This window comes from Dermacentor variabilis, chromosome 2 (genome assembly GCF_050947875.1).
Source record: "Dermacentor variabilis isolate Ectoservices chromosome 2, ASM5094787v1, whole genome shotgun sequence".
NCBI classification, from domain to species: Eukaryota; Metazoa; Arthropoda; class Arachnida; order Ixodida; family Ixodidae; genus Dermacentor; species Dermacentor variabilis.
Genome location: NC_134569.1, coordinates 133,865,447 through 133,937,535, shown reverse-complemented (window position 1 = coordinate 133,937,535; position 72,089 = coordinate 133,865,447). Strand labels below are relative to the sequence as shown.

The following is a 72,089-nucleotide window of genomic DNA, read 5'->3' as shown; positions in this document are numbered from 1 at the left end:
GTCACTAATGACTTGACCGGTGTCTTCCCTGTTCGTCACTGAGCCTAGTCCCGGAAGCTCGACTGGAAGCTCTTCAGGAACGTTTATCATCATGCACACCACTGCTTCCCGTTGTCTATAAGGTTTGAGCAGATTACAGTGGTAAACTTGCTGTGCTTTCCGCTTTCCTGGCAGACTTACCACGTAGTTAACTTCCGACAGTTTCTGAACAATTCGTGCTGGGCCCTCCCACTGCACGTCTAGTTTGTTGTTTAGCGATGTGCGCAATATCATGACCTCATCGCCAACCTCAAAACGACGGGCCCTGGCTGTCCGATCATAATAAACCTTGGCCCTCTGCTGGGCCTTTGTCATTGCTTCACCTGACAACTCCTGTGCCCTTCTTAAGCGTTCGAGGAGCTTAAGCACGTACTCCACCACGACTGGGTCGTCGCCCCTACCTTCCCATGATTCTCGAAGCATGCGAAGCGGAGATCGAAGCGAGCGACCGTACACCAGTTCAGCTGGCGAAAACCCCGTAGCCGCATGCGGCGCGGTCCTTAAAGCAAACATCACCCCAGGCAGACACAGCTCCCAGTCAGTTTGATGTTCAAAACACAAGGCTCTCAACACGCGCTTCATGACGGAGTGGAGCTTCTCAACGGAATTCGACTGTGGGTGGTACACTGAGCTGTGTAACAGCTTTACCCCACACCTTTCGAGAAAAGTTGTCGTCAAAGCGCTAGTAAACACTGGGCCCTGATCTGATTGAATTTCTGCAGGAAAACCAACTCGCGCAAATATGGACAGTAGTGCATTAACTATCTCAACTGAGCTGAGTTCTTTAAGCGGCACTGCTTCAGGGAACTTTGTCGCTGGGCAGATCACAGTCAAAATGTGTCTGTACCCCGTGGCTGTTACCGGCAGAGGTCCCACAGTATCAATAACGAGCCGTCTAAAAGGCTCCGTAATGATAGGTACCAATTTCAACGGCGCCCTCGATTTGTCCCCTGGTTTGCCCACCCGCTGACAAGTGTCACATGTCCTCACGAAATGGTCTGCGTCCCGAAAACACCCTGGCCAATAGTACTCTTGCAAGAGACGGTCCTTAGTTTTCTTAACTCCTAGGTGTCCGGACCACGAACCCCCATGCGACAAGCGCAACAGATCCTGACGATAGCATTGAGGCACGACCAGCTGATCGAACTCCACTCCTCGGCGGTCTAGATACTTCCGGTACAGGACTCCACCTCTTTCCACAAAACGCGCAGTTTTCCTGGCGATACCTTCTTTGACATTGCAGCGCACGTTTTCCAGGCTGCCATCCTTTTTTTGCTCGGCTATCAAAGCCGACCGGCTGACTCTTAGCAACCTATCAAGTCCGTCTGACGTAGGCGCGATGAGCAAATCTGTAGATAGCTCTTCTAACTTTCCCGTGTCGGGCGGTTCCTCTCCAGTATCTGGCGCCTTCAACGCTACAGACTCAATTTTATTCAGTTCGGGCGTGCTCGGAATATCAGCTTGCTGCGCCTCTGACCCTTTTTCGTTGTTTGATAACGTCGGCCCCGCAACTACCGCCTTTGCAGCGAGCTCCCGAACCTTCGATCTGGTTAAGGCCTGAACACTAGCTTCACCAAACAAAAGCCCCTTCTCGCGCAGGAGGTGATCGGACCTGTTTGAAAATAGGTACGGGTACTGGGGTGGCAGCATAGATGACACTGCCGCCTCTGTCTCAAGCGCTCCGAAAGGTCCTTCAATAAGCACCTTTGCTACTGGCAGACACACGCTATGAGCTTCCACGGCTTGCTTGATCCACGCGCACTCGCCCGTGAACATATGGGGTTCTACGTAAGACGGGTGAACTACATCCATCGTAGCTGCGGAATCGCGAAGCACTCGGCACTCTTTCCCGTTCACGAGGAGGTCTCGCATGTAAGGCTCGAGAAGCTTCATGTTCTCGTCCGTGCTGCCTATTGAAAAAAACACAACTTTTGGTGTTGTTTCCGGACACTGCGCCGAAAAGTGACCCGGCTTCTGGCACGTATAACAAACGCCCGCTCGCCTCATCTCGAACCGCTTTCTGCGTTCGGCTTCGGCTGCCGTCTCTTTACGTTTGGTCGGATTGCTTTCACTCGCATCCTCACTACGCGTGTCCCCCTTAAATCTCATGGGCGTGAACTTCGGCCTCTCAAACTTCGAGCCAAATTCACCCTTTTGACCGTCCTTAGCTCCGCGAGCCCGACGCGTCACAAACTCTTCGGCTAGCTCAGCGGCTTTAGCCACCGTACAAACGTCTGGTCTATCCAAGACCCAGTATCGCACGTTCTCCGGTAACCGACTATAAAACTGTTCTAGCCCGAAGCACTGCAGAACTTTATCGTGGTCACCAAACGCTTTCTCTTCTTTGAGCCACTCCTGCATGTTCGACATAAGCCTATACGCAAACTCTGTATATGACTCACTTTTGCCTTTCTCATTTTCCCGAAACTTCCGACGGAACGCCTCCGCAGACAGCCGGTACTTTTTTAGAAGACTCGATTTCACTATGTCGAAATCCTCTGCCTCCTCTCTATCCAAGCGAGCGACTACGTCGGCCGCCTCGCCGGGTAACAAAGTGAGCAAGCGCTGTGGCCACGTTTCCCGAGAGAACCCCTGCTTCTCGCACGTTCGCTCAAAGTTAACCAGGAACAAACCAATGTCCTCTCCAAGCTTAAACGGCCGCATCAGGTCAGTCATTTTGAACAATACGCGTTCTCCTGCACCGTGTGCCTGACTTCCATTACGAGCGCGTTCCATTTCTACCTCAAGACGCTTCATTTCCAAAGCGTGTTGACGGTCACGCTCTTGTTGCTCTCGCTCTTTCTGTTCTTTAAGTTCGCGCTCCTGTTTCTCTTTTTGCTCTTTAAGTTCGCGCTCATATTTCTCTTTTTGCTCTTTAAGTTCGCGCTCCTGTCTTTTTGACCTCTCCTCAATAGTCTCAAGGCATTCCGACAGCTCGTCATCCTCAGCCTCTAACTCAAGAATAGCCGTTAGCAGTTCTGGTTTTCTGAGTTTGTCTGAGACATCCAGACCCAACTCTCTTGCAAGCTCCAACAATTTCGGTTTGCGCAACGACTTCAAATCCATGGCTGCTCTGAATGCTGCTTTCTCTACTGCTTACTATTGTCTTGCCGCAAACTAACCCGGCAGCAACGACAACCACAATTACCAGCTCTGTTTCTAACACAAACAAAAAGCCTGGCAAAGCTCAGAAGAAGAAAGTCCCGCACTCACCAAACCTCGCAGCCAAGAGTCCAGCGCAGTCGTTCCGCTGCAGGCAACCAGTCGTCACACAGGGCTCGTTGCACTGCTCCCGGATCGTCGTTGAGCTGCTCAGCATACTGTCAACTGCATCTCTTTGCTGCTGGCCTCCGTTGTCGCGATCTCGCCGCTGGCAGACCGTTGTTTGAAGTCGTAGGCGATCTCACCGCTGGCAACCAGATGTTTGGGATCGGGCTGCTGGTACGATCTGTTGGGAACTCGGCGCTGACGCCCGTGGTTGTACCTGGGTCGCAAGCCCCAAGGGTAGCGTTGGCCTGGCGGCCTGGGGTACAACTGGAAGCATCCGAAGGTCCCGGCAAAGCATGAGTCGACTGGTAACAACGAAACAACTTGTTTATTTTAACATCGCAAAGAGTTGGCGGTCAGGTTTGACCGTAGTAGAGAGACGGGAGAGCACTTCACTCAACAGAAGAAATCGGAGCCCTCCTTTTGGCGTCCGGGGGCAGCTGTTTTTATACTCTCGCAGTTGAGGGCAAGAAGGAACCCCTCAAAAGACGAGCACGTGAATGTACAATGGGCTAATGGTGACGCACACTGTCGTGGCGCTGCGCACGATCTCGTAGCACCCTGTCGTGGCGCTGCGCACGATCTCGTAGCACCCGGTCGTGGCGCTGCGCACGATCTCGTAGCACCTGGTCGTGGCGCTGCGCACGATCTCGTAGCACCTGGTCGTGGCGCTGCGCACGATCTCGTAGCACCCTGTCGTGGCGCTGCCGGTCGGACACAATGACTGGAACGAGATCCCTGCTTTGGCATCGCCTGTTTCGGGCCCAATAACTGGAATGAGATCCCTGCTTTGGCATCGCCTGTTTCGGGCCCAATAACTGGAATGAGATCCCTGCTTTGGCATCGCCTGTTTCGGGCACAATGACTGGAATGCGAGGAGGATCCCTAGGCGGTCGCATCGCCGCAGACGCGCCTGGAAACACCTGGCGATGAGTGTTGCGGCGACGACGATCGGGCCAAAATGTCTGCCGCCCCGCCGCAGTCGCGCCGGCAAAACCACGTGTCGCAGGCGAAACGCAACAGACCGCCCCGCCGGGGGAAGGAGATCCCGATGGACAGGGGACTGCATCCGCTGTCCGGAGGGATGTCGCTCGATGATGCTCATAACCGAAGTCGGGCGTCCCTTGACGTTTCTTGAGCGCAGCGCACAGAGAAGGCCTCGTTCTCTCGTTCAGGTTCGCACGGGACACTGCAAAGTGACTTCGGGAGAGTTCACATTTTTGTTCTCGTTCCCGGCAAGCGTTAGAACTACGCTGAAAACTCAACCGCTCAGTCAGCAAGCACGGCACAACCCTCACTAAGCCCTGCCAGGCTCTTTCCCCTTTTTATACCACTGCCTAGTTCCTTACAGTAGTCTAGCATCACTCAGAACGCGTCCACAAATTGAAAAATTGCACTAGAAAGCATATCATCACTTTGAAACACTAAACAAAAGCAATATGTTAAAAAAAATCCTGCCTCAGGAAGAAAAACATCAGTAACAAACAATTTTGAGGCTGATTCCTACGTTAGGGGCTTCGACTTAAGCCATCGGCGTTACCGTTGAGACTCCCCTTTTTGTAACGCACCTCAAAGGAATATTGTTGTAAAGCGAGGCTCCAGCGCAGGAGGCGGCCATTTTTGGGAGAGATGGTCTGCAGCCATTGGAGAGGGCAGTGATCCGTCTCAATGATAAACCTCGAGCCGGCTAGATAGCATGACAATTTCTGAACGGCCCACACGAGACATGCACACTCTTTCTCGGTGGCGCTATACGCCTGCTCACGACTGGTCAGCTTACGACTAGCATACAGGACGGGGTGTTCTACTTCTCCATTTTCCCGTTGGCACAGTACAACGCCCATGCCTCGCTCACTAGCATCGCACTGAACAATGAACCCTTTTGTATAGTCTGGCGATCGTAGCACAGGCTGGCTTGTTAGGGCACTCTTTAGGGCGCTAAAAGCTCTTTCCTTGGTCTCGTCCCAGACGACTGTTTGAGGCTCTGTCTTTCTTAGAGCATCCGTCAGGGGAGCCGCGATATCAGAGTACCTAGGGATGTACCTCTGATAGTAGCCGGCGACACCCAAGAACGACCGAATATCGGTCTTGGTGCGCGGTTGCGGAAAGTCTCGCACAGCGGCCACTTTTATTTCAGAGGGGCGGCGACGACCCTGACCAATCACGTGACCGAGGTAGACAACCTCGGCCTGTGCTAACTGGCACTTAGGAGCCTTGACTGTCAAGCCTGCTTCGCGCAGGCGGGTTAGCACTGCCCGCAAGTGTGTCATATGCTCAGACCAGGATGCGGAGAATATCGCTACGTCGTCTAGATACGGTAAAGCGAATTCTTGCTGTCCCCGCAACACTTTATCCATGAGGCTTGAAAAACAGTATGGCGCGTTCTTCAAACCAAAACTCAACACTTTAGGACGGAATGTTCCCATTGGTGAAATGAACGCCGCATACCTACTAGCCTCTTCTGTAAGTGGAACCTGCCAATAACCCCTGACAAGATCTAGGGTGGAAATAAACTGAGCGCTACTAACTTTCTCAAGGCGCTCCTCGATGTTAGGGATCGGATAAATTTGATCCTTAGTGATGGAATTAAGCCTGCGGTAGTCGACGCAAGGACGAGGTTCCTTGCCCGGTACCTCAACTAAAATCAAAGGGGAGGTATAATCACTCTCACCTGCCTCAATAACACCGAGCTGTAGCATTTTCTTTACCTCAGCCTCCATAATATCGTTCTGGCGGGGTGACACCCGATACGCCTTGGATCGTACTGGCTCTGGGGAGGTAAGTTCTATATCATGAGTAAGGACAGAAGTCCTACCAGGCCTCTCAGAGAACAGACCTTGATACTCTTGTAAGAGCTGGTGTAGTTCGGTTTTCTGCTCAGGCGACAGCGGTGCTTTACTGATAAGGTCACTAATGACTTGACCGGTGTCTTCCCTGTTCGTCACTGAGCCTAGTCCCGGAAGCTCGACCGGAAGCTCTTCAGGAACGTTTACCATCATGCACACCACTGCTTCCCTTTGTCTATAAGGTTTGAGCAGATTACAGTGGTAAACTTGCTGTGCTTTCCGCTTTCCTGGCAGACTCACCACGTAGTTAACGTCCGACAGTTTCTGAACAATTCGTGCTGGGCCCTCCCACTGCACGTCTAGTTTGTTGTTTAGCGATGTGCGCAATATCATGACCTCATTGCCCACCTCAAAACGACGGGCCCTGGCGGTCCGATCATAATAAACCTTGGCCCTCTGCTGGGCCTTTGCCATTGCTTCACCTGACAACTCCTGTGCCCTTCTTAAGCGTTCGAGGAGTTTAAGCACGTACTCCACCACGACTGGGTCGTCGCCCCTGCCTTCCCACGATTCTCGAAGCATGCGAAGCGGAGACCGAAGCGAGCGACCGTACACCAGCTCAGCTGGCGAAAACCCCGTAGCCGCATGCGGCGCGGTCCTTAATGCAAACATCACCCCAGGCAGACACAGCTCCCAGTCAGTTTGATGTTCAAAACATAATGCTCTCATCACGCGCTTCATGACGGAGTGGAGCTTCTCAACGGAATTCGACTGTGGGTGGTACACTGAGCTGTGTAACAGCTTTACCCCACACCTTTCGAGAAAAGTTGTCGTCAAAGCGCTAGTAAACACTGTGCCCTGATCTGATTGGATTTCCGCAGGGAAACCAACTCGCGCAAATATGGACAGTAGTGCATTGACTATCTCAACTGAGCTGAGTTCTTTAAGCGGCACTGCTTCAGGGAACTTTGTCGCTGGGCAGATCACAGTCAAAATGTGTCTGTACCCCGTGGCTGTTACCGGCAGAGGTCCCACTGTATTAATAACGAGCCGTCTAAAAGGCTCCGTAATGATAGGTACCAATCTCAACGGCGCCCTCGATTTGTCCCCTGGTTTGCCCACCCGCTGACAGGTGTCACATGTCCTCACGAAATGGTCTGCGTCCCGAAAACACCCTGGCCAATAGTACTCTTGCAAGAGACGGTCCTTAGTTTTCTTAACTCCTAGGTGTCCGGACCACGAACCCCCGTGCGACAAGCGCAACAGATCCCAACGTTAGCATTGAGGCACGATCAGCTGATCGAACTCCACTCCTCTGCGGTCTAGATACTTCCGGTACAGGACTCCACCTCTTTCCACAAAGCGAGCATTTTTCTTGGCGATACCTTCCTTGATAATGCAGCGTATGTTTTCTAGGCTGCCATCCTTCTTTTGCTCGGCTATCAAAGCCGACCGGCTGACTTTTAGCAACCTATCAAGTCCGTCTGGCGTAGGCGCGATGAGCAAATCTGCAGATAGCTCTTCTAACTTTCCCTTATCGGGCATTTCCTCTCCAGTATCTGGCGCCTTCAACGCTACAGGCTCAATTTTATTCAGTTCGGGCGTGCTCTGAATATCAGCTTGCTGCGCCTCTGACCCTTTTTCATTGTTCGCCAACGTCGGCCCCGCAACTACCGCCTTTGCAGCGAGCTCCCGAACCTTCGATCTGGTTAAGGCCTGAACGCTAGCCTCACCAAACAAAAGCCCCTTCTCGCGCAGGTGGTGATCGGACCTGTTCGAAAATAGGTACGGGTACTGGGGGGGCAGCATAGATGACACTGCGGCCTCCGTCTCAAGCGCTCCGAAAGGTCCTTCGATAAGCACCTTTGCTACCGGCAGACACACGCTATGAGCTTCCACGGCTTGCTTGATCCATGCGCACTCGCCCGTGAACATATGGGGTTCTACGTAAGAGGGGTGAACTACATCCATCGTAGCTGCGGAATCGCGAAGTACTCGGCACTCTTTCCCGTTCACGAGGAGGTCTCGCATGTAAGGCTCGAGAAGCTTCATGTTCTCGTCAGTGCTGCATATTGACAAAAACACAACTTTTGCCTTTGTTTCCGGACACTGCGCCGAAAAGTGACCCGGCTTCTGGCACGTATAACACACGCGCGCTTGCCTCATCTCGAACCGCTTTCTGTCCGGACACTGCGCCGAAAAGTGACCCCGCTTCTGGCACGTATAACACACGCGCGCTTGCCTCATCTCGAACCGCTTTCTGCGTTCGGCTTCGGCTGCCGCCGTCTCCTTACGTTCGGTCGGACTGCTTTCACTCGCATCCGCACTACGTGTGTCCCCCTTTAATCTCATGGGCGTGAACTTTGGCCTCTCAAACTTGGAGCCAAATTCACCCTTTTGACCGACCTTAGCTCCGCGAGCCCGACGCGTCACAAACTCCTCGGCTAGCTCAGCGGCTTTAGCCACCGTACAAACGTCTGGCCTATCCAAGACCCAGTACCGCACGTTCTCAGGTAACCGACTATAAAACTGTTCCAGCCCGAAGCACTGCAGAACTTTATCGTGGTCACCAAACGCTTTCTCTTCTTTGAGCCACTCCTGCATGTTTGACATAAGCCTGTACGCAAACTCTGTGTATGACTCACTTCTGCCTTTCTCATTTTCCCGAAACTTCCGACGGAACGCCTCCGCTGACAGCCTGTACTTTTTTAGCAGACTCGATTTCACTTTGTCGAAATCCTCTGCCTCCTCTCTATCCAAGTGAGCGACTACGTCGGCCGCCTCGCCGGGTAACAAAGTGAGCAAGCGCTGTGGCCACGTTTCCCGAGAGAACCCCTGCTTCTCGCACGTTCGCTCAAAGTTAACCAGGAACAAACCAATGTCCTCTCCAAGCTTAAACGGCCGCATCAGGTCAGTCATTTTGAACAATACGCGTTCTCCTGCACCGTGTGCCTGACTTCCATTACGAGCGCGTTCCATCTCTACCTCGAGACGCTTCATTTCCAAAGCGTGTTCGCGCTCTTCTTTTTCTTTCTGCTCTTTAAGTTCGCGCTCCTGTCTCTCTGACCTCTCCTCAATAGTCTCAAGGCATTCCGACAGCTCGTCATCCTCAGCCTCTAACTCAAGAATAGCCTTTAGCAGTTCTGGTTTTCTGAGTTTGTCTGAGACATCCAGACCCAACTCTCTTGCAAGCTCCAGCAATTTCGGTTTGCGCAACGACTTCAAATCCATGGCTGCTCTGAATGCTGCTTTCTCTACTGCCTATTATTGTCTTGCCGCAAACTAACCCGGCAGCAACGACAACCACAATTACCAGCTCTGTTTCTGACACTAACAAAAGCCTGGCAACGCTCAGAAGAAGAAAGTCCCGCACTCACCAAACCTCGCAGCCAAGAATTCAGCGCAGTCGTTCCGCTGCAGGCAACCAGTCATCACACAGGGCTCGTTGCACTGCTCCCGGATGGTCATTGAGCTGCTCAGCATACAGTCAACTGCATCTCTTCGCTGCTGGCCTCCGTTGTCGCGATCTCACCGCTGGCAGACAGTTTTTGTAATCGCACCGCTGGCACGAGTTGTTGGGAACTCGGCGCTGACGCCCGTTGTTGCACCTGGGTCGCAAGTCCCAAGGGTAGCGTTGGCCTGGCGGCCTGGGGTACAACTGGAAGCATCCGAAGGTCCCGGCAAAGCATGAGTCGACTGGTAACAACAAAACAACTTGTTTATTCTAACATCGCAAAGAGTTGGCGGTCAGGTTGACCGAAGTAGAGAGACGGGAGTGCACTTTACTCAACAGAAGAAATCGGAGCCCTCCTTTTGGCGTCCGGGGGCAGCTGCTTTTATACTCTCGCAGTTGAGGGCAAGAAGGAACCCCTCTATAGACGAGCACGTGACGGTGCCGCTCGGGCACAATGGGATAAGGTGGCGCAGCCGTCGTGCCGGCGCCGTTCGGGCACAATGGGGAGGAGAAGGTGGCTCACACGTCGTGTCGGCGCCTGTCGGGCACAATGGGGAGGAGAAGGTGGCTCACACGTCGTGTCGGCGCCTGTCAGACCCCCTCGCTTCACAGTTGTTGGGAGCTCCTCTCCCCGGCTGCCGCGCTTCGACAAGCGTGGGCACCAATATGCACATACACTCACACACGCACATGAAGACACGTGGCATTGGAACATGCCTGGACGCGCTTGGCGGGGAGGCGTAGCGGCGGCGCCGAACGGGCCAAAATGTCTGCCGCTTTGAACGAAGCCACGGCGTCCGTTGCATCCGCGCCGGCTAAACCGCGCGTCGTAGGCGAAACGTAACAATAGCAAGAACTAACCTGCACGAAGCAGAAGAACGGCTTGGTGAGTGACATGCCTCGGCAAGACCCACCGTGCCCCCTGAAGATAAATTGATGCGCAGATACGGGCAACGCTAGATGACGTCTTGAAACCAAGGGGGGGGAAGGGAGGTTGAAGCATGCTGGAGAGGGGCGGTATTTTTCATTAGCTTGACTTCATGCCATGTTGGCGCCTCGAAATGTTCGTCAGGTTGACGAAGTGGTGCCGGTATTTCACCGTAGGGTAGGCGTTGAACTGACGTCCGACAACCCAGAGAAGCAAGCCCTGCACGAAGAAGGACGGCTTGATGAGTGACATGCCTCGGCAAGGCTCACCGTGTCCACTATTTGAATAGAACGGCCGCATAACTATACCGCGCAGTATAATTATTCTCTGATTCGATCAATGAAACAGCAAACGAGATGAAAGAGGCCCAAGAGCTAGTACTTGATATGATGGTATGCTAAGTCATACCATCATGCTAAGTCATCATCATAAATAGTCATACATAATCTGTATCCAGTATCTTTGTCTGTTTGTGTGCGGGCGTAACTTTGTTCTCAAATGCCTGCCGCACCCGGTATAATACGCTTGAGTTACAGCCAAAGTTGTGCACACCCTTCCCTGGTTGCTTAGTGGCTATGGTGTCGGGGTGCTAATTAAGCACGAGGACGCGGGATGGAATATCGGCCACGGCGGCCGCATTTCGATGGGGGAGAATTGCGAAAACACCTGTGCACTTACGTTTAGGTGCATGTTAAAGGGACACTAAAGGCAAATACTAAGTTGACGTGGACTGTGTAAATACCATTCCAGAAACCTCGCAACGCTTGTTTCGTTGCATGCTGCATTACGCATGCATGCTGTAGAAATTGCATGCGTAATCAGGCAAACGCCACAAGAACTGTCACATGCAAACAGGTATAATAGTGCTTTCTCAATTGTCAGCTAAAGTCGTAATCAGTTAATCCGTGATATTATTGAAGCGGAATTGATTAACAGGTGTGGTGACACCTCTGTGTCAAATCCGTCTGTCGCCCTTTCCAGCAAGGAGCTATCCTCCATGCGTAGAGGTAGGAATTTTCTGCGCGTGGCGCACACGTGATGTGACACGCAATTTGAAAGTTCGGAAAGTGAATTGAAATTTCAATTCAAATTTTCAAATTGAATTCAATTTGAAAATTTGAAAGAAAGTGGCCATATACGTGGCCACTTTCTTCGAAATAAAACTGTTCTAAGTGGGCGCTTGTCTGCCTTAGCAACTTCTCTGTCTTCATCTTGTGCTCAAGAACCTGCATTCACTCCACGAAGGTACGCGCGTAACGCCACGTGCTTGAGCAAAAAGTATAAAAATTCTCCTGCTACTCATTGACGGACATTACAAATAAGCACAGAATTGCACAGCACGCACATTAATTCATTCGACATAATGGAATGGTTAATGTCCATGTGGTAAAAAGCAATACTGCACAAACGTTCACGAGTAACACCACGTGCTTGAGAAAAAGTATGAAAATTCTCCTGCTACTCAGTGACGGACATCACAAATAAGCATTGAATTGCACAGAATGCACATGAATGTATCAAAATAATGGAGCGGTTAATGTCCTTGTGGTAAAACACAATACAAACTTTCACGCGTAACGCCACATGCTTGAGCAAAAAGTACAAAAATTCTCCTGCTACTCAGTGACGGACATCACAAATAAGCACTGAAGGGCACAGCACGCACAGGAATGCATTCAATGTAATGAAACGGTTAATATCCTTGTGGTAAAAAACAGTACTACACAAATGTTCACGCGTAACGCCACATGCTTGAGCAAAAAGTACAAAAATTCTCCTGCTATTCAGTGACGGACATCACAGATAAACACTGAGGTGCACAGCACGCACAGGAATGCATTCAAATTAATGGAACGGTTAAGGTCCTTGTGGTAAAAAACAGTACTGCACAAACGTTCACGCGTAACACCACATGCTTGATCGAAAAGTACAAAAATTTTCCTGCTTTTCAGTGACGGACATCACAAATAAGGGCACAGCACGCACAGGAATGCATTCAATGTAATGGAACGGTTAACGTCCTTGTGGTAAAAAACAGTACTGCCCAAACGTTCACGCGTAACGCCACGTGCTTGAGCAAAAAGTACAAAAATTCTCCTGCTACTCAGTGACGGACATCACAAATAAGCACTGAAGGGCACAGCACGCACAGGAATGCATTCAAATTAATGGAACGGTTAATGTCCTTGTGGTAAAAAACAGTACTGCACTAACGTTGACGTGTAACACCCCATGCTTCAGCAAAATGTATAAAAAATTCTCCTGCTACTCAGTGACGGACATCACAAATAAGCACTGAAGGGCACAGCACGCACAGGAATGCATTAAAATTAATGGAACGGTTAACGTACTTGTGGTAAAAAACAGTACTGCCCAGATGTTCACGCGTAACGCCACATGCTTGAGCAAAAGTACAAAAATTATCCTGCTACTCAGTGACGGACATCACAGATAAACACTGAAGGGCACAGCACGCACAGGAATGCATTCAAATTAATGGAACGGTTAATGTCCTTGTGGTAAAAAACAGTACTGCACTAACGTTGACGTGTAACACCCCATGCTTCAGCAAAATGTATAAGAAATTCTCCTGCTACTCAGTGACGGACATCACAAATAAGCACTGAAGAACACAGCACGCACACGAATGCATTCAAATTAATGGAACGGTTAACGTACTTGTGGTAAAAAACAGTAATGCCCAAACGTTCACGCGTAACGCCACATGCTTGAGCAAAAAGTACAAAAATTGTCCTGGTACTCAGTGACGGACAGCACAGATAACTACTGAAATGCAGAGCACGATCAAATATGTTGCTGCAGGTATGAAATTTAGACTAAAATAAGAATTTATCTTTGGCAGCAGTTCCTAAGGCGCGCGTGGTGGTTCGCATGGAAGGTGACAAAACACATAATAAATAAGTTACCTTTGCTACATGATATAATTAGGACAGGTGCAGAGATGTATGCTTTTGTCCATAAGGTTTCAGAAGAGTTGCATGTTACAATGCTCATTGAGATATTTTGACACCTTCAACATCAAATTTGCAATAGTGACTAGCCAGTGTAGATGAACTGTACAATCCACACAGGTTTGTAATCTTGGGCTGAAGCCAATTCGAAAACTATGAAAGGCCCTTTGCGTTCACAACCAGCTCCACTTCTTTGTCGGTTACATAACCTATTTAGCATAAGTGAATGAAAAAATATCGCGATGCTAGCATGCATGGTTTGTGACTTGGCACACTATCTGACTATAAAAGAATCACGGGGCCGAGGAGGAAGCCAAAAGTAACAGAAAAACATTGGGTTGGTTTATCGTATTACAGGCACTTTGACCAAAGACACCAACAGATGATGGCAAAATGAGAAATATCACAGATTGTCAACTGGTCACTTACTGTCACAAAGTAAACGTTAATATCGCACTTTGACATGGCGTATATCTCGTTAGGTACCAAGAGCAGTAGATCCTCGGTACCTGAGTGTGGAAGTAAAATACACGATACAAAATACAAAACAGCGTAGGGCCCATGTATTAGAACAATTAAAGAGGTAATGACACAGCATTTTCAAGCGTTATTTTATATCTTTAAATGAAGGCTTGGTACCTCTAAACCCGAAAAAGAAATACTGACAAGTCTGGCTTGTCAGTAATTAATAATATTAATATAATAATACAATTAATAACATGTAATTTTATAGCTTTTTACCGCTAGTTTCGGTTTCGTTTTTACTTTCTCGTGACGTCATGACACAGTACGTGGTCACGCCAAAACAGGATAATGTGATGTTTTGACACTCACTCCGGCTCAGCCTGCAGTTCACTATGCTGCTACATCGGTTCTCAGTATGAGTATCAGCACACGAGGGGGCCGAGTGATCCAGAGAGAGTGTCAAAACGTCGCAATGACCGGCTTTGACGTGACAACGTACTGAGTCTTGACGTCACAACTCAGTATCCCCCATGGAAGACACCGAAACTGGCTAGAGAAATGTCATAATAAATCATTTAGAGCTCGCTGAGGCTTGTCATAATATTTTCTACAATTTAAAGGTCTAAGTCCCTCTCTTAACGCAAAAATAAAGTATAGTTGGAAATACCGTGTCAGTGCCCCTTTAATGCTGATGCGGTAAAAAAAAAATACTTGAAGAACACTCAAGTAACGACACCTGTTTGAGTTGCACATAAAATCTGTACAGGAATTTTTTCGTTTTGTGTAAGAGGGAAAATTTTAATACAAAGGTCTAAAGGCATTTTATATTTTAAATATCTATACAGACCTTATGAGGCTTTTTCAAGTTTTGCTGTGGGGCGCTAGGGCGCACGCCACAGCCATGACCTGATATGGGCCTCAACAGTATTTGTCGTTCCATCCGGCAGTCAACTCAGTGCACCTGAAAGTTAATCGACATTGCAGTACTTCAGCTTTCAGTGCCCGGCAGTTAGATATGTGAACACAGTCAATGAAAATTAATAAATAACAGGTTTAAATACAGTGCACGGTTAATTATTAGTGTTCATTGACTGGCATTAAACGGCATTCTCCCCCAAAGTACTTTTCAGTAAGTTTTTGAATGTGCCTGATATGAGCAGCAATTCATTGACAAAGGTCGGCTTCGATAGGCTTGCGTATGCCCCTACTACAAGTGGTGCAAGGTCACCAGTCATGAATGACGCACTCAATTGGCCAGAGTTGTGTTTCACAGCTTTTGACCAGTGGAATCCCATGCAAGTTTACTGTGAGCGGCACGACAAGAGGTAGGTTTTCTACGTCCTTTGGGGTATGCTGCAGGCCAACTGAAAACTTGTATCTGCAGGTTTTGTCGGAAGCTTCAGGAGGTCGCTCGTTTCGTTCTGTATATCCGAGAAGCCCTGTTGCTGTTTCAACAAGTTTAACTGTTCACTGAGCAGTGTCCTATTAAGGCAACTGAATACCGCCCAGCGCCGTAAGGAGTCTCTGAAGCTTTCGCCAGTCACTGCAGCGTCATATTCCGGTTACCGAGTGCGGGATCGCGTTGCGTTCGGCTTGAAAATCGGCGTGGTGCAATCTGTTGTCAAGTCGGCACTGTCACTGCTGCTATCACTGACATCGTATACTCCGCTTTCGCACGGCGCTCACAGGCGCCGTTGTCTGTGTTCCCTCTGGAAAGTTCGCGTGGCTTCCGAAGAATGGCATGGTTTTCGAAAAACCGTATTTCTACTGAAATTGTATTTTCGGCTGCCAGCAATCGTTTTGGGGCGCTACCACAAACATTATCGAAATGCTGAATGTTCCCTGGCTCTCGTTCGCCGTCTTCTCGTTAGTCGATCTACAGCGAAACCTACGCATGGTCTCGTTGTCGAGACTTGGGAAGCAAAACATGAAAAATTAGCCCGAACATGCCACTACGACACAGCTCGCCAGTATCGCCAGCAATCACCGGTACTGAAGTAACTCGGCAACTTCAGTTCTTCGAGAGGTGGAAGGGCAAAAAAAGTTAGAGCGGCACTTTAGTCTCCTTACGTGCATTGAAAGTGAAAGCATTTTGATTTCCGCGTGATACTTTTCACTTGGTCATGTACTCGAATTGGGCGAAGTCAGTTTCGAGGGTGGGCCATCGAAATTTTGGAGGTGGGCCAAGGCAATATTGGAAGTAGGCCAGGTCGGTTTTGAACGTGGGTCGCTTCAGTTTTCAATTTGGCCAAAGTAAATCTTTTGGGGTGTGGGCCACAGCGTCCGTCCGATGCCGTGGATGTTCACCGTGGGATTTCGCAGTGCCAGCCGCGGCAGGTCCAGCGCCGGAAACAGGACGTCATCACTCGGTTAAATGGGTTTTGGATACCATCGAATGCTAGCGCCGGACGGGCGCCGGATTTTCCGCTTCACGGGGCATATAATGATTTTGTATTTAAAAAAGTTGACTCGCCCTCCCGGCTCTGTGAGAGTGTATGTCCAGCGAAGCTGTTGAAGACCACCACTACAACTGCTGAGGGGGGTATGCAATCCTTTATTGCTTTAGGGTAATGGTAACAATGGTAATTTAGAGGTAGTAATGTAAATTACAGTAATTTTAGCAGCACGCCACCGCTGCTCGTATTGCCGTTTCTTTTTCCTATGCCGCTCCTCGTATTCACGCTGCTCCCCGGAAGTCCTACCTATACGTTGCCTACCCAAAGCGGTGCCTTACGAGGGTACGAGCCACTGCTCCTGTCCTGTACTGCCACCTGGATCGGCCCACATTTTCGCTGACGGACGCTGATGTGAAAAATTTCGACCAACTAGGGGCTAACAGCTTCGCTGTAAAACGAACGACGAAGGTGCGAAACTACGGCGACCCTACACACTCACAAATAGCTACACACACAATAGGTGCGGGAATGTGAGTGTTGGCCGAAGCCGCAGCCGTCACCTAATCCCGCTTGCTGCTCATGAAGCTCGCGACCGGTGTCCCATGCACGCGACGATGCTCCCAACTTGAGTTATATAGTGGCATTCGTATATTTTAGTTATATAATAGAATTATTATATAATTAAAAAGTGCATTCTTTAGTTACTTCCTGAGTTAGGATACGTTTTCTTATACGACACGCGTCGAGTCTATTATCATCATCATCATCATGATCAGCCGCCCAATGGTATTTTTTTGTTTGCGACCATATTTTCATTATCCTGGATAAAAATGTTTTACCGTTATCCATCGTTTCCCAACTCAGACCTTTGATAGAGAGAGAAACAACTTTTATTGAGTGCTTGAAGGGGTCAAAGGCAGCCAGAGACGCCGGAGACAGCCCCTGCCGCCCTCTCCCTTAGACGGCGGCCAGTCCTTGTATTATAGCGGCGTCTGCGATCATTCAGACGACCCAGAGACGAGCCTCCTGGTCACTGCTCAGCAGCACAGCCTGCGTTCATGGGCAGATAGATACAACTACACCACATATTAATTTAGTTTTAAAATCCTAAAGAAATGTCAAAATTGCAAATATAGGGGAAATTGGAACATTTTGGAGACGCCTAAAAGAATAATCGCCAATATTTACTCAAATTTTATAGAATAACCATGGAGGATTAATAAATCCAGTCCTACAAAAACATAACTTATTATTTTACGTTAAATGAGAAAATTTAGCCCATTTTAAGAACCATGTCATCCGAACGATGTGTCTCTTTCCAACAATAAAATACTGCTAAACTCTCAACTTATTCCTTTTGTTGTAGTAAAAAAAAAAACAGTGACTCAGATTGTCATATCTTGTCACTCTTTAGCCACGAAAACAGTTATGATTGAGTTTTCGGGGCTCCTGCATGCGTATTCCTACTACGGTACGTTGATGTAGCAAGCACACGAGAGCGCGTACAGTAAGTTTTTATTGCGATAGCAATTATACAGAAATTTCAGGCGCATTTATGCCGTCGCCGTCGCCGTGATGTTCCGCATAAAGTCCAAGGGCGATATCTCCGTGGCCGCGCGCCCTACGCTGTTGGTGCGAGTGAAAGCGTTCGAGGGGAGCCGGTGATCGTATGATCGCGGCTCAGTCTCGCCCGCATGAAAGAGAGGAGGGCGGGGTAAAACCTCTTAAACTTCGTGAAGTAGCGACACTCCCCTCCTCCATCTTCACTCCTCCTCGTTCTCCTCTCTTTCACGCTCCCTCCTCGACCGTGGCGCCGCCTACACTGCTCGAGCGTAGCAACGGCGCCAACATGCGCTCCTCGCCACTCCGTAGACGCTTCTCGAGAAAAAATGGCGCTGATGCATAGGGCGAGGGCCCACGTGATGCTTTTAGGCCAATAGCGACGCGACGCGGCGTCGGCCTCGGCCAGAGCGCATCAGGAGGAGGCGGCATTTTTCACAGCGTGGCAGTACTTTACGAAGTTTGAGGGGTTTAGAGTGGGGAGGAAGCGCGCCGTCGTCCGTCGCGCGCGAGGCACCCAAAGTTGCGAGCCTTCAGGGAGACGGGAGGGAGGGAAGGGAGGCTTTCTACTTCGGCTGTAGCTACGCATGTGGCGGCTGGGCGCAGTCACGCGGCCGTATCTTGAAGGCGATCAGTGTTGGATGCAGAGTCTAGGTGCATGGGTGGCTCGTAGCTTTGTGCGTGCTGTGTTCTCGCCGCTCACTTTGCGTTGAAGCGGTAGGCAGAACGAATGTCACTTCGCTCGCTGCTGCCGCGCTTGCTCAAGTCAGCATGTCGACACCGTGTGTCCGCGGTCGTCGACTGTGATGTGATCATGTTTGCGGAGCGTGCCAACATCATGCTTGTCAGTTTATTTAGCAAGCGAATATTAGCGCGATAACGTTAAGGAGCCCGTGTCGCAGAAAATCTGGTGTCTCGCGTCCGGGACACCGCATTTCGAACCAAATTCCGAACCAGGCATACCAAACCACTTCTCAACCACCAAAGTTGATCATACTTTGGCTTTCATTCTTTGCAAATTTATTCCTCGGAATTTTGAGAACGGCAGTCTAGAAACAAATGTATAATGGAAGAAAGCTCCGACACCGCATGTCCTTTATGTTAGCTCGTCTCAGACTGAAATATTAATAGTGCCAAGCAATAACAGGAGAACGTCCCACGCAAGGGGCCGCGTTTCTACCAGAAAGCTCGTCTTCGTGCATAACATGCTTAGCCAGCGTTTCCCGGTAGACGTTACGGTTACATACGCTGCAGTTGCCGGGAAGCATGAAAAGAAGTAAGGGTCTTTAAACGCTATCGCGGTCCACTCTTAAAGGCGAAGCTTAAGCGTCCTCCACATTTTTAGAAGTTGATACGGCCGATAAAAGTGATATTCTTTCTTCGTATGGCTGTTTGATAATTTGCTATAGACGTCCGCACGCCAAGTTTCATACTAGACGCCAGCGCTCGTTTCTCCCCTGGCGGAACGATTTCCCATCCAACGGGTGTAGGTTTCCGCCGCCACTTCCCTTCACGATCGCGCCCGCGTTCAGTTCTCGCTGCGCGCGAAACGTCTCTTGTTTGCGACGGCGACTCTTCGGATGACCGGAAATTATTATTGTGTTGTTAACTGTCACGACAGCAATGCAAGCACGAAAGGGTTGATGCCACCAGTGAAATTCTGCCGATTCACAAGAAAATTGTACGAAAAAAGCAGACGACAGACATGGATTACTGCGGTAAGTCGAACGAAGTAAAGAACTGGCAAACGAAGCGAGCTCGTTCATTCATCACTCCTGAGTGTATGACGATTTTTATGTGTAACCCACATGAATTTCACAATTACTCGGTATTAATTCTTTTGTTTATATGAAAACTTTTCAGTTATTCGACCAGCGCTTGTCCCGTCTTCTTTCTCCTGTTTCGTTTGTGTGTGGGCTGCCCAAGAATGGAAGAATGGAAACCAGTTCTGTTGTATGCGCTAGCAGTGGCAGAAGTTCACGGGTGCCGAGAAATTGAATACGTGCACGACGTATTGAACATGATCGGAGTTCATTCCTGCATCCTGCATCGATAAAGTTACTAGACGATACGCGCCCGCGTCTCGCTCGCGCCAGCATTGCTGAAGCAGAAATGATTACTATTACTTTCAACTTTCGTCTCTTGAGCACTGTTAAAAAACGGCCAAGCTATTTACATTGCTGCCTCTATTAATATTGTAGGGGACATACTAGTTAAAGTTGTGCGCGCTTGTCGTACTTGTGCTATGCAGCGATATATTTTGTTTATTTCCGCACAGTGTCGATGCAAGTCCGTTGTCACAATCAGAGACAACACAGATTTGTAGCAAATATTTTGTGAGAAACTGCAAAAATGACCGCATCGTATGTGCCAACGATTTTTCCGGCGGCACATACTGTGTGGTTTCCAATTACCTGCTCAGCGTCACTTACATGGCTTAGGAGATGCTACCCTTTCGCCGCATTACAGCCATGAAAATAATCGTCAAGCGTACCGAGCTTCTTGAAGGCAAATAGAAGCGTGCACAGTTTGTTTCCCACTTAGGGGAAAACTCGGAACGTATTGCATCGCGATGCGGCAGGCAATGGAGTCGTGCGGCGGCAGCAGCTCGAGCAGGCGCAGACGCTCGAGGGGCGGAGTCGTGATCTGCGTCGTCCACTACGGCGGCGCGCGCTGGCTACATTGTCGGCAAGCGTGCTACTGTCAGGGGCAGTGCACCGATTTCATCGGTACCGCGGGAACTGTGCCGATATTCTTTACTAAACGTTGTGCGACGCCAGACTCTGAGCCTCCATTGGCGATAATGGAGCTCCACAAACCTGTTTTGACAGCATGCTTCGTTTGTTCTTTCGAAAGGCCGGGAAACTGAGCGCGTGCACGTATATTTCTTCACTGAGTGTGCTACCGTAATAAGCAGCGACAAGGCGCACCAAGATGCTCAGTCTTTATTTGACTCGAAAGGACAACAAAGAGCTCAACAATGATAACTATGGGGGTCGAACACGATTAAACAAACGGATGCGATTAAAGGAACGTTTTAGGTTAAGACAATGAGCTGGAAGTGATTTTCTCGGCAATCATTCACTACACCAGACAGACCCTGCCCGCCGGCGGGGAATTGGACACGTCACGCTCCGAACTTAAGTTAGTATCTCGTCATGTCCCAAGCGGCAGCGATGACAGCGCTCATTCTGGAAGGCAGTGAAGTGTAGAGTTACTTGATCAGGGGTGAGTTCACTCGCAGCACGTCTCAGTCGCTGACGATGGTGGATCGAAGCCTATCTTCGGGCGACTGATATAGGGGACGGTGCGCCAGCGATACTTTCAACGAGCCCCAGACATTTTAAATGATGTTGGCGCCCGGGGATTGAGGCGGCCAGTCCAAGAGAGTGACGACGTGCTCTTCCAGCAGTTCTTGCTCAGCACGAGCAGTGTGGATCGGCGGCCTATCCTGTTAGAATGTATAGTCGCCTTCCAGGAACGGGCCGTCAAGAATGTATAGAATCAGTACGCCGTCTATGACTGCCCTGCACCTTTCAGCGGTGAACTTACCTTTGAGGCGTATCAGTGGGCGTCGCACAACGCTTAGTAAAGAATACCGGCTCATTTCACGCAGTAACGATGAGGTCGGCGCACTGCAACTGACAGTAGAACGCTTCCCGTCAATGCGGCCAGCGCGCGCCGCCGTAGCAGACGCCGTTCAAGACCCTGCCCCTCGAGCACCTGCGCCTGCACGAGCTGCTGCCACCGCCGCCTGACTCAAGCGCTTGCTGCATTGCGATGCAATGTGCTCCGAATTTTCCCCTAAGTGTGAAACAGACTGTACATCGTCCTTCGAATAAAACGTACACGCACACACACGTAGGCACACATAGCGCGCGCGCTACGAAGCGTGCCCAAACACGCGCACTGCAAGAGGCAATCAAGGCGGTGCGAACGAGAGATGGGAGAGGCGTACCACCCGCTAGTTGAATTTTGTCCCGCACGCGGCGCTCTCAACGCCGGCACAGCAGCGCCGCTCGCGGTGCCATTCTTGTCTATAGCAATGGATGCTTCGCCTTTCTGGCGAAACTGCGACATTATTTTTTTTTTCAGACTAGTCGAGGGAACGTGGTTCCGGCATTGATCTCTAAGTAGATCTGCTGTCTCCAGTGTTCCCCGTGTACATGAACGATGCACCAGCCTAGCGGGAAACCGCAATGACGCAACTGCAGTGGATGAATCAGCTGGGTATGTTCAAAAGAGGACAGTCGGAAAACGGGTTCCTAATATATTTCATTTTTACTTCAATATTTATATCAGGCATGAAAGGCCCTCCACACCACGGAACGGCGACTACTTTTCAAATGCACTTTTTTTCTCACAGATAAGAAATCGTAAGTAAGTCAAGGTGCAGAAATCTCGTCATCGAGTTACAATGTGTTGAAAACTTTGAAGTGCGTGGTATAGAGAACATTGTTTTCTGCCCGTGAGGTTTCTGGCTTGTTGCGTGTCTGTGTCTGTGTTTTGCGAGCCCGTTTACGAGCCAACTCTCGCTGACACTCGCAGTAGGCTGCTTCTTCGTCAGGAGTATACGCACTACTCGTGGTCTTCCCATAGTTGTAGCTGGGATGGAAGGGTTCACTCCAACCCTTTCCCCCTGCTGAGCTCTTCTTTTCCTCTCCAACTAGGTCACGTGGCCCCTATTTAGCGAAGTCCAACAACGATGGCACAGGGTTCGCGTAAACAGCTTCGCTGTAAAAAAAAAAAAATGCTCTCAAGAACGCTCGAATGACAAGTATCATTGTTTACTTCTTCGTCTTAAGCTAAACGATGCATTTTCTGTATTTATGCTTCTGGGATCACCAAAGGCTATGCTTCTGAACATTGCAGTCCCGTCCAAAGAAGCCGTATTGTGAGGCACATTCCATATATCACGTAAAATACTTAGCGCTGCATCTTTTCTCTTAAACTACCATCAAAATTGGTTTTAGGGCCCTCAATTTTCGCCCTGTTTTAGAAAAAAGAATATTCGCTGTTTTGTTCCGCACCGCTGTGAGAATGATTAAATTCAAATTGCCTTCATTCCATTTGAGAGGTGGTATAGATGTGAAGTAAAAGGGTTGACATGTGAAAAAAACTGTGTTCTGTATAGCACGCGCTTTTAAAGGTTGCAAAGTTTTGCGGCTAAGTAACGAGATTTTTCGCACCTTGTCTCAGTTAAGCTTTCCTGCGTGTGGAAAAAGATATGTATGTTGGAAAAGTAGTCGCCGTTCGGCGGTGTGGAAGGATTTTTATGCCTGATATAAAAAATTAAGTGAAAATGAAAAATACCCGAGACACGTTTTGCGACTGTCCTCATCTGAACGTAACCAGCTGGCTCATCCACTGCAGTTGTGTCACCGCACTTTTCCACTAGGCTGTGTCTGTACATCGTTCATGTATATTGGGAGCATTCCAGATAGCAGATGTAATTAGAGATCAATGCTAAAATTATGTTCCCCCGACTAGTCTAAAAAAAAAAAAGAACTCGCTGTGCGCGCTGTCGCGCACTTGCTACCTCAACGCATGCCATAGTAGGAATACGAATGCAGAGCCCTGAAAACTCAGGCTGAACTAATTTCGTGACGAAAAAGTGGCAGAAAATACACAATCTGAGTCACTCTTCTTTGCTACAACAAAATGAGTGAGTTCAGAATTGAACATGAGTATGATTTTTTTTAAATATTGGAACGAGACCCATCGTTAATAATATTTGGGGTTTTTTTTTACGTGCCAAAACCACTTTCTGATTATGAGACACGCCGTAGTGGAGGACTCCGGAAATTTTGACCACCTGGGGTTCTTTAACGTGCACCTAAATCTAAGCACACGGGTGTTTTCGCATTTCGCCCCCATCGAAATGCGGCCGCCGTGGCCGGGATTCGATCCCGCGACCTCGTGCTCAGCAGCCCAACACCATAGCCACTGAGCAACCACGGCGGGTGAGACCCATCGTTGGGATGACCATATATGAGTCCTAAGATAAGCTCAATTTTTCACTTAAAATCAGATAATGAAATATGTTTTTCAGTACTAGATTTACCAGTCCTGGGTGGGCATTCTATAAAACATCCATAAAATTCGGCGTTGATTTTTTAAACGTCTCTAACGTGTTCCAATTTCGTTACATTTGCAAATTTGGTTTTTTTTTTTTAGTTTTATAACGAAATAAGGTACGAGGTCCAGTTACATGCTTCTTTTTTGTTTAGTTTGCGAGAAACCTATTTTGAAGATTTGTCAGAAATACTTTTCACCTTCATCACCTTAGCTAAAGATGGCTCCCAAAAATCCCCGATTTCGGGATCAGTCAGAGGCACTTGTTGAAGAAACAGTTTGGTAAATTTTCAAAAACGTACTGTTGGTCACATAAATTTACCTTCCCTTGGACCAATAGCACTATAGTCCGATACAGCTTTAGAAAAAAGGGGGCGTTTACTCCTCTGAGGCGGATGCACACGTGCATCCACCAATGGGCGCGCACTCTGGACCGACGTCATGGGCCGGACGGCCGGTGACCTCGCCGTCGGAGAAGATGGCCGCCCGGGCTTCCAACTGGGCCACGTCGCACCAGCTGTGCGCGTCAACCCCTCGTCACAGTGAATTCCCAAACTGTTTGCGATTGTCTATCATGCCGGAAATATTACTGCGAGCTTACGATGCCTCACTTGTGCCGCGTGTGTTTATTCTAAGCCGTGATCCGGCGAAGAAACATTGCAGCGAGCATCGCTGACGCTGCGCTACGCTTTGCCTGAAAACAGGATCCCGCGGCGACCGCTGCAAACACACATCCTGCGTGTTTGTTCCATGTTTTTTTTTTCGCTCTCGAGGGATGTTGTGACGAGAATATTTCGCCAAAGTCTGGTGCCTACTGTCAGCGGTGGGCGTGTTCGTGTACTGTGTCGCTGGGTTTCTCGTCGGACGGGGTGAAGTGATGGAGCAAAACCATTATCAGAAGAAATGAGAAAAGCGTGCGTGCATGAAACAAACCTACGAGCGTCTCAACAGAAAATATTCGCAAAAGAAGCCTCCAACGCAAAGATTTGTCGCCGTCAACTTAGCGTGAACGACCGTTGTCAGCAGTAAGATAGCCGAGCGTCTAACGGCGGTGTTCGAGCGTTCTGTAGCACCGTCGATTGGTTGCTTTCCACCAGTGCTCACCGCGCGCGCAAACTGCAGAATGCGCGCTGTGACACAGTCAAGCATAAGTTGTGTTGCCAGCGCTCGATATGGTTTTCCACAACACAGCTTCGCGCTGCTTTTAGATCCTCGTGATATGTTGCAATTAAAAATTCCCAAGACAGTGTTAAGAGACCGGTAAAAAAATCATACGAGAAGGTAGGCACAGCAGCTTGTGAACCCGCTCCTATAATACCTCTACCCGCGTCTGTTTGTAAATGTGTGTGTTTTCTTGCATTTGTCAATTTTTTTTATTTCCCACATTTCTTTATATTTGAGATTTTCTTAGTTTTCGCGTTTGTGCGTGAATACGTGCCTGCTTCCATGCGTGTTTGCACTTACGCTTGAATAACATTGTGCAGTGGCATGTCATTTCCTGTCTGACGCTTTCATCGTTACAAACACTTTCTTTCAGTTAATGGAGCCCAGTAAAGCTGTGCACTGAGAGCTTTTGCAACTTTCTCCATTTATTACTTCACCATTGTCATTGTCTGAGCCTGGCCGTCGATTGCTATGCCGATGGCTTGTCAATTAAATAATTGCCTCAATAAAACACATTCAACGTTACTCAGCATTTTTTAGTATAAACAATCCTAGCAGAGCTATTCAGGGTGAAAAATTGTGCTTACATGCGCATTACTTGCCCGGTCAGATAAACAAATACAACAATAGCTGCGGCATGACTGTGATTTGATGTGCAGACTCCAAACGGTGCCTTTCAAGCGTGCCCTCGACTACTGCTATGAATAGCCACCCGAATGAGTATTTTGGGCCTCACTAAGCTAATGATGTTCGATAATTGTTCTCTTATCCGCATGACTTGCCTGAGCCATATAACCAAAATAAGGAATGCGACCACATGAATGTTCTTTTGCATGCGAACTGCTTAAAGTGGTGGTCGATTTCTCGTTGACTACTGCTGTATCACCTCCAATGGCTACAACATGGCTGCACTTTGAAGTGCAGATGCTACAGGTGCCTTTCTAGCGTGCCCTCGACTACTGCTATGAATGGCTGCCCGAATGAGTATTTTGGGCCTCACTAAGCTAATGATGCTTGATAATTGTTGTCTTATCCGCATTACTTGCCTGGGCCAGATAACCAAAATAAACAATGCAAGCACATGAGTGTGCTTTGGCGTGCAGGCTGCTAAGAGTGGCTGTCAATTTCACGTTGAATACTGCTTTTTCGTGTGAAGCTGCATAGTGGCTGCCCGAACGAGCATTTTGGGCCCCACATATTTATTCAGGGTTAATAATTGTATTTGTATTAAGATTTTCCAGCATGTGAATGTTCTTCCCCCAGTCTTCCTCTGTTACGTCCTTGATTTTTTCCCTCAAGACGTACCGCAAAGCACCCTTTTGTTAGGGAAGCTCTTCTTGCTGCAGAGAGACCATGAAGACCCGGCAGATCTACCAACAATAGACGGGGCGCCAAACGTGGCCAGCCCTGCTGCCGTCGCCGATTATCCGAGCGAGGTGCATGGTGGATTAACGCTGCCGTAGTCTTTAGTTCTCCGAAGGAAGTTCATGGTCGGTTAGCGCTGTCGTTCTCGCTGGTTCTCTGAAGGGCGCCACCACCGCGGATCGACCGAAGCACCTGCAGTGGGCTGAGATAGTTTTGCAGAGCAGTACCCCTGCAGGCCGATCCTAACAAGCCACCGGTCAAAGAGAGACCGAGAAGCATGTTCTGCACGGACGCGGACAAAAGGCACGGGGCAGTTACGTTCCTCGTCGTTCCGTCGTTCTTTTCGGAGTGCAGCATGTAGGGCGAAGGAGCGCAAGGTGACAAGACGAGACGAGGTGGTAGGGAGTCGCGACGCGGTCAGTCGAGTTCGTGATGAAAGCATGGCGCCAGGACGCAAATCGGCAGGAGACTGTAACGTCTTGAAGGAGCTGATAGTGCGTCAGCCCTTTTGTTGATCCTGGGTAGCCAGAATAGCTTTCCAACCGCGACCACCTCGAGCACGGCTCAAAAGTATGAGTCAAGCGAAAACGTTTGGAACGGGAGGCCAAGAGAGCTTCCGTAGAAGTAAACCGTGTTGTTTTGTTTTAATTTCGAGCATTGGAAAATTTTCGTGATTTGAGGCTAGAATTTCTTTCAATAAGTAAGGTATGAGCTTTGTTTTGTTTGAGAAGCTCCGAGATGCGTTTTAGATAAAACTATAGTTTCGTGAGGTGTTAATGAGACTTGGCAGCTTGGGCAGCGGCGTGAGCGCACTGTGAAACTTCTGCTTTTCTTCAGGCGTGTACGGTGTGGAACCGGCGGTTGCTGCAATCAACGACTCTGGTCCCCAGCTGCTTGCGATAAGTCTGCGCTCCCTGGAACGAATCAGCCCTTCATCTGGACCACGTGGCCTCTTTCCTGGTGCTTGCACGGGATAAAAGGTCGCTCGGACGGCTACGCAGGTCACTTGGCAGCGTGGACAGCTGCGTGAGCGCGCTGTGAAACTTCTGCTTTTCTTCAGGTTGAAGTGGTTTTATTATTATTTTCCATTTGAATTGTATAACCTTGCTGTCCGTGCTGCCAAGTTGCTGTCGGTTGTTATCATACGTATTTTTTTTTTCATTTTCAAAGACTTGTGTTGACAATGGCTACTGGTATTGCGGACTTGAAAAGGGAATTCCGTAGGGAACTCCGGGAAATGAAAGGCAGTTTTGACTTCATAAACAAAGCCTTTGAGGATCTAAAAACCGAATGTAAAGCCCCAAAGACTAAGAACGAGACCCTCAAGGCAACGCAAGCGGTGCTTGTGCAGGAGGTTGAGGCACTGAAAAAGCAAGTGACAGCGCAAGATCAGTATTCCCGGAACAAAAACATTGAAGTGAAAGGAGTGTCGCATAACAAAACAGAGAATCTCGAGAAGCTGTTAAATCAGGTTGGAAGTGCACTCGGTGAGCCCATCACGAAGGACGATGTCGAGATTTGTCACCGCGTTCCTGTGCGCAACACCGATGCAGATCCAAACATCGTGGTTGTTTTCAATCACTGATCCAAATGAGATGCGGTGCTTGAGAAGGCCAGGAAGACTAGGCTAACACAAAAAACATTGGATTTACGGTAGACAGACCAGGGTACGTCAACGAACACATTTGTCCTCAGCTAAAGAAACTGCTTGGAATGACCATCGCTAAGAAAAAGGAAGCAAACTGGCATTTCGCATGGTCTAAGGGAGGCAAGGTTTTCGCGCGCAAGACAGAGGAGTCGCGTATAGTGCGAATTGTGTGTGTGAAGCGGATCTGCAACAAATCGGTAACTAAAGCCAGCTAGGAAAGCGCATTCGGTCCATTCTTATCTTTTCTATGGTCACACCCAGTGACGTTGTTACCCCTAAATACAGTGATTGTATTACCTTTCTACACTGCAATGCTCAATCTGCGCGTGCTAAGCATGACCAGCTCACTACACGTTTCAGTGAATTTTCTTTCCATTTTCAAGTTATCATGATTACCGAGACATGGTATGCGTCTGAAAACGAAGTAATGCGCCTGCCTGGTTACAACACCTTCTTTGTCAACAGACCTTGTCGACGCGGTGGCGGCGTGTTGCAGCTTGTGTCAGAGCGCTTATCGTGCAGTATTCTCGACGACTTTTCCATAGCTACCGAAGATTATGAAGTTCTAGCGCTGCAATGTGGAAAATGCGTGTTTATCGATGTATACCGCCCACCAGATGGAAACACCAACACTTTCTTTTCCTTCTTGGAAAAATTATTCAGCTTTGTGTCAGTGAACGAACTGCGTCTTACAATGGGAGGAGACTTAAACATCAATTTTTAAGCCAGACACCGAAATCTTCTGAATTGCAAATGATTCTCGAGTCATATCACTGTACTAATGTTATTACTGAAACTACACGCATCGGCCATCTCTCTGATAGTTTGATAGATGTATTTATAACAAATTCTTCTGAACATTGTACAGATTCAGGCGTGATTGTCACTAGTTTAGGTGACGATTTACCAATTTATATGTTCTGCCATTTTAATCACTGTTTTAAAGATACACATCACGCTGATACATTTCTCGTACAAGAAATAAACTGCAGAACATTAGGGGAATTTCGCACGAGAATTGAAAATATAAACTGGAGCTCTGTGCTTGAAGTAACTGATGCAAACAACGCTTACAATACGTTTATAAGCTTCCTGAAGGAAGCATATACTTGCTGTTTCCCGTTTAAACAAGTAAGAAGGTCCACTAAAATACGCCAGCCATGGGTTACGAATGAGTGTCTCAAAATTATTCGCGAGAAAAATTCATTATATGCTCAACTCGTGAAAACAAAGGCCATTAATGATCTCGCAGCATTCAAGAAATGCCGCAGTGATGTAACTAAACTTTTGAAAAACACAAAACGTGCATACTTTGAACATCGGTTTAATCAAGCAAATGGTCGAAGCGAAACAGTCTGGCGTAAACTTAACAATCTTTTAAGACCAGACCATGAAGATGAGTTGGAAGTTACTGTGGCTGGCAAATCGTTAAGGGGCGAAGAGCTAGCAAACAGCTTTAATGACTACTTTACTTCTCTAGCCTCAAGCAATTACAAAAAAAAAACAGCTATTGAGTTATTGGGTGTACTACCTACTAAAAATTCAGCCTTTTTTGAGCCAACGTCTCCGGAAGAGGTTTTCTTAGCTTTCATGTCCCTGAAAAACAGCAAAGCGTGTGATATTGATGGGCTGCGAATAACACCCATTAAATTTGTGCTCGATCTTCTATCACCTGTCCTCACTCATATATTCAATATTGGTTTATCTACTGGAGTCTTTTCCGAAGCAATGCAACATGCCAAGGTTTCTGTACTGTTTAAATCGGGGAACAAAAACTAATTTTCAAATTACAGACCAGTTTCAGTATTACCTGTAATTTCAAAAGGATTAGAAAAAATTATCTGTAAAAGGGTTACATCATTTTGCGAGAAACATTCTATCATATCCAAGCAATAGTTTTGTTTTCGAAAAGGAATGTCGACAGAGCTTGCTTTACTGTCACAAAAAGAATTCATTCTTAACGGTGTTGAAGATAAAAGGATAAGAATAGGAGTTTTTATTGACTATTCTAAAGCGTTCGACCGGATTAACCATTTAATTTTATTTGATAAATTACAACATTATGGGTTTCGCGGCACTCCATTAGCACTTATACAGTCAAATTTAAGACATAGAAAGCAGTGCGTCTCAATTAAATCCCACCGATTAACTATTCAAAAATGTTGCAAGGAGTTCCGCAAGGCAGCGTTCTTGGGCCAACATTGTTCAACATGTACATAAATGACATTGTTCATATAAGCAAAAAAAACACACTTCATAATTTATGCCGACGACAGCAGTTTGTTTTTCCAGTCAACTAGTCTGGCTTACCTTTCGAACCTGGCAAATGACACCCTCAGTAGTTTACTTAAATGGAGTAAAATTAACTCGTTGGAAATAAATAGTACGGAAACAAAAGCTATTCTATTTGCTCCACCACAGAAAAAAATTGATAGAAACATAATGCTAACACTTGGTGCGGAGAGGATAGAGCTTGTAAAAACAGTAAAGACTCTAGGAGTAGTTTTTAATGAGCATTTATTGCGGGATGATCCCGTTGCCCGAGTTTCAACGTCTTTGGCCAGGGCTTGTGGCATACTATGCAAATTAAGGCATGTTTTACCCCCTAAAATTAAACTTTTAATCTACAACGCCCTTCTTGCTCCTCATATTAATTATTGCAATCTCGTATGGGGAACCACTTCCCAAACGAATCTTCAGACTACTAGTCCTGCAGAAAAAAGCCATTCGCAATATTGTGAACGCCTCTTACGATGCTAATACATCTGCAATATTTCGCTCTCTTAATCTTATTCCCGTACAACACTCGTACGAAACAAACCTTGTTTTAAAGTGCAAAAACAGTCTTCTATACAACACATTTTTCTTAGATATATGCAAATTAACTTTCCACACACATGTACCGTACAATATAAGGCAAAAGTATGCTTGGCTACAGCCATTTTCAAGAACAAATTATGGATTTACTAGATTAGAATATCGCGTACCGAAGTTACTAAACGCCTTACAGAGTGTTGATATAACCCTAAATGATATTTCTAAGCGAACGTTGACAGCATAATTTTCAGAATACAGTGCATTTGCGTGGAACCGGAGACACAAACGGTTGAGCAATTTGATTAAAATGACTTGTTTAAGGGTATTTTGCTTATATTTCTTGAGTATCCTTTGTACGAAAGCATGCTGCTGTAATAAATTATACCCTTATAAGTGGCTGTATGAGTTACAATGGCAAGTTTCTGAAAAATGAATGTTATAACAATGTTTAAAGAAAAATGTTTCAAGAAAATGCTATAAATGTACTTGTCTTTTTTTTCTATTGGTGAATATGTGCGCCCTCCTTTTTCTTTTTTTCTTTCTTTCATTGACAAACTAAAAGAAAGTTTTCTGGTATGAGTGTGTGTATATACATATTATATGTACTCTGAATGTATGTATGAATCTGTGCCTGTTGCCAAGAAAAGGGGCAAGGATTTAGTGAAGCTGCTGTTTTGCAGCTTTTTGTTCTTGCCCTAGCATTCTTTTTCTGCTGTAAAAAGAGAATGCTGAAATAAAATGAAATGAAAAAAAATGAGATAGGCTTTTTGTGTGTGTGTGTGTGAGTATCCTGAAGGTTAAGGTTATCGTTGAGAGGCCTATGGTAACGCGTCTGTGTATTAACTTTTTTTATAAGTGTTTTTGAATTTTTTTAAGGTTAAGCGCGTAGGTTTGCAGAGTGCACATTTTGCACAGAGAAGCGTTCGTAGTTCCATTAGCGCGTGTCCTGTGCGGACGGAAGGAAGCAGATTTATGACTGGGTTGCTCGTGCGTGTTGAGGGAAGCTGTATTCTGACTTCTCTAGTACGCGTGCGTAGAACTAGTTGTTAGAAGACGCATTTTTTTAAAAGGGTTCTGCGGTGAGCGTGAGTTACGCAAGTTTAGTTGCTCGGTTAAGTTACGTGTCCTGTATGGACCAGAGAAAGAAACGAAAGCTAGCGTGATGAAACGCTTGCGTACGACGCAAGTACGTGTTCTCAATAAGGACCACAAAGCTAGCGCGATTGTGATTGCGTACCTGTGGAGTTGACCAGACTGTTCAGTGGCACCAGTGCGTGCGATAAGTACGCCATTGCGATAGGGTAAGAACAGGCTGTTCGTGAAGTTAGGCTGCTGAAGTTATGTTTGGGTATTGGTATTTGAGAGCGTTCGGTTTAGTTCTGCGCAAACCTTTACTCTTGTGCAGCGCGACGGTCAGGTTTGGTCGAAGTCAAGGGGAACATGAACGCTCGCTTTGGCGGCACGAAATTTTTGGGCAAAATTTGGGGTTCAAAGTTGAGTGGCTTGCATTGAAATTTTGATAGGAAGCCTGGTGGGTTAACAGCTGATTCCGGGCGTTTGCACGCTGAGTGGTATTGCGTTGCCGGGATCGACTCTTCTGTGCCGGCTGTTGTATGATGGTTTAAGCCATCCCAAGGGTGCAGTTGTTACAGGGAGCAAAGCCATCTTCTTGCTCGCCAGCCATTCTCTGCCTGCCCAGCGGTTGTCAGCACTGGTCAGGCGAGATTTTCAGGGCCATGGAGGAGCTGTTAGGATCGGCCTGCAGGGGTAGTCTGCAAAACTCTATCAGCCCGCTGCAGGTGCTTCGATCGATCCGCGATGGTGGCGCCCTTCAGAGAACCAGCGAGGACGACAGCGCTAACCGACCATGAACTTCCTTCGGAGAACTAAAGACTACGGCAGCGTTAATCCACCATGCGCCTCGCTCGGAGAATCGGCGACGGCAGCAGGGCTGGCCACGGTTGGCGCCCCGTCTATTGTTGGTAGATTTGCAGGGTCTTCATGGTCTCTCTGCAGCAAGAAGAGCTTCCCTAACAAAAGGGTGCTTTGTGGTACGTGGGCCCCAGGATTCGTCGCAGTCTGCTGACACTCGTGGCGACTACAGGAGAAAAGCAGCTCTGGAATTTAGAGGCACCGGCTGGGGTCAGGCGTGACCACCTGGCTACGAGGACGCGCTCAACTCGTGTTCTGGGAAACCAGCGCGTACGTGTGTGTGAGCCCTCTTCCAAAAAGGCGGGTCGACTACGTTGACATTGGACGCTACGAATCGGTGGTGAACATCCGTTTTTCCCTCACCTAGCGATTGAGGGAGAACGGAGTGTTTATAAGCGGCTGTTTGTCGGCTGCTAAGTGTGCTTGTCTGTGTGCTCGAGAAGGTGCTCGTCAAGGTACTCGTCATAGTGCTCTGTGATCGTGCTTGTGAGCTGCGTGCTCGTCAGTGTGTTTGGAGCTTCGTGCTCGCATGCTGTATGTTTCGTCTTGCGGGCTCCATTTGGGAGCCACGCTAGACTGTCGAATGTATCTCTTGTTTAAAATGTAAATACTGTAAATAAACCCTGTACGCCCAGTTCCTCCCAAGTTCTTCTCTACGACCTACAACCCCTACAAATGGTGGCAGCGGCGAGATCGTCCTCTAAATCTTACAACTGGTTGACAGCGATGGGATCATCCTCCAAATCTTGCAGTGGGCGCTTTCGCGAGGGCGTCGACAGTTTGCAACCCGAAATATGCGACGCTTTATCCTCCCTCCTCACCTTGAACACTGTGCTTTCGCTGACACCGAGCATCTCGGCGACAAACTTGGCCGTGGCCTCCACGCTGAGCTCAGGCTCCCTGTTACGCCAATACGTGTAGCAGTGGAGGATCATGTTGCGTGAGTCGCTGTTCAGGATGTGGCCACTCTTGTTCTTGTCGAGGTTCCTTAATGGTGTGCACATCGAGGCGACACAAGGCTTGTTCGGCAACAAAGGATCGCATTCCGATGTCAACTCGCTGGGCTTTGTGTCGGGAAACTCGCACGGAACGCCTTGCGCGAACTGGCGAGATTGCAGGCTCGCAAAAAAAAGAAAAACGTCAGAAGGAAAAAATTTCTGAAAACACAAAACCAAAAAAATATAAATTTTATGCTATTTAACACCAAGAGTATTTATTTAATATGATGAATGAAGCATTTTTGTACCTTTCCTGCCTCGAGTATTCACGCCCCAGGTTTGTAATGATTGCGATAAATGCATTGTTTTATATAAGTACTTCTTCAATAGCAACTAATTCATTTTAAGCTCGAAAAAGGAGTAGTAAGTGTGCCGTGTACATGTAAACAAGCGCGAAAGCCATGCAGAGCTGCTCTTTCTACTTTTGTCACTTGCAATGAAGCTAAAGAGCAGACGACGGGCAGCGTTGTAGAAGGAACGGGGTTATTTTTTTGTCGTGATCAGGCATGTGCTGTAGCACGTGAGAGCTCTACTAAACCAGTCACCAAAATACAAGTCTTTGTTTATACCGAGAATTGCGCGTTTCAGAAGGACGATTTTTTGAGCGGGATTATTTTAGTCGCGGAGGTAATCGGCTGCCGCACTTTGGTCGTCTGGGCGGGGCCTCCCCTTCTTCATAAAGTTGTATCCGACTATAGTGGTGTAGTAAATGGTGTAGTATAGTGGCGTGGTGTAGTATGTAAAAAGAAGAAAATTGGCAGCGCACAACGTGTCAATTTTAGAGTGATAGGCCTTCGAATTTGTAAAATTTGCAAGTTTTTAAAGCACTCTTTTACACCGTTATTGAGGCAACAATTTTTTTTCAAGAAATCCGTTCCAAGTTGCGCAAAAAGAAGGTTGATTCCTTTCTACAGATACGTTTGCCCACCTCATATAAAAATTCCGCTGAAAACTACAAAATTGTCGGGACCCCCCCCCTCAGTATGTCCTTACTTGAATACACCCTTGTATATTTTGGAGAAGACAAGTACCACTCGATTACAGGTGTAAAGTACAAGCGCGCAAATGAGAACGAGTCCACGCGCGACCCAGTGAGAGCGTGGTCCCGCACCTCTCCCGTGCGCGCGAGAGAGAAATCGGCTTCAGTCCTGTCACTCAGTGAAGGTGGCGGCGTGCCCGAGGTGGAGAGAGATGGAGAGAGAGAGGAGGGACGCGATCGTCAAGCGGAGCGCCGGGCAGGCAGAAGATAATGCGCGCAGACAGCAGCAGAAGAAGCAGCCGCAGGCGCGGCGCAACGCCGGCAGGCCGGCACAGACACCGGCGGCGGAAGGCAGATCGATCGCTTTTCTCGCGCGGTGGAGAAAGCGGGCGGGCGAGCGATGCATCGGCGCTACGACGAGGAGTGCCAGCTTCACCTCCTCCTCCTCCACTTTCTTTTCTCTCTCTTTCCAGACGCCTCGCACGTGGAGAAGAGGACGGCTGTCGAAAAAGAGGAACGCTCCGAAGGGGAGCGTTGTTCAAGAGGAAGAGAAGGAAGAGGAGGAGGAGGTGGGGGAGCAGTGTTCGGAAGATAGAAGACGAGCGTGCGGTCCGGGATCCGCGGCACACGGCGCCGAGGGGCCCGAGGAAGCGCTTGGGTGCTCGACGAGATGGCCGACGCAGCAGCGGCAGCAGCGGCGGGAACGGAGACACGCTGGCAGCAGGTCACCGGGGATGAGAAGCAGCAGGAGGAGCACCTGCTCATCCGGCACATGCGTCCCGACGAGATCAAGCAGGCCATGGACATCTGGAAGGAACAGGGGCTGGAGGAGAGCGAGAACAACGTGAGCACCTTCTACCAGGTGGACCCCGAGGGCTTCTTCGTCACCGTCGACACGAGGACAGGTGAGCGCTCCGCCGAGGCGTTCCTCGGGCGCTTTCGGCGTTGAACTTCGCGGGGAGCGTCGACGACGGAGGAAAACGTTACGGCTGAAACTCGGGTGCAATGCTAGAAGCGCGATGAGGGCCCGACGCGCGGGAGCCGGCGGTGGCACGTGTTTGAGCGTCGTCGGGGGGTGTCGTCTCTTGAGAGGGCGCCACGCGCCTGCACGTCTAAGGCGTCGGCTATGCGAAGTCGCATTCCGACACTATAGTGTCGAGAGCGATGCTGGTATCCGCAATGTGCGAGTCATTGATGTTGTGTGCGAATTGAAAGGAAGCACACGGTCGTCACCGGCAAATGTATCGTTCTTTAGCGGCGTGAGATCAGGTCGCTTCTTTAAGTCCTCCTGTGCGTCCTTCAATTGGGTTGCGATTTCTGAAATAGTGCGAGAGATGTGGGTAGAACTTTTTATTATAATTTTCGTTTTATTCGGGACGCAGTATTAGTCGCTGGAGTCGCGATAAACGCTCGGTGCGATTATGATCAGTGCCAATAAATGTACCTCGTGGCGCGCAGTCGTCCTCCAGTGCTCGAGTTTATGCACAATGCACTCAACTCGTGGTTTCTTATCTTAAAGTTTTAAGTTTGAAGGCAAATCATGAATGCCGCTAAAGTGCACGCCAATTGTCGGGTGTTATATAAACGCAAAGCACGCGGCATTATTGAGGTCTTCTGCCTGGCGAGGGTGGGTGGAATTGTTCCGCACACGTGTATTAAGAGCGCGCTGAACTGAATATGTTGCATGTGTTCATGCCATCACTAGTATCGTTAATTAAATTAAGTAAATAAATCATCTAGCTATGTGATCCTGTTTAGTCAGGGTGACGACGCCTACCTTATACGATGTTGTAGATGGGCATTATTTCTAAAAGCGCTTCAACTCGAAGTTCTTCGTCAACTTCGCTATTTCGAAGGCAGTGCCGTCTCTGGAATGAAGCAGTCGCGGTGCTTCAGCGATTCCACCTGGTGATTCTAGGGGCTAGAATTGCGAAATCAGGCTCTTCTAGTCTCTCCTCAAAGGCAGTGGCGCGAAGTTTTGTTTCTCAAGCTACTCCCTATCGTAAGATTTGCAACAAAACATTACTGAAGCACGCCGACTCTATATTCTTCGGTCGATGTGGCGCTGGCGGCCTCCTGGAATCAGTGATGATGAGAAAGTGTTGAGTCGAAGGCTGTCTGTGAAGGTAGGAGCAAGGATCCCTCTACTTAAGCGTTATGGTGCGAAATAATGAAGCCCAAGTCGTGCCATTGCAGGCAAACTGTCTCGGCTCAGCGACGTCCTGGTCTCTGGCAGACTGCGGAAAATTTGTGGAAATTATACTTTCCACGGATTGCCTGTTTATTACGGAATCTTCTATAACCATCCTGCTGATGAAGCTGCCCGGTTCGCCCTTGATAATGCACGCACAGACCAAGAATTGACGCGTCTAAGAAACTTCGCCCAATTCATTGCGAAATTGCACTGGCCCTTTGGAAGACTGCGGAGGGCCGTTGTTTGTTCGTGCTTGGTATGTCAGCGCAGCTGCGTTTGTCCGGTGTGGCGGACGCTTCATGTGCTGCTTTACCGCCCTACGACTGGAGGGAGCTTTCACAAATACATTCTCCTCACTCACTGTCAGAGCTGACTGGCCCACACGCGACCACTGTAACTGTGAGGAGACTATCCAGAGCCTCCTCTGACACGCGCTTTGACGTCCACCATCAATCAGTCTCCTCGGAGTGCACTGAGACAACCAGGCTGTCGACCTTTTTACAGAGTCAAAAGTCTTGGGTGCACGGCCTCATCCATCATCAACACCAAAAACTACCCACGTTCTAACGATTTTCCTAAAATCAATGGACCTGACAAGACGCTTAATCGTCTGTCTGCTATTTTTGATATGAACTCTCTCTCGTCTTTTGCATTTCTATTTTCCTCCTTTCCTTCAATCACCAATCTATCTTCGCCCGTCCAGGGTAGCTAACCGAACGTCCATCTAGTTAACCTCACTTTTTTTTACACCTCTCTCTCTCTCTCTCTCTCTCTCTCTCTCTCTTGTGCAAGCCTTTCGTGCACAAAAGTTTCACCAGTGGGATCATTTGACGCCTTCGTATAGTCCAGTCTCTCTACCATTTAGTAACAGGAACATACTTAATAGATACGTTTCTCGGCGACGTTTTGCCACAATATGGGACGGAACTTACGCCATCTCCCGAATTCATTTCAACAAATCATGAATGTTTAAACGTATTTATCAAGCGCCCTTTCTCAAGTGTCTTTTTCTCTGGGACTGTTGTGGACAAGTTATGCTAACGTTTGCCAAATGTTGGTTCATTGCATGTCTTCCTCCTTCACTTCTTCTCGCTTGATAACAGTGCCCTTTGACTTCTTTGTCGCAGCGGTACATTCATGTCTGGTCGTGTCCTGAACCGCTTTGTTTAGTGTGGAAGCCTTTGATGGGCAAGTCTTTCAGCAGCTTCCTGCCAAAAGATCTGTAGGCCTAATGCAAATTATGTCACCCTGAGTAGGCATATAGATCGTTATGCTGTTTGTCCTTCTTGCATGCAAGTTTATTTGAAGTATCGGAAAAATTCTTATCAAGCCGAGATCTGCCGTTCGCCTAAAAGGCTCTAAAAACAAGGAGCAATGCAGCGTCTGTATATATTTATATGTATTTTAAGCTTCACAGCTGAATAATTATGTCAAGGAGACGTACTTGGGCGTTGACGCTGACTAGGTGGTTCATGTCGGAGTCTTCTCATCTTGTATTGGGCATTTGTGCTGCATTGAATCCAATAAGTTTTCCGCCGCGGACACACAACTTCCAGGAGAGACGGCGCAGAAGCACTCCATTCTCGTTGGCTCTCATTTTGGCTGTGCTTAACAAACATGTGACAGAAGGTACGTACTCAAGCCAGAAAGAAAATTTTACAATGAAAAAAAAAATCAAGTCCGTTAACTTATGGCCTTTACAAATCCTACCATGTTCTATGGTATATTATTCTAATAACAGCGCCCAAAAGGCCGTTTGACCGATGCATTCAATAAATTACTTTTTAAGCACATTCCCGTTTTCCATCACTGTGACGAGATCAGCCTCATCCTGCAATTCGTCTCAGAATTGGTTTTCTTTTTCAACTTCATATTTCAACCTATATTTAGTGAGTTTGACAGGTGAGTTTGACAGGCGAAATGAAAGCGTAGAGCATATCGTTCTGTTGGCGCTGCGTGACAGTGAAGCGCCAACTAAATATCATCCAACACAAGTTTTTCCAACATGGCTGCCGCCATTGTTTTCAAAACATTATTGATTTTTCTTTTTTTTACCGAAGCCTCCTCATGGCTGCCCTGCATCGTGTGTTCGCTACAATTTTCGGCTGCTTTCTATCTGCTCAAATTAACTTTCTTTGATGTGCTGCAGCAATCGATCCACACACAATACAAGTGCGGTTTGTGAAATTAGAAATAGCTGCCGCAGTATCGAATGTGCGGCGTCCTTGCCGGGATCCTTTATTCGTTTTGTTTCAGTTATTAAGGTTTTAGCGCTGTCTTTTAGTTTGCATGTTCCAGGGATGGCGCCGCGTCATATTTCAGCCGACACCAGGCGTCGGTGCTCAGCACGTACGACTTGAGATGCCCCACGTACGTACAGGGAATGGAAATGGCGAGAGGTCTGCTAGAAAAGTTTTGCCTTGGCGTCTTCGACGGTGAAGAAATTTGCGTTCCAAGGAAGAGAACAATTTGCGATCTCGACGAGATACAGCCTTTGGCTACGGCTACAGTTGTTTCCCGTCAGCGGCCGAGTAAACGGAGGTGTGCGTTTGAGCCTCTCATCGATATCGTATACATGGAGGACCCTCGCACCAACGGATGAAGAATGCAAAGTATATATATATATATATATATATATATATATATATATATATATATATATATATATATATATATATATATATATATATATATATATATATATATATATATATATATATATATATAATTTCGGCTCATGGCGTGAAAAGACGTCAACTGACTCTCCAGTGCAGCCTTGTTTCTTTATCACTTTTATCGTTATTTATTTATTTAGTTATCTGTTTTAGTATTATCACTTAATATTTTATTTTTCACCGTGACAATGTAGTAGCCGAGGTGCACGTGACCTGGATATCTCCACAACGACCCATGTACAGCGGAACAGAACAGACCATGGCTTTGTCGCCGAAGCGAAGCTCTAAAAATACAAAACACTATCTGCCGTTCTCTTACCCTCAGTAAAGTTATGAGCGTACACGCTGATCGGCTGTGTCGTCGTTTCCTCAGGACAGCAACAACGAACAGGCGTCTGCAGAGCAAGCAGACGCCACGAAGGTGCCGAGCAAGAGCGTATGCGCACGTCGACAGGCAACGTCATTGTTAAGTACCGCGCAGACACGAGATGTGTGACCAAGGAAGCACGGAAGTTCCTCATAAAAGAGAGGCTGGAAACGACGTTCGGGAACGAGATCAGCACGAAACGCAAGCAGGGGAACTTAAGAGGCAGCCTTAGCTCGGGTGCTCCTATCTAAATACATGTAATGAAGTTCGGTGTTTGACGGAAGCCCGTCTGGTCGGGATGAAACATTGTTAAAAGGACATATGTAAAATACATGTAAAAGGAGAATTCGTTTTTCTCGGCAACAAGTGCACCAAATTTGACGAGGTTTGTTGCATTCAAAAGAAAAACGTAAAATCTAGTGACTGTTGGTTTCACATTTCTGATTTAGGTCGTCAATTTTTATTAAAAATTGGCAAAAATCAAAAATGTTCGAAATACGAAACTATCAAGTTTACAACTCTGTAACTCAGCAACGAAAAACGATAATACAATTCTGCGAATTGCATCTAATAGTAAATCTAAAGCGGACAAAATTGATATGTTACACATGAATCTAAAGAAATGTAGTACTATGGAATTACAGCTTCTGCAGAACCGTTGTACGCAACGTAACAAATTCACCTAAGATGTAAAATGACATGCGCAATTTGCCCGCTTACAATGCTCTAATGGATCCCGTTTACAGAACCGGGTTTTTTATGCAGAGCTGTGAACCTGTAAACTTCGTGCTTCTATTTTTTTCAAACTTTGGAATTTTCGAAATTTTTTTTAACAAAATTCAGGGCCTAAATAGAAATTCTGCGACCAACAGTCACTAGAATTTACCTTGCTCTCGCAAATTCAACGAATTTCGTTAAAATCGGTCCAGGGGTTATCTCAGAAAAACGTTTTTGCCTTTTTACATGTATTTGAATATGCCGCATTTCGCACACAACACTGGGCCTGCGCATCAAGCCACCATCCTTCTCGGCTCACCCTCTCATGCTTTTCCTCGCACCTGCAGCATACGGCGCCGCAGGGAGCAATATGATTATAGCACTTGGACTTTATACGAAATATCATGACGACGGCGGCTGCGAAAGTTCATCGGTGCGACAGATTCCAGCAATACGCATTTGACGGAACCAAGTGGCCGTCAAAGCTTGTTTCTCGCCTGTGTAACTTTATTGCGCGCAAGCGCAACTGGCTAGCCTCCGCAATCGGCGAATGTCTGTTCGAAGCCGCGAAGTACGAAGGAGCCCGCTGAGCGCGCGGCAAAGCAACCCCAGTTAGAGGAAATTCTAGGTCACCTTGAGGCGAAACGTCGTGGAGGACGAAGGTAGGTGGAGGCGTGCTCCACTGACTGTCGCTACAGGTTTGTTTTTGCGATACGGACGTACCGAGTTCGTCCAACACCACCTAGGTAGCACAAGGCCTGTTCCCTGCGCCATGCTACTGGCCCAGAATTTTCATTGCCGAGGCTGGCGTGACAAAAGCGGTGACGTCAAAATCACTGTTACCTACTCGGGGGCACTCCCATTAGATTAGATTCTATGGCATTCGAGTCACTAGCATGCCGTCAAGGATCGGAGTGAAAATGCCTTGTGCTATCTAGGTGGTGTTGGTTCGTGCCGTAGAAACATCGCCCTTAACATCGTATGCCGTGTGTGCGAGTGAAAGCGCGTGAATCTGCACCGACGATGGCGGTTCAATCTTGCGTACTCAAGTAAGAAAACCGGGGGAAGCGCGCCGTCTTCCCACTGGGGGCGTTCTACTCCGGCGGCGGCTGCGTACAGCGCGGCCGCGCGAACCCTGTCTTGAATGCTATCTGCGATGCGGGCAGCGTATGCTTCTAGGCGCACCGAGGGCCGATAGCTTCGTGTGCGTTGTAGCACCTATACGCTTGCGCGTCACTCACGCTCACGAAGTGAAACGTCACTGTAACTTCTTTCTTGTTCTTTTGCTTTCTTCTTGTTTTTACTTGTGCAAATTAGCGTAATCTGCATGTGATACACTAGCCAATCTATTGGTTAGCCCAAGGGCCTCATAAATGGATGAATAAGCACAGCAAACGACACAGCGCAAGAAGCACAGAAGTAGCAAACGCTGGCCATTGAGTCATCCTTTTCATTAACGTTCATTCTCTCTCCCTCTCTATCTCTCTCTCTATATCTCTAGTTTTGTATCTTCTGAAAGGTCACATATAGTCAGTAAGGTTAAATACGATCAATTAATTCAGCCAGTGATCAAACTTGCTGGACCTCGTAAAAATAGGGGCGCGTCATTTTTCCCCTGTTCTAACCTGCTTCTTTGTATACTAACTACATGTTGGCGATAGTCCCTGCGCTAGCGACGTGATTCCGTCTTGATTTGTAATTCTGCATGCGACAACAAATTATGAGTTATATCTGCAGGATATTGGGGTGTATCCTGTAGTAAACTGTTTCCATTTACCAAAAACGCGGTTAGCAGAACAAGCCCCATATCCATTAGCACAATACTGCGACAAATGAGTGATTGATGCCTAACTGCTTCTGACACTTCTATTCGCCTTGTTTTTCAGTCTCCTGAATGTACCCATCAGTTTGTTTTGTTTTGTTCTTTTATCTTCAGTACTGAAAAACGATGAAAAGATCTCGCAGTAAATTGCAAATCAGATCTGCCATAAGACACGTGGCAACAAACTACACTTGCGTGGCTAGCTGTAAAAGCCCCACAGACAGCGCAAAGCAATCCGCGCGCAACAGCTGAATGATTGGTGCCATTGTGGTACGGACACAGTGTATTCATTTTTGTTGTCACTTCCGTTTCTTTTTGTCTCCGACTACCTTCCCTTTGTTTCTTTCTCCACACCGACAATCGATGGCGGGAAAATGTGACAGGAGAAGAAGCAACTGTTGCCTTCCCGAATCACTTCCTGCCCCGATTTTCTTCCGCTTCCCGGGTTCCGTCTTGAATTTATATACGTATCTGTTCGCCTCGCCGACTTCGTCGAGCGTCTACTTGAGCGGGAAGACAGCGAGGTTGCAGGCCCGACGGGGGTCGTCGGAGGGTGGAAGGAAATGGATGGACGGCGCTGGTGTTGAGCTTTTCCTGCACAAACGGCAAGGAAGCCATTCTGCCTTTCCTTTCTTTTTTTTTTTCTTGTTTCCCGCAACCACCACTCTCCCGCGCCGACAGAAGTAGCAAAAAGAAAAAAAAAAGCGGAGAAGCAGTACGGGAGGGGGGTCGCTTACTTCGTAGCTATGTAATGTACCGTGCTTCTATCGAGCCGTTTTCTCGCAGACGGCACGGTGCGGACAGTCGGGTCCCCTCTGGTGTCCCTGCCTATCGGTCGGCGCGTGTCGTAAGTGCAATTTGGCTCGTCGACGTCTGTCCTCCTTCACGGCAGAGCACGAGGGAAACCTGTCGATGGGCTGCGTCTATTATCACAGTGCGTGCAGGCGCCGTGGTGAGCGAGCTAGACGTGGTCTTTTAAAGAAACGCGGAAACAACTGATGGACAGCTTTTTTATTTCTTTCTGTAAGAGTGCTTATAGCTTTATTACTCGTGGCCAGATCGTAATACGTGCTCATGCACAGTTAAAGTAGGAGACGTCCGCTCGCGTGTTCTAAACGCTGTGCGTGGCGTCCGTAAACAACGCGGAGTAAGTTTCAGAGCCTGAAATTCGGTGGACGACGCTCTGTAGGGGTAGAGACTCACATCCTTGCCTCTGTATACCTCTTTCGAAGAGGAACGAAAGCGTCATAAGCAAGGAATTTATTTATTTATTTATTTATTTATTTATTTATTTATTTATTTATTTATTTATTTATTTATTTATTAAACATACTTTCAAGGCCTAGTAGGCACAACAGAAAGGAGTGGTGAAAATACACAACATTTGCAGTACAGGACAAGACTACAAAATCAAATTATACTGCAATTTGAGCGACGATCTTGAAGTTGGCGGTGTCAGAAATTAAGACTGTGAATGCGGGAAGGCGGTTCCATTCATTGGCGGTTCTTAACAAAAAGGAAGAATGGTACAAATTAGTTCGACAAGATGGCACTTCAATTTTGGCCTTGATCGTCGATGCGGGACGAGGTGTACTTGCAGTAAACATAAGCAACTCCTATTAATTATGCTCCTAGCACCTACCATCTGAACAAAGTTCTCCACGATTTCGTCGTGTAATAGAAATATCTTGGTATAGGCAACACAAATAACTTAAGTTAGGCCATTCATATGCAGTACGTCAAAAACGATGCTAACGGCATGCACGGGTACTTATGGTGGAACTTTTTAATTACACCGACTTCTTTATAGTTAAAGCTTTACATGACTCTAGTACGCTCGAAACTCGAATGTGCATCTGCAATATGGGATCCCAGTCACGTTAATCTCATTACGTCTATTGAACTAGTACAAAATAACTCTACCCGTTTCATTATTTCTAATTATAACCGTGCCGCGAGTATAACCTTAATGAAAACTAACCTAGCACTTCTTCCACTATCTTAACTGCCGCAGAATCACCCGTCTTTCTCTATTTTATAAAATTTTCAGTCACACCACACTTCACGGCGACTTCATCCTGCGGCCTCAGTGCATTTCAAGCCGCGTCGATCGTCGCAGTAAAGTAGGAATTTATACATTTCGCACGAAGTATTTCTTTCAGTCTTTCATCACCCGTACATCTCAGGAATGATACCGCCTTCCCTCAAGTGTCGTAGCCATCACCGATAAAAAACTTTTCCGCGGAATATTAACTAACATTGTAAAATCAGAATCATTGTATTAACAGAAATGACTGCGCTTTTCTGTTTGCTTTACACTATTACTCTGTAAGCACTGCCCTCTTCAATGTCATATGGCACTGAGGGCATCCTAAATATATGAAATAAACAATTGAAATAATTAAAAAAAATAAATCCTAATATCAATATTGCAAAATCTTGCCTTATTTGAAGCTCAATTTTTTTCGAGCGTTGCTTTTCCTAGGGCATTCATATTAAATTCAATGCCTGTGAGGGCGCACGTAGTTTCTATACTTTGAGCACTGCTGCTATGCTAGACAGTCAACTTGGCGTTTCTTTGTTTTTTTCTTTGTTGTTTCGTTTGTTTGTTACTTTTCCCTCTCTAATGTTTCTATACTAAAGTAACATTCCAACACAGATGCTGCCTGTTATGACCATTTCATTTGTGTGCCTCGCTTTCAAACAATACATCAGATGCACAAGTTTACAGGAGAAAGCATGCGTTAGGAGAAAAAGTATCCGACGAAATAGGCGCGTAGTAGACGGCGACGGCGTGCCTATCACGCTGTTTTATTATCTCCGGTTACTGCGCTTCAGGCCACTTCCGTAGCAATCGAAATGGCTGCAGTTATTTTTTTTATTTGCAGCTTAAAGGTTAATTTCATAAAGCGAGCATATATGCGTAATTACTTAAACGAGCTTATTTAAGTCTTTTCGATACACGCGGCATCAGTAATAGCACAAAGAGCATTCGTCTTGCTCGCTTCCTTGCAATAACAATCTTTATGGGGAGAAGCCAGCTTCACGTATTTTCACCGCCCCCCCCCCCTTTTTTTTTTCAGGCTACTGTATTGATGCGAAGGCGTCTAATGGTCCGTTGAGCGAAAAAAACCGGCGTCCGTCGCCTGTAACAGCGAAACCGCAGGTAACTTCCTATTGGCTAGCACGGCATTTCGACGCCACGTCACGAACACGCCTCGACGGAGCAGAGCGGGCGATAGGGGACACCTGCTGCCGCGCTAGCACGTCAGTTGTTGCGTTATAGGGGAGAGGGCATCGCTGCGATGCCATGCCACCCTCGCTTTCACTTTCGGAAGCCTGTGTTATCCGCGCGTTCTTTGTCCGCACAAGCTCGTGCTTGCGTTCTAACGTCGCCTCGGTAAGGTCAAATCAATATTCATGAAGTGCCTGCTGGGATTTATCGCTCACGGCCAACGCCGCCGACGACACCGGCTTTTCTGCGACACGAGTTCCTTAACGCTGTCGCGTTAAAACACGCCAAGCGTGTCGACGCATTCGCTTGCCGTGAGGACTCGAAAGACCGCTCAGTGGCGTTCGTTTGTACATTAATGTTGTCGCATTGACAAATCATAGGAAGTGCTTAGGTGTTCAAGTATGCACGTATATAGATGCTTAACCGAACACGTTACCATGGCAGCCGTAAACACTAATTTAAACAAAGTAACTTTTGCGTTACACTAATTGCCTCACCAGGACATCAGTTTGAAAGGACCTGACGCTTCGCAATGCAGCTTGCAATGCACCCGGCGCGTGCTGAACGCTGACGTTGACTGCGGTGGAGGTTATAGATCCGTTCACGCCGACAAGCCGCGATAACGCAAAAAAAAGAAATAGGCTCATACAAGTTGCACAGCCTGTCTGAAAAATCCAGCCTAATAAAATTTGGAACCTCTCAACCGTTGCGAGACAATACAAGCCCTATTTAGTGATTCTTCTTATTTCGCATTATTTTCTTTCCGATTTCGCATTCTCGGCCAATCGAGAACTGATTACGATTATTATTTATTTATAAAAACGAGCGGTGACAATAGTATTGGCCTTCTCGTTTTCGATAAGATTTGCGTGGTCATAATTAATGCTGCAATCTATGATGCCTAAAAATTAAAGCACGCGAGATAGCTCACAAACGCAAGACTATAAACCAGAGTATAACTTTTCGGGCGTATCCTACACCCCAACACAGTGCTAAAGTTCACTGCGAAGACGAGATATGTATTAGTAAAACAAAGAATAGATTTTACAGCGAAGCTGTATACCTCTACCGTGCAAGGAAATTTTCGTGTCGTGGCAAACAAAAAACTCCCCATACGTGGGCCGGTCCCGAAGGTAGTGCAATACCGGCCCGAACCGCGGCGGAGGTGGAGCACGCGTTAAGCACTCCTCATACGTGGGCCGATCCCAAAGATAGTGCAATGCCAAGCTGACCCGCGGCGGAGGTGCAATTCGCCATTAAGGGGCCCACATACACAGCTTCGCTGGTCATCCTTCTTCACAGAACGGAAGGGCACTGAGATTTTTTAAATAACGGTGACAGAAAAGTTATAGGTTAAGCAGTGCCTGGCGACATATTCATAACGTAAAGCCTGACACCGCTGTTAGCAGTTAAATATGCCCGTAGTATTTAGTAAAATGTTAATTTTAGAACTGCGGGGAAAAATTTAGCTCACTTTGATGATTCTTTGATTTCCTTTAACTGAAGTACCGTGATCAGAACTTACGTTGTGTTCTCTCGCGGGTCTTTCTTCTTCTTTTTTTTTTACTTTTTCTTTGGGGGGGGGGCAGGAAGTGGATCCTCATACTTTTTGAGCTGCTGCACCATGTTCCTGGCATTTTCCAAGTGCATGCATCCGCTCCTGGGATGGCTTCTTTTCTGACTACTGCCTTTCTTGCCCCCGTCAGTCTATACGAAGTTCCCGGCTACGGCTCTCATCCTCCGGCTCAATTGGTGGTGTTCTCGCGACCACGCCCCAGCGACGGCTTTCTCTGGATAACGTAAGCAGCAGATCTCGAAGGCTATGCTTTTGCAGGTTGCATGCACCGGAAGCAATTCGGGATTCGGAAACACGTCACAGGCGCCACGTCTTAAGCGTCACTTTTTGGCAAGCGTGTCTTTTTTCCTTGGCTGCACATTGCACTGACAGTGAGAGCAGGCGCGCAGCTGTTTTTGCACTCATCTACAGCCTCATACCCTCCGTGATGAATCGCTTTCCTTTCTATACTACGTACATAGTTTTGCGAAGCCTGGGAAAGCTACTCAGCCGGGGACGGACACGTTCAACCTGTTTCCTAGCTTATAGCAAATGATTACAGTAGAACGCGCACCTAGAGCTTCAGCGCTCGAGCGCCCTAAGCACCGGTTCGTATGCCCACTGAAAGAACACCGACATATACCGCACGCATCTGTTAAGCTGTTAGCATACAAAATAGTCCGTCCGAAACTTGAGCATGCATAGTGCAGAATATGACTCTTACTAACTAAATCTGGTTAAAACACTCGAATCAGTCCAGAACTGTGCTACAAGGTTCATCTTAGGCGGTTACTCTTACAGCTCTACTATCATGACACTAAAATCACAACTTCATCTACCGACCCTGGCCGATCGACGCACAATGTCTATTGTCGACTAACGTTTATGTCCCGACTAAAGTTCTTTCTTTTCTTCACTATCGTCTAACTACAATCTCGTATTGCCCGTCCATCGTGTGTATCATACCAAAGAGCGGCTAGCGCCATGATTCCTCATGCATAGCCTGCCGATAAACTTTTTTTCTTTAAATGAAAGAAAACCATGAAGATTTCACGTCCCTCGGGCTTTTCAAGCGCTGAATAAGCTGCGCTACGTCAGCCATATTGCTCCTGCCTAGCGTCAAACAAGGCACTCGACTTAGACGCTCTTCTATGTTTTGTGTAATTATGAGTAGGCCATTGATGTTATAGTTCCTAAACCACAACCAGCCTGCCCTTGCGACTTTGATGCACAGCAGTACATAAATTATGCTAGCGGATGAAGTTTCCTATAGCAAAACGTTAGCATTGACGCAAACTGAACCTCTTTATATTCAAAGTGAAGGGCCGCAAGGGGTGAGGGCGGGGGAGGGGGCTTCATGCCAAGCAATGACGAAGAGCTAGTAAAAGAATCGGAACTGAAAAGAATAATTTGAAAAAAAAAGGCTTATATTGTCTCGGAAACAGAGAAGCGCATATTGCTTTACGTAATTTGCATGTATCGATTCGTACTACGAGAGTCGTTGTCCTGGATAGCGCAACGAATTTTGAGGCGTAATGGCGCGGCTTCTTCGTTTCGAAATCACAGTGGGCAGGGCTGTCACACGTCAAGCACATTTCGATATCTCGACCCCAGAAATTGATACTACCGCATTTTTTTTAGTGCTTTGAGGCTTAATGTGCCTAGTAAATATGCCGGTGATTACTTAGAAGTGAAATACTGGGCCGTGTTCATGAAAAGATCTTACGCTAGAACTGTTCGTAAAAGAAAATTATAGCCGATTCTGTTGCTGGACATTTCATTAGCGAAGGTGCGCGACTAATGGCAAGAAACAGTTAGAAACGAAAACCATTGGGAATGCGGGCCCTGTTGTTTCTACGCCGATCTGTGTGCTTGCTCAGAACTTAAGCTACATATGCCATGGTAAACTGGACCTGGCAACGTCTTACACGCGAACGCTCTCGAATGAGGCTAGCTTAGCAGTGCTTTCTGAAGAGTTATCGGGCATTGCCTGGGATATTGTTGTCCTTAGTGAGGTTAGATGAATTAGTGAGTCTTTCACAGTGCTGACTAACGGCTACGTCCTCTGCTACAGAGGTCTTCAGATTAGAAAGAATACGGGATAGGATTTCTTATTCATAAGGACATAGCGGGCAACATAGATGAATCCTACAGCATTAACGAGCAGTGGTCGTAATGACGCTAAGTATGAGGTATAAATGAAACGTAGTACAAGCCTACGCTCCAACCTCCAGTCATGATGATGAAGAAATAGAACAGTTTTATGAACATGTTGAATTAGCAATGAGAAAGATGAAAGTTCAGTATACTGTTGTCATGGGCGAATTCAATATAAGAGTTGGGGAAAAGCAGGCTGAGGAACTAGCAATTGACAACAAAGGCATTGATTATATGAATAGTAGAGGATAGACGTTGGTAGAATTCGCGGAAAGCAACAGACTCCGAATAATGAATACCTTCTTTAGGAAGCGCTGTAACAGGAAGTGGACAGAAAAGCTCTTATGGAGAAACAAGAAATGAAATATGTTTAATACTCTCTGTCGATCCTAACATAGTGAAAGATGTAAAAGTGTTAGGTAGGGTAAAGGGTAGTAGCCATAGGATAGTGAGGTCTGGAATTTATCTCATTTTGAAGAGAGGAAGAGTGAAATTAGTCAAGAAAAAACAGGCCAACATGGACGCAGTAAGGGTAAAAGCAGACAAATTCAGGCTGGTGCTAGCGAGCAAATACGCAGCTTTAGAACAGGAAGATGAAGATGACATGGAGGTAATGAATGAAACCGTGACTAGACTTACTCCAGAAGTTACAGTTGTCTGGGAGGTAAGGGCACCAAGGCAACCAGTAGGTAAGCTCTACCAAGTAACAAAGGACCTGGTAAAGAAACGGCATATCATGAAAGTTTCTATCTCGTGAGATCAGATAGAATTCGCGAAGCTGTCAAAGCTGATAAAACAAGAAGACAGTAAGCGACAGTCGAAATTATAATGTCGGAGTTATAGAGGAAGCAGTAAAAGAACGTCCGCAACATGAAATCAATCAGGATAAAACTTGGAATAGGACAAGACAAAATGTATGCAGTGAAAGATAAGCAGGGTAATGTCACCAGCAATTTCGATTATATAGCAAAAGCTGCAGAAGAATTTTATACTGACCTGTACATTATCCAGACCCGTCACGCAACCTACATTAGAAGTAGTGATGGGCAAGATACAGATACCCCTTATATAACTAGAAATGAAGTTAGAATAGCCGTGAAAGACATGTCCCGGGGAAAAGCCGGCCGGAGAAGATGGAATAATAGTCGATGTAACAGAAGATGGAGGAGATATTATGCTTGAAAAGTTTGCGGCTCTTTACGCACAATGTCTCACCACTTTAAATATGCCTTAGAGCGGGAAGAATGCCAACATTATACTAATGCATAGGAATGGAAGAATTAAAGGTTCATTAGCGAGCTTTCAGTGTTGTATAAATATTGACCAAGATAATTTCCAGTATTATCAAGGCAACACGACTTAAATCCACCAAAAGAACAGCCTGACTTCAGGAATGGATATTCTACAATAGATCACGTCCATGTCATCAATCAGAAGATTGAGAAATCTGCGGAGTACAATCAACCTCTCTATATGGCTTTCATAGATTATGAAAGGTCATTTGATTCTGTAAAAATGTTAGCAGTCACGGAATATCTTGGGAAATCTCTACAAATATTTAACAGCTAGCTTGCTTCTTCACGAGAAAATTAAAAAAATTACCTATCAAGAAAATAGCCAGGCAAGGCGACAAAATTGCTTCAATGCTATTGACTGCATGCTTCGAAGAAGTACCCAAGCTATTACACTGGTAAGGCCTAAGAGTGAGGATCACCGGCGAATATATCAGCAACCTTCGGTTTGCAGATGACATTGTCCTGTTCAGCAGCACTGTGGATGGATTGCAACAAATGATTGAGGATCTCAAACGAGAAAGTGCCAGAGTAGGTTTGAATATTTATATGCAGAAGACAGAGATAATGTTGAATAGACTTGCAAGGGAACAAGAATTCTTGATCGCCAGGCAGCCTCTAAAGTATGTGCAGGAGTACGTTTGCCTAGCTGAATTACTCACAGGAGACTCTGATCATTAGAAGGAAACTGATAGAAAAACAGAAATAGATTGGAGAACACCTGACAGGCATTACCAATTCCTTCCTGGGAGCTTCCACTGTCATTGAAAAGAAAAGTGTACAATCATTGCACTATACCTGTTCTAACATGTGGGGCAGAAATTTGGAGGTTAGCAAAGAAGCCCGACAACAAGCTAAGGCCCACGCATAGAGCGATTGAACGAACAATGTTGGGCGTAACGTTAAGAGACAGGAAGACATCGGTACGGATCAAAGAGCAAACGGGAGTAGTCGATATGCTAATTGATATCAAAAGGAAGAAGTGGAGCTGGGAAGGCCATGTAATGCGTAGGGTAGATAACCGGCGCACCATTAGCGTTATAGAATGGGTGCCAAGTGAAGGTAAACCCAGTTGAGGACGGCAGAAAATTAGGTGGGCTGATGAAATCAGAAAACTTCCAGGCGCAAGTTAGAATCATCTGGCTCAAGACAGGGGTAATTGCAGATAGCTGCGAGAGGCCTTTGTCCTGCAGTGGACATAAAGGTAAACAGGTTATTATTATTATTATTATTATTATTATTATTATTATTATTATTATTATTATTATTATTATTATTATTATTATTATTATTATTATTATTATTATTATCATTATTATTATTATTATCATTATTATTATTATTATCATTATTATTTGAATGAATCCCGCATATACTAATACATTCTAGAAACGCGGACACCAGGCTGCGTTTCAAGGTTTCAGAAGTATACCAATTTTTCTAGGATACCACGGTTCGTAAACCTTTACAGTTGACTGTACAAACAAAGAAATAAAGAAAAGAGAGAGAAAATCTTATCCCACTTTTCCATTTGTCTCTTCACTTGCTTTGGCGTGCACTATTTTGAAGGCGCATGGAAGAATACGCAGGTAGTCGTATACAGCGGATTGCCTGAGCTGCCGAGGGAACTCGCTCAAGGAGGCATCGGCCGAGGGAAAAGGCGCTCCCTTCTGCCCTTTTACTTCCACCCTTCCGACAACCAGAAAACCGCATCACCACTCGACCGCGCATGCGCCGACCTCAGCTGTCAGCTGCAATTCGAGTCCTCGCAGGCCGAGCTAAGGCCTTGCGGAAGCCGGAGTTAGCTGGCGAGGCCCGCCGCAGTGTAAGATGATGACGACGTTGGTTCCACGGTCAGAGAGCGCGAAGGGCTGGCGGTGGACTCGGGAGAAAACTCCGGGGGAAATTCGAGAAGAAAGCGGCATGAGAAAGAAAGGAAGTAGAGAGACGTAGAGTGGGGGTCTCCCGAAGAAGGCCCTCGCCTCTGGCTCTCTTTTGAGATGTGTTGTTGCGCGCCACGCTGAAGATTGGAACCGAACGGAGGCGCACGCAAACAGCGCAATGACAAAGACGGCACAGCAGGCCAAATTAAACGCCGCCGTGACCCAGAGGGGAGACTGCAGGAGTGAGAGCGCGAAGGAAGCGCGAAGCGGTGAACTACAGCTGCGGCTCTACAGGGATGGCATTGTTGGGAATTGTAAGCAAACCAGAGAAGGAAGAAAAAAAAAGAAATATAGAAGGAAAGGACGAAACGGTGGTAAAGCGAAATCGGACGCACAAAACTAGCAGTGCGCAACGGCTTCGGAGGAAGGCGTGAGCCAAGAATCGATGGCCTGTACTGTACACCATATATATATTACGGCGTGCCCTCGGGGAAACTGCGGGAAGGCGATCCGGTTGTCGAGGGAAGGGAGGAGTCAGTAGGACGACCAAAGGCACGGGCGCCGCTGGCATTCCTGAGAGGGCCGCGGTGACGAAACGGGGGCGAGATTCGCGGACAGGTCTGGTCGTAAAGGCTGCCGACGTGTGAGCTCGCGCACGAGCGCAGGCCGGTCCGAACCTTCCCCCTGGAGCGGCACATATCCTCATATCCTCGAGTGCTTTCCCCTTCCTCTGTGCCAGTGTATACGGAGGCATATGGGGAAGCCAGTATACACGCGGGCTTCAACAGTTTGCGCTCGCTTATGCAGCGGTGCTCCTTGCGAGCGCAGCCTCACTGCTGAGTTCTCCTTTGCCCGCTTGTTTATCTACGTTCTCTTTCCTTTTGTCATTCTTCTACTTGCTTCCCTCGCGTTCACGACTGTTCATAACACCGTTCCATCGCGCGTGCGTGAACTCCAATATAGCCCCCGAACAAAGTTAGCTTCGTCAGTTAGCCCATTTCAATATAGAATTTCTGCCCCCGATTTCCTATATTTTTTTTCGTTTACTGCTCTCTCTATCGGCTCGTCGTAAGCTGAAGGCCGTTCGCCGAAGGAATGCGGGACCCTTTCCCAACCCGCTCCCTCGGCCTCCCATTCCTCTTTTCCCAGTCGAAGATTAATTCGCAGAATATGGAACGCGGTATATGCCTGAAGAGAAGCTTCTCCCAGCTTCTCTCTCTCCCTCTCTCTCTCTCTCTCTCTCTCTGACTGTCGTCGGCCGACGGTCAGCAGCGGAAATGAGTGCGGAGCCCAGCGAAAGGGTGCTTCCAGCTTCGTTTTATGTCGGTGCTCGGCACCGGAATGAGAATACCTCAGAACGAGAAGAAATTATTATTTCGTGTTTTGTCGATTGTTTATTTCCATTTCGTTTTCCTGCGATGACTGAGCGGGACATCAATAAAAGAAAGCATAAAAAGAGGTAAAGAACCTGGTTATGACATCAAGGCTCGAAATACCGGAATTCACGAACGGAAAGATCAAACTGGGCTTCTAAATTCGCGCGGCGCGGACCTCTGCATAATCCTATCATTGTTTGATTCGTTTGACGACAAACAAAGGTATAAGCGATCGGTGTCTTGCAGAATCGTATTGGAGAAACAAATGAAGGACAACGAGGAACGAAGGCTATGCACGCCGTGACAAGCCGAAGTCGTCAAGGCAGGCGAACTCGAGAGCACGTATAGCGAACAGCTATAGCTCCGGCCACCGGGTGCACTGTTTTCATTTTTTGTTCGACAAATCTGGTCACTTAACTCTGGCCAATCACTGTTTTTGGACGTAATTTGTCCTGTAATAATGTTAACGCTATAAAGTGCTTGCTGATGAGATGCTGAACAGCGAGAACCGGCAAATAGGAAGGGTGTGACAAACGTTTGCAGAATGTACACTCCTTGTTAAAAGTATGCGGGCTACGTTGCCTTCGACCGCAAGGCTGACTACGAGCTGTTCCAAGGGAGTTCCTGCGCTATGCCGTCAGTTTCAACGCCTGGGACATGAAAAGCACACTCGTGCTCGCCATTGTAAGGTCTCGTGTGCCACGAGCGCCACGGGAACCACACCAGACAGCCGAACCACATATATCGGCAAGGGATATTTGTGACAACGTTTGTGCGTAGCTTTTGTGCGTTTCATTTTCATTCTTCGAGGTTTGGGGTTGTCAACATCCTTAGCAGCACCGCCAGCACGTATCCAGACGGCAAGGAACTGAGCGCTCATTGCGTAACAAAGGCGTGGGGCCTTCAGTGCAGGTCAGGTGTACACACGGCCTGGTTAAAATCCCAAAATGAAACACTGCCTCGAAAGAATGAATCGAAGTGCACGATTCCACGCAACCGTTTAATCCCGACTATGCGTACACCGTAATAACCACGAAAGTTGCCGTTGACAGTGGTTACATTCTCCTGCGCAAAGAACGAGCCGCAATATCTACTGTGCCCTATTAGCAGAAAGTGTACACGGGTAGTGCGACTAATACGCGGCTCAAAGCCGGCTGCTTCGTTTTGATGCTCTCGACATCTTGCTCTCTCCAAACTTACAAGCGACCATACTACAACTCAATGTCTGACATAGTCAGCCAATTAAGTAGCGCAAATGCGCGATCTCTCACAGCACCATGATTAATGAAAGACCCACAAACTTGCGTTCTTGCGAAGCAACTGTGTGTATGCCCTATCACACCACGCCGTTCTGCACCAACAGGTCTGAGCGGAACGCTTAGTGAACGTCAAGCTTGTTTTATTCAATCCTTCCACTAGGTACTGACAAACGCCGACGGTTTTCCGTCGTCCTCATCCAAGGATGTTTTTGAGAAGTGATTATAAATGCGTTTCTGTGCCTACCCATCGAGGAAACCCGTCCTTCGTGTAATACAAATAACTATAAAGAGATCATGTATAAAAACAGAATAAATTCGAAAGCAAAATCGTTGGTGGTGGTGGTGAGTTATGTAGATGCCGCTTCATATTGGGGCCACGTATCCATGAATAATGACACGTACTCCCATCCAACGTGTTAATTACACGGTGATTTATTGTTAAAACTATTCATTTGGAGGTTATATTGAAGTTCCTGTTCACGACTGGACGAAGCATACGCAGGACGAGCCCAGGTGGCGCGTGCCGTAAAGACTGGCTCACGAGAATTTCGCTCTCATCTCGTGCAGCACCGACGTGTGACGCCCGGTAACGCCGCTGCATGGCGTTCCTCATCGCTCCAGCGTTGGGACGCGCCTGCTATCTGCCCTCTGCGCAGCAGCCGTTGTCTTGCCTGCTGCGTCGCGCAGTGTCGCCTCCGCGTGCGACGAGCTCAAGCGCGCGCTAAACTTCTCTATCGCCTTCAGTGATTTGCCTTCGGGCGAAAATGATACTGTATTACGCAGCCCTAGCCCTCGAACATAAACTCGAATTGGTAATACCCGACGAATGATTGATCGAATAAATGTATCTCGCGAAACGATTGAACTTCATCGATGTCCGCCTTTCACTTAATCGACTTAATCGATTAGACCTGTTCGATTTCGATAGTTTAACCATTTTGAAATCGTTCTGAAATGGCGGCGCACGAGCAGTGACTGCGCGGCTGTGGTAGAGCGACTGTCCACTGTTTTTCTGCGTCCCGTAGTGATGCCGAGCCGCCATATCTGCCCAGAGGTCGATTTATACACCTCTGGCTTACTTGAAGCCCTTGGTTTCAGCGAGAGCAGAGGGAAGTGAGCATGTCCGCACTAGAGATTAGCAAGCGGCGACTGGAAGATTGGCGGAAGAAAAGCAAGCAAACGACAAACAACGAAGGCGCACAAGAACAAAGTTCCCAATAGAAGTTCAGAAAGTTTCGTGGTAGAAATTTATCACATGTTTCTTTTTTCTTTCTTTCTTTAAAGATACGCAGAACATTAGGCAATATAACAAGATCTTGGGGCGCAACCCACCGCCCCGTTCCAAAGGCGACACTCATAGTATCCATCCATCCATCCGCGGCAACGGCAGCCACCGTGGTGGAAAAAAAAGAGAACCAGAAAGCTCGCCTTCGTGCACGACGTTCGTCGCCAGCCTTTACAGGAGAACATCGCGGTTACATAAGCTGCAGTTGCCGGGAAGTGTGAGAAGCAGTCAGGGATATTTTAATGCAATCGGCGTCCCACTCTCAAAGGCTAAACTTGAGTGGCCTCTAAATTTTTTGACATAGCGATAGAGTTGTGCCGGTTCGAGCAAATCTATAGCATCCGAGCACCTGTTCTTGCATGGTCATTCAAAGAAGGCATCGGTTTCATCCAAACAACCCAGCCAATTGACATTCCTTCCTTCTGTAGAAAAGATCATGTGGTTTAATATCCTGAACCGGTAAATTTCTTTTCCCCTGCATATATTGCAATTTCTTGCATATTTCAGTTGGACTTCACCATTCACTTCTGCCATATTTCTTAGTAACTGTACAGTACTGGGATTCATTGGTGCCATGTATCATATTTAATTTAGACTGTTTTATTTTATAACATAAATTGTTTATCTGTGCAAAAGCCACTAGTGCCAAATATATTTAGTCTTTAATAAGTAAAGATTATACTTTATCGAACGTTTATACACTTGTGGATCAAACTTGGTTCCACCTCTCAAAATGTAAGATATGGTCCTAGAAAAGTAAGAAACTGTGCTTCTACCTTTTTATAAGTGCGGCAAGAATTTCGATTAATCAGTAAATCTTTGAAAAACCCTGCATCGAAAGCAATTAGTCAAATAAAGGCTAAAGTGATGAATGGTTAATCGTTAATCGAATGAGAAACTTTATCGACCATCCCTAACAGAAACCCTACATTCACGAAAAACCACACGGCGGTGATGGCCGCACATCTGCCCCGTGTAATCAGAGCGACTTACCGTTACTGTACTATCCCCAAGTCATCAATAACCGCCTAGAGATTGCCCAGCGACCGTTCAACGCCGAATGTAAATTTATTGCACTACACCTAGAGATCAGCCAAACCTGCAAAGTGCGCACCTCTGCGTGTCAAATTAGGAATACTTGGGGAGAGTTTTCGCACAACTTCTTTTCCTAGTATGTTGTCCCTGCGAGGGCGTCCATTATGCACGAATAGAAAAGGTGGTGTTCTCAAGTAAACAGCGTGGAGAAGAAACTGACGCGTTCGTCTACGGACGTACACTTCGTCGGCAGTGTGCGTTTGTCCTGGTCCCGAAATAGAATACAGCATCACCGCCTTCTCTCGACAGTCGCCCTCCTCAATGAGCTAACGAGAATGGGTACACGCAGTGCGAAGAGTACACGCCTCAGGTTTCGTATATGAGCGAGAAGAATAACAGAAACCGAGGGGATTGACAGCGTGTTATGTTAATCGAGAATTCGACGGAAGCCCGTCTTGTCGGGTTGAAACATGACATCGAGAGACGTACACCGACGAAATGAAGTTTGGTGTGTCTAAAATTATGTTGGACATGCTAAAACCTACTTAAACAGGCACTTCCACCTTTTTTTCCCCCTTGTGAACAAGGTATGGAAGCCGGAACGTCTTGTTTTTAAAACGTTTTACTTGGTTGGTGTACGTCTTTATTTGAAATGTGTTAGTTACAAGTGATAAACAAATAACAGATTGAAGACGTTGTTTCCCACTCGCTGTCATAATCGTGAGTGGCTTCGGCTAAGCAGGGATGGATCCAAAGTTCGCAGAGTCAATTACACAAGAAAGTCGTCGACTGGACAGCCGCCGCGGTAGCTCGGTAGGTATGATGCGTAGTGCGCATAAAACGGTAGATGCTGATTCGGCTCCCACCTGCAGCAAAGGTGTATTTTGGTCCACTTTGATTTTATATTTTCTTACTACGCATTTCAGTTACAGTAACGTTCGATTCCCTCTACAATTTCCTTGGCTTCGTTGTCCTCTGGTTTCATAAGGTTTGGTATATGCGAGCTGAATCAGCAACTGGCACTCGCAAGTGAAACTTTAATCTCGGTGCTTGAAAACGTAGAGAATTGCAGAGCCACCGGTATTCCTTTTAGCCGTAATTAGCAGCCATTAACCAAGCCATTAAGAAACTTAACAAACATGCCATTAATAAACAACACCGTACAGGTCATGTTCCGTCAATTCCATGCTCGTTTCGAGGGTCTCTTACGACAATCTAGTATAACACTGACCAGAAAGAACTACAAGACGCTTATGACAGGCCCTGTCACGACGGACCTTCCGTCGTTATACTCGGCACGAAAATCAATACCACGATCCCTAGACCACGGATTATGGCCAAAACGTACACGTACAGCAGTCGAGCACTTTCCCAGTCAAATTTAGTTTTTTGAATGGAACCCAATTGATTACAATTGGACATGAAGTCCAACTGGTAACACTTGGAAAACACTGGAGCTTTATATGCCAATTGCTCCCAACTGGGCCCAGCTGGATGTCACTGTATGATTTATCTCGTAAAACAGCAAAATAGTTGATAATGATGATAGCGTAATTATAATGTGAGTCTTTAAATAAAAGATCTTTGCATTTTGGTGTGATCAATGCAGAGAAGTAGTCAGCTTTCTCTGAAGTAAAATCTCCCTTGAAACTTTACTAATATCATGTTAACTACTGTCGTCATTTGGTCAATCAAATTTTGTTTTCATATATAGCACCTGGCGTGTATCTCTTAATGAAGTGGTGAATGGAGGATATGCCATTCAATAGAATTGCCACAGTGTGTGCGTGCATGAGTAAGCTTTTCTATAAGAATTTCAAGTATGCACGCGGCATACCAAGATTATGACCATCTAGGGTTTTTTTTTCGCATTAATTCCAACAAGTCAAATTGAGACACCAATTGGTCCATTTGAAAAGGCCAATCTTTCTTCTGGTTTCATTTTTTTTTTTTTTGCTGGGTGGTACGATGCTCAAAGTCGATGAACACTTCGCAATGGATATGCACCTCCTTAGAAGCGACCTTATTGATGACCGATGATTTTGTTGTAGACTATAAGGTGTATTCGATAACGAAGTCGAGAATGTGATGGAATACTGTCTGGTCGGGAAGTATCCCGGCGAAATCCAGCACAGGGGCCAACCAAGATGAAAAATTATTTAAACACTTGATATTTCGGCACCAACGCCTGCCTTGTTCTCAATCAATCTTGTTCTTCTGCACCTTGCTTAGGTCGGACGAAGTGGAGCGCACTTGCCGATTTTTTCTTATTCCCTATTTTCGTGAGTCAGCGTTCTCATGGTACTAGGAATGCGTTGAGTACTATCCCCATCCACCGACCAACCTCCCCAGCACCCCTCACACACACACACACACTGTATACTGTCCCACTTCTAAGCCGCACTAAAGCCCTCAGCGCCCAAGCAGGGTGTAGCGGCGGCATAAAAAAAAAACATGTGTCCTATTTCTACATATCTTCCTTCTTCTCAGGTCAGGTGGTGGCCACGTGTGCCTGCGTGCGCCAGCATGAGTCGCTCTTCTTCGTGGGCATGTACGCGGTGCGCAAGCACCTACAGGGGCGAGGCATTGGCATCCGCATCTGGGGCGCCATGGCCAAGCGCCTGGGCGACTGCAACGCTGGCCTCAACGCCGTGCCCAAGCACCTCAGCACGTACCGGGACCGCGCGGGTTTCGGCCACCTCGACACGTGGAACACGCTCGTCTACAGCGGCACCGCCGTCAACACCGACAAGCTGGCGCGGCCCACAAAGGAGTTGCGCGCTGTGCCCGTGAGCGCCAACCTTTTGCCACAGGTATGCATGTCCTGTGAGCAACGCTAGCTCATCGTAGCTGCTGAGCCTGTCCATGTTTTTCTCCATTCCTCCAGCGCGAAAACATTATTGTATTATGCGGAAGCTGCCTTTCATTCATTATATAGGCGAACAGAGACAGGCTCTCATCCATCACTGTTTTGTCCTTCAATATGTTTTGCTACGATGCTGTTGCCTATCTCGTCGTACGAGTGCGTATTGAAGGCGCAGAGAAATGGAACGCAGAAATCTATTTTTAGCACGAAGCATTCTTTGTCCCCTTCTTGACACTTTGCGGTAGGTAGGTGAGTACTTGTCTAGTCTCGCTTTAATAAGAAGGAAGTGTGACGATGTGGGAATCGAACCTCCGCTGTCAAACACAGTAGCCGGGTGCTCTAACGATTAGACCACGATCACATATTTTTTCTCTGTTTCTATATGTAACGAAACATACATTTACAACTATAACGTAAACAATTCAACCACCAGCCTGTGTAAGGATAGTTGCGTTTACTTATGAACTTTCAACTGTGTAAGGACATCCAATATATGAAACACTTCCTCTTCAGCGCCTTGGTGTTTTAGCACATGTGTGAGTTTTGTAACATTCTCAACAAAAAGAGCATTAACTGATCGTGCATGGGGTCGGCGTTTTAGATATCCATAAGTGACCTAGAACTTTCTGCGGGCCTATGGTGCATACTTGACAAAATTTACAAGTGACCTCCATATGCTATAATGGTTCGGAAGCATAAACACATCATGAGGGGCACTATACCTTGAACGCGTGCAAATCTTATGCCGTGCGCACCTGCTGGAAAGTCTTTCTGTCCGTTGAAGGACATCCCAATAGAAGACAGCGTGCCAACAGTCAATGAAAACATGTTATATTGTTTCTTGTTTCCTACATAAAAGGCAATTTACTCTATACGCCACAAACATATCTCGTCATTAAAGCCGCCTTTTACTGTGAGTGTGTCTGGGCGAAGTTTAAAGAACAACGTTTTGACCCCTGCAGGCACAAACATGTTTTTTGCACGTTTCAGAACGCCGTTTCCTAATTTTGTCTGATAAATCGATCTATATAGAGGGACCGGAAAGACTGTTTCTGCCAGAACCCTTAAGAAGCGCTTCCTGGGAATCTTACTTAAGTACCCAATAGAAAACCTGCGGTTGAGAAACTTATACGAGGATACAACCTCGCATAGGTAATGGGATATCCTACACGGGTGTTTTTCTATTGTGAAAACGACAAATTCTGGTATGGCTCCGGTCAGCAATACTTGAATGTATGTATACGGATAAAAAGCATCTTGCTGGTTTCTTAAGAACAAGGACCTGCTTCCTCGTAGTAGCTTACACTACGTACGAACTGCGTGACGTTGTACAAACTTCATGATCACCCAAGTTAATCGTCTTAACATTTCTTCGCCTAAGTACAAATGTCATCGTCGTTTTAACCTACACCACAGAAAATAGCCATATATACGCAAGATTGTACAACACCTAGTCGCTCATGGCGTCGCAGTCCGTGCTTCTCCCGCTTATACGCTTGCCCACCACCTACGTAGAACCTAACAATCGCCATGTCGTAGGCTCGCGTCGTATGGTCGGCGTAGAAATCATGCCATTGCCGTCATACGATTGTGTACAACTTGCTTGCCGTCATGCTGCTTTCGTCACACACGCACCTACTCTCGTGACCCACAAACACAACTATTCAAATTACTGGAACATGTTCGTACATTTTGTGTCGTTTTGCGGAACCCCAAACAATCCTTGATAGCCAGGCATTTGCAAAACGCTTCGCATAGCATAGATTTCCACAGTGCTTAGGATCTGCACAGTTTTGCTCTCTTTTGTTTTCTGTCTTTTGTTCACTACGATATCTGCCACCTCCGACGTATGCTTGTTGGAAGCCAATCATTGGTCAGGCATGTGAATAAATAGTTCCGCTTTAGCAGATGCTAAGATGTGGAATTTGGACAAAGGGCTTCTGTTCGGTTTGATAAAATAGACTTCCGATAATAGAAATTTTTTGGACCCCATTTGTGTTCGCATCGCACGAAAATTCGAATTCCAGAAAACACTCATGTGGGTTCCGGTCCAAAAACCCCAGATGGTAAAAGATTATTCCCGAGCCCTCCACTACGCGGCGTCCTTCACAGCCTACCTGTTTCCTCAATGCGTCAAAGCACAGAAGTGAATCAAATCGAAGACAGCATGCCGAAAAAAGAAGAAGCGTGTAAACTTTCCTTATTTGCTTCTTAAGCATAAATTAGCCCTTGACCCCAGAATATATTTATCCCCTCCGTACTCTGGACATGACATCGTCGAGCCCATTTTCTAAATCAATATTTTGCTAAACCTAACGCTTTTCAGCTTTCATTTCTTTCCACGCAGAATATCCTAGTGGAACCGTCATGCTCAGCCTTGTAGATTAGAGTCCTCTTGACTGTGTCATGTACATTGCATTAGCCTCGTGCTTGCAATTGCGTTTTGTACTCACTATCTTTACTTTTTATTGCGCGTGCCTGCCCAGCTTGGACGGCAATGCGGTACGCAGTATGTATTAAACTAATTAATTAATTAATTAATTAATTAATTAATACTTAATTAATTAATAAAATGAAATCGAATAAATAATCAATGCGAAGAATTGTTTATCAAGCATCAACACATTCTGAGACTTCTAAACACGGTCGAATCGAAGGTCAGATTGAAGGACCCTACCTTCAATCCCGTAATTATTCCAGTTGATCAAGCAATTAGACTTCCGTCTAATTACCGGAAGTCTACAGTGCCCATGTAACTCGGTTTGCACTGGCTTCCCGCATGTGCGGGCGTCTTCTCCCGCCATCGCAGGTGATCGCCTACGACGCCCTGGTGCACTGCTACAACCGCGAGAAGGCGGTCACCTACACCGTGTACGACACGGACGGCTTCGCTCGCGCCGTGGTCCGGCGGCGGCGCGACGGCAGCGAGGTCGTGTGCGGCTTCGGCAAGATCGGCACCAACATCCTGGGCGGAGCCATGATGGGGCCCATGTACGCCGAGGACCGCCAGGCGGCCGACGTGCTGCTGCGCGCGCTGGTGGACGGCAACCCGCTGACGCGCGTCAGCCTCACCATGATGGTGGTCGACTGCAACCCGGACGGCGTCGCATTGGCCGAGGAGCTCGGCCTCGAGTCGCACATGCGCGTGCCCCGGTGCTACCGCAAGGCCATCGTGCCGGCCCGCTTCGAGCATATATTCGCGCAGCACGACCTCAACTTCTCGGCCTTCTAAGACGGAGCCGCGCGTTCCGTATGCACGTCGTCCGGCTAGGGCGGCGAGTGACGCAATGACGTTGAGCCCGGTGTATACAACGTCGCCGGGGGCAGATTGCCTCTCGGCGTCCTCGTCGCTCTGTCAGCGAGCGGGAGGTCTGAACATGGCTTGGGCTCCGTAAAACGTATCTGCCGCACCCTCGCGGAGCTGGCGGAGAACGGGCAAGGAAACACGTATTCGACAGGAGGCGATCGAGAGCTAATTCGTGTAGGCCCCTGTTCAAAAATTTCGGTGACGGTACGAAAAGTCGGCGCATTGTTCGGGTTTTGTGCGAATGGCAGTCCACAACAGTTTTGTTTGGACGAGTGCGCGCATGAAACGCGTGCAAATAAATCCAGTCGCTTCGCTTGAAGAGATAACTGCCCCAGCCACGTAAATTATGACAGAGAATGGTATTAGATCACCGCGTTTCCCTTTGTCTCGCCGAAATTTTTTTCTTAAATTGCCGCTGTAGGAGTTGTCTGTTGCCTGCACAGAATAGAGCGATGAATTGAGGTAGGGGAGTACGAAAGTGCTACATTATTAGAATTCACGTGTGCGACATTGTCGGGAGCTTTTAATAGAGTTGTAGCTGTTCCAATTCAGAATGTGGGCTTTCCGCTACCTGGCAGGAGAGTGCGAGCCATTGCACTCCGTAGCCATTACAGTGAAAGTGACTCCTTTTTCGGCAATAAGTGTCAGACAAGGCACAGAAAAGTTGGAATTCACGAGTTCACTGTTGATCTCCTCCTGTAATAAACAGCGCTATGTTCGGGTGCTGCTTAGAAGCAAGAAGATGCCGTGCTAAGGGACCTGTGTAAGATCTAGTCAGCCGTTCATACGCGGTGTCGTCTAATAGGCGCCAAAATGAAAAGAAACAAAAGTAATTCCTACTTTCTATGCCCTCCCCCTGCTTCCCCCTTAAAAGAAGTTAATCGAGCAGGTTTAATTATGCAAACTGCATGTATTCTATGTAAGCGTAAAGCTGTAGGAGGATTCACTGCTTAGTGATAACTGTATGCCACTGTTGTTAGCTGACGACATACAACAACATTTGCTGTAAATAAGGCAGAAAGCCGGGCTAATTGATTTGAATAATATGATATACGTTTTAACAGCGTTAAAGAATAGGGCACACAACAAGATGAAGATAGAACATCTTCAGCGCCCTTCTAGCTATGGGTCCGTTTTTCTAATATGTCAGAAGACGCCTGCTGCATCTTGGAGCAGAGTTATGAATTTCTAGAGTGAAGACAGTGATCACGTGGCATGGGTGGCAAGTCTATAGATCCTCTCGATATAGAGCCGGATCCTTTTTCTTTTACCGACATCTTCACGTCTAACTCAACGATACACGCTTGTACGTGCTGTTGTTGTCGCCTCAAGACATGACTCGTACCAACGAGGGGGATTGGCCACACTGTACTGATTGAAAAGCAAACCGAAAGAAATACCGAAAGGGGCAAAGACAAACATTTCATTCGAAGCATTAGGCAATTAAATGATCAAAAAATTTTTGGGCGCTATAACGTAAAACTATTCCAAACTTTTCTATTCCAATTTTGCTATCAGCCCTCCACGATTGGTCAAAAACTTTTTCGACCACGCCCACTTCACCTGTCTGTCACGCGACGTCACGAAAACCGTGATACCTCCCCATCTGATATGATGTGCACACACTGATTATGCATGATTTGACAGGAAAAAAGAAAAACAGTTATTTCTGATTCGACCCCTTTTCGCCATTAGCCCTCGGCTATTGGTAAAAAGTTTTCGGGCTGCATCCACTTCACCTGCCTGTCACGCGACGTCACAAAACCGCACAAACTCACCGCGTCAAAGTGACGTGTACGCAATAAAGATGCATTAATATGCCGAACAAAACTGAATTTTCTTCGGAATAGCCGCAGGCTGCCCCGTTCCGAAAGTAGTAAAAGATGGCTGCCACCTATCGCTGAGACGCTGGCTACACGCACCTGCCGGAGAGCATGTGTGTATTTGCGTATAATAAAGCTTCTTGCGTGACCGCGTAACGTTTCCGAGCCCTTTCGGCACGTTTACCACCTCATTCTGCCAAATTCTGCCAACTACTCTTTGCTGAGGGTCAGTTTTAGCTTCATTCTTAAGCTTCCGTTGCATGCCGCCGTGATTTTCGACCAGCCACCTCAAGCTAAGTAAGGGAAAGCCGGCCACTCGCAGACGCCGGCACCACCCTTTTCATCCGGTTATCGATTTTCAGTGCACTGGCTCTGCCCCAATGAATCCCTCTCCACTTGAGCGTTCTCCTCGCCTCTTCTCAGCCAATTAGATACGACAAGCCACTCAGCGTAGGCAATGTTATTGGTTTTTCAAGCAAACAAAAGTGACCTCCTATGAACGAGGAGAGCGTTTGATTGGTCTGTTCAGACAACCCTGCGGGTGACCGCCCGGTGCTTGCGTCGGTGGTTACGCAAATTTGACGTCAGGAGATTGGAATAGAAGCATATTTGAATAGTTTTACGTTATAGGGCCCCATGACTCGTACCAACGAGGGGGATTGGCCACACTGCACTGATTGAAAAGCAAACAGAAAGAAATACCGAAAGGGGTAAAGACAAACATTCTATTCGAAGCATTAGGCAATTAAATGATCACAAAAATTTTGCGAGGGCCTATACATAAACTTAGGAGGAAAACTTAGAATAAAGTGTCCCACGCTCGTTGCCCTAGCAGCGTAACCTTCCGGACACTTGAATGAGCTTGTGCAGGGCAGTAATCATTGACCCATGGCGTGTTCCTAATTGACAGGCACCAAATGACAAAATGTATGGTGGTTTGAGTGCTCTGGTCTTGTTACGATGACATCACTTCTTTCTCCACGCTCGGCTGCTTTCGACGCCGACTTTTTCACAACTCTTTAGCTGGCATTTTCAATTTTTTCCTTGCCTAGTTCATTTCCTGCCTCAATTTCTGATTGCTTATTCTGGATAATTGGTCAAGAATGTTAATGTACCTAGGGTTGCATGCCCAGTTGAAGATACCCCAAGTTGTCTATTCGGGCACGTACCCAAGGACACATGCCCAGTTCCACGTATCCAAAGCCCCAAGTTGTCTATTCGCACACAAGCCCAGCGGCATGGTTACTCAATACCTCAAGCTGGAGTGGAAGAGTTTAGATACGGATGGACAAAAAGAGAAGTTCATGAAGCTCCCAAAAAGAAAAAGGCAAGCAGTCCAAGAAGTATGATGACGTTTTGATGACGAGTTTCTTATGTTCATTCTCAACATGGCCTTAAGCGCTGTTCATATGACAGCTGAAAGTGCTTAACACGTCTCAATCTATACGCGAATCCCGCGAAAGTCGAACATTCTGCAAGGGCATTTTTCGCAAGAGCTTGAAAAATTGCACATTTACATTAGCAGCTGTAGGCGCGTTAAAGATGACGATATAACTGCTTCCAAATGCTGGTTCACGCATGATTCATGGATGTTGCATCATATTAAGGTGCTATCGCAGTAATTAGAGTTTAGAACACGTCTGCGAACAACCCTCTGTAAGAATGTGAGAAGAGATAGTCTTGAATTAAACACTGTAAGACGATTTTCCTATACGAAAGAACGTGAATTATTCTGTTTGTTAGTTAGTTCACAAAATTAGTACAAGTCATCCCCGGTGAATGCTGGGGAAATAATGCTACTTCATCTGTTTACATAGAGGTAACGGCAATTCATGGTTTCTTTCGGTGCCAAGGACTCCTGTGGGACATGCATCTCTCGTTGCAGGTACACGCAACCTCTAATTAAAATATTTGAGCCTTCCGCTAAAGAAAGAGACTAGAAAACATCTAGGTCATCAGTGTCTCAATATATCAAAGCGACGACGTCAGTGTGTCCTTCCTTTTAAGAGAAAGCGAGGAAGATATAGCCCGGCGACTCGTAGGAACCGAGGGTGCGTTGCGAAGCACAAATTGCGCAGACGTGTTTTGTGTCTCGTCATCCTGGCGTTGTTAACGTAGTTGACAATGCTGTTAACGTATTGCACCAACTCGCCCAGCTATCAGTAAGAGGAAACATCTAATCAACATCAGATGGGGACTTGATCGTTGCTGGCCGTTGGGCAAGCAACATGGGAACAATATCAGACTATGCGAAGCACCATGGATTGACTACACACGGCGCCTAACGTACGTAAGTGTAAAGCGGACCAATCGGAGGCGCCAGCACAACTTTCCTGTCCCGGTTATCTACAGTCACTGCGGTCGTTCGGCCCCACCAAAACACTCTCCTCTTCTGCGCGCTCTTCGCCTCTCGTCAGCCAGTTAGATAAAGAAAACCTGTCGCTGTAGTCAAGACTGTTCGCTTTGAAACCAGTCACCTCATTTCAACGAGGAGAGCGCTTGATTTGGTTGTTGAAACAACCTTGAGGGACATTGCCTGTAATTGCTTTGGCGGTGATGTAACTTTGACGTCATGAGGTAGGAATAAAATAAGAATTATTAAGTTTACGTTATTACGTCCATAAATTGTATGTAAAGAATGTTGTCAAGCTGGTGTCGGAGCAGCTCCATATCATAGCCCGAATAAGCCACTCATGGAATTTAGTACAACTAACTCGTTTATGTTAAACCTCACAGCAAAACCAAAAATTTTGCTCGATGTCTGGTATCTTCTTCATGTTACAGAAGCAAATTTTATTCTAGCTGCGGTGAGCTGCCTCACTTTATATATTATTTTTCAGATTCAGATGCTTTATTTTTCTTGAAATATACTAGGAAGGGTACGGAAGCGAAATGTATAGCAATACATCATATACGTCGTTAATCCCACCCGTTATTAAAGCGCACGTAATATTGAACCACTTAGAACAAAAAAGTGCGTGTCGATGTTTGAGACAACAATCGGTGCAAATGAGTGCGTTTCCGTTTCGTGCTCCCATTTCTACAGCGCGTTCGGAAATCATGGCCAAATGAACCATCTGCTAGCGACAGACACTTGTCTTTTTTTTTTCAATCTCTGAAGCCACACAGGTGTGCCAACAAGGACGCTATCGATAACTTACATAAAGCACAGCAACGCTCAAAGGCCTACGAGCTGCTCTCAGGAATAGCCCACTGCACCTGTCTCATCTAGACTAAATTTCAGGGCATCTACTCGCCCTAAGAACCTGCGTTCACGGAACTTTATTCCCTGCTATCAGAATGAGCACTCGGTGTAGGAAGCTGCCATTCAACGCTGGCTTTGAAGCACTGCACACAGGGCGCCAAGAAAAGAAAGAGAGAAAGGAAAAAAAAAAGTTGACTTGCACGCTAAGTACTCATAGTAAAGTTGGGTTCCCGAAAGGATTCACTACCAGGCTGCTGCGTTTTTCCATCTGTGTGCATCTCGACCGCAGTCGTGTCCGCAATATCGACGCCGCTCCTGCCATTTCTCACACGCGCAAGCGCAGCGCGATCCAGTCAGCGATCTGGTGTAGTACGTGACTGTGTTGGTAGCGGCATAGCGTGGTAGCGATATTGGAAAAACCTTTCTTTATCAAGTGCGTTAATAGCAAATGCTGTTGAATAAACTCGCAATTTTTTTTTTTGTTCTTGCGTTCTCGTCCCCAATTTTGCTCTTGCCTTCTTCTGTGAGGGCACTATAGCGAGCCACGTGTGATCGTGTTTCGTAAACACGCACACCACCTGCTATTCCATAAGCCGCCAAGGCTTTATGCCGAAGTACGACGAATCCAGCTGGCGCGGTCTAAAATGTAGGCGCTTTTCCTGTCGCAGACACGCATTTCAGGCGGCGGATTCGATGACGTGTAAGCTTCTCTATAGCAGTGTTTCTCTGTTTCGTTGTACCAGAGTAAGAAGTCTGCGAAATCCACAAAATTATTCGCTGGCTGTTCACTGTTCACTGATCAATGATTGTTAGAACTATCTGCAGTATAGTGTATCGCGTTTTCCCCCAGAGAAAGAAAGGGTGCTGGTCCAGACACCTGTAGCTTAGTAAACAAGTAATCACATCAGCATTTGATCGACGCCTCCGACTTGGAAGTGAATTCAACACGAAAGCTTGTCCCACGGAGACCTACTTATATTGCCCAATGTAAAGCTGAGAACGAAAGCTGAATTTAGCACGTTCCAAAACATCGCATGAAATGAGATCAGATGTCTGCCTCTGCATAATTTTTTTAAATTATGCAGCATCTGATTGCGGTATTCTGCTCCTATTTAAATGTTTACCACTTACTTTATCGTGTGGTAATTCAGTCTACGAGTCGTGGTATGCACAATTACTATCCAAATCGGGGGCCGAATTCACATACATTTTCCTTCTTAAGCCCTTTTTTCTTTTTGCTATTGGCTGGCAGCCTTCGCGAATAATATGTCCGGCATCCTGATTGGCCGGAATTTTCTCTTACGAACAATTCTAGCGTAAGAGCTTTTTGCGAATGCGCGCCCCGATTCGCGCCGAATAACACAAAGTTGTCGACGCCTCGCGTACCTCGACGCTCACATATCCAGTGCTCACTGCACCGCAAACAGCCCCAAGATTACTGTGATCCCTGCGAATGTTGGCGCTATAAGCAGACGAGTGGACTATAGTATTTACGTGCACTATTATACTCGCGCATTATGGTACATCCCTGTGCAAAACCGACGTGGCTCGCAATAGACAGCGTTCGCGCCAGGAATGTGAGCGAGAATTTGCTGCTCCTCGCAGGTTAAGATAAAGTTACTGGAGATTTGTACAGCGTTGCTTGATTGAAGACATGTTTTGTTTCCGAAGGGATATGGCTCTTTGGGTCTATAACACGAGATATGAGAAATGTGAGAAAGTGTGTTGGAAGTGATCGAATTGGGGCATGCTGCGGCGAGCAGGATCTACAGCCGGAGTACCACAGCTCGAATTTCCTGGCAGAAGCCAGGAGAGACACCGCGATGGTCATCTAGGCGGCCACCCACCGGTCGGATACTCGTAGTTCGGCACTTCTTTCGGATATTTTTTTTTTTTTTCAGCGCCGCATCTTGGGCCGGGCAGTCCCAGTTCAAGTGTTCGGCTAAAAGGTTGTGTACGTGTATGCGCTCAAGACTTACATGTGTGTGTATTTACCAGAAAAAAAAAGAATATTAAAGAGAGCGTTTTTGTCCCTGTATAACCGCCGTATACCGTGCAGTGTAAAACAGGTGCTGTCGTTGATAAAGTGACCAAAATCGTTGTTTCATGCACAGCGTGTATAGATATCTACATGTTCCTGCTGTTACGAAAGTCTTACTCGTGAATGTACGGAAATATTTATTTTTGGGTTGACGAGCATTTAAGAAAAAAGCTCGCGGAATGGTGACAGTGTTTGCGCGTTGTATTTTGCTCGTGCCTAAAACGTACTGCTCGCTTTGTCAGATTTTTATTGCTCGCAAGCTTGGCGGTTCCGTTGTTTTTTCAATGTTGTCCTGAAGGGGGTGGGCGGCCGGTTGCAAGATGCAGATATTTAGGTTTTTATAAGGTAACCCTAATAAGCTCTCGCGGTTCGTCTTGGCACAGTTTCACGGAGCCATGTCGACGGCAAGTGGTGTGTTCACGTCAAGCGGAAACTCCTTCGAGCGTACGTGGTCCTACCCAATATGATGATAACAGCATGTGTACACGTCAAATATGGGGTTACAAAATAACTGAAAATAAATTATTACAACAATTTATGCGCTGTTCTTTTTGCTTGCACACATTTTGCTGCGTTGTTTATCATGGCTTGCGGTAAGTGGCAGTCAGATTTGCCAATCCACGGACGTTAAGCTGGATGTGCTACGCGCTGCTCTTTAGAGAGCTTTCTTCTTTTCTATTTCTACTAGCACGTTTCACTCATGTGCTCTTTTACAAGTGATGTTATTATTCTGCACAGTGTGATCTTTTCGGCATCTGTCACCGTTCAAAAGGTTTCTTCAAGAAAGCTTCGCTACTCCATCTGAAAGTGCATGCTTAACAGTGCATTAACAGTACATGCTTTGCTGTCCGAGAGTACTTCGCTGGCTGGCAGAGAGGAAACCCCGGCTGGAGCAAAAGCGAAAAGGTATAGCAGAGGAGTTGTGCATGTGCAAAAGTAGAGGATTTTCCCGCGTACTCTGTGAACGAGTGCGGAGAAATGGGAAAGGGAAGTCTCCGCCGAGTATATGGCGGGACTGACTCAACGACAATAAATATACAAAAAAAAAAATCTGCAATTAGACTAGGGTTCAAAAACAGCGACGCGCTCTGATACTTCGGTATACGCGAAGGTATGGAGAACAATATACTTGCATGTAGGCTTCCTGCGC

At 46.9% G+C, this 72,089-nt stretch overlaps 1 protein-coding gene across 1 annotated transcript; it reads left to right on the top strand.

Annotated features, from left to right (window-relative positions):
• Positions 1-35,264: 35,264 nt before the first annotated feature.
• Positions 35,265-71,475, top strand: LOC142572716 (uncharacterized). Its single transcript, XM_075682019.1, has 3 exons — positions 35,265-35,750; positions 60,188-60,510; positions 63,373-71,475. The coding sequence occupies exons 1-3, from the start codon at positions 35,516-35,518 to the stop codon at positions 63,793-63,795; spliced, it is 981 nt and encodes a 326-aa protein (XP_075538134.1). The 5' UTR covers positions 35,265-35,515; the 3' UTR covers positions 63,796-71,475.
• The last annotated feature ends 614 nt before the right edge of the window (positions 71,476-72,089 follow it).

Excerpts from the sequence above, each read along its gene's own strand:
- LOC142572716 (XM_075682019.1), top strand. The coding sequence starts at position 35,516 with ATGGCCGACGCAGCAGCGGCAGCAGCGGCGGGAACGGAGACACGCTGG. Across the intron at positions 35,751-60,187 it reads CACCGTCGACACGAGGACAG|GTCAGGTGGTGGCCACGTGT; the intron begins GTGAGCGCTCCG and ends CCTTCTTCTCAG. Across the intron at positions 60,511-63,372 it reads GCGCCAACCTTTTGCCACAG|GTGATCGCCTACGACGCCCT; the intron begins GTATGCATGTCC and ends CCGCCATCGCAG.